This window comes from Apium graveolens, chromosome 6, assembly GCF_009905375.1.
Source record: "Apium graveolens cultivar Ventura chromosome 6, ASM990537v1, whole genome shotgun sequence".
In the NCBI taxonomy this organism is placed as follows: domain Eukaryota; kingdom Viridiplantae; phylum Streptophyta; class Magnoliopsida; order Apiales; family Apiaceae; genus Apium; species Apium graveolens.
The window spans coordinates 223,107,023-223,179,111 of NC_133652.1; the positions used below are offsets into that span (position 1 = coordinate 223,107,023).

At 34.3% G+C, this 72,089-nt stretch overlaps 3 protein-coding genes across 5 annotated transcripts; 1 reads left to right on the forward strand and 2 right to left on the reverse strand.

Moving 5' to 3' along the window:
- The first annotated feature begins 15,922 nt into the window (after nucleotides 1-15,922).
- On the forward strand, nucleotides 15,923-35,339 carry LOC141666745 (uncharacterized). Of its 3 annotated transcripts, XM_074472916.1 has the most exons (18): nucleotides 15,923-16,184; nucleotides 16,632-17,173; nucleotides 17,436-17,778; nucleotides 18,685-18,878; nucleotides 19,074-19,204; nucleotides 19,335-19,598; nucleotides 20,716-20,856; nucleotides 21,438-21,689; nucleotides 22,365-22,505; nucleotides 22,577-22,876; nucleotides 23,068-23,241; nucleotides 27,692-28,222; nucleotides 28,298-28,586; nucleotides 28,656-28,855; nucleotides 29,711-29,815; nucleotides 29,963-31,966; nucleotides 32,071-32,278; nucleotides 34,121-35,339. In XM_074472916.1, the coding sequence occupies exons 2-18, from the start codon at nucleotides 16,642-16,644 to the stop codon at nucleotides 35,146-35,148; spliced, it is 6,837 nt and encodes a 2,278-aa protein (XP_074329017.1). In that variant the 5' UTR covers nucleotides 15,923-16,184; nucleotides 16,632-16,641; the 3' UTR covers nucleotides 35,149-35,339. The 3 variants fall into 3 exon arrangements, with proteins under 3 accessions (XP_074329017.1, XP_074329016.1, XP_074329018.1); XM_074472915.1 differs by having other exon boundaries at nucleotides 27,692-28,586; XM_074472917.1 differs by lacking the exon at nucleotides 22,365-22,505 and having other exon boundaries at nucleotides 27,692-28,586.
- Nucleotides 35,340-36,255: 916 nt separating this feature from the next.
- Nucleotides 36,256-41,401, reverse strand: LOC141666747 (phenylalanine ammonia-lyase 1-like). Its single transcript, XM_074472918.1, has 2 exons — nucleotides 40,496-41,401; nucleotides 36,256-38,208 (listed from the first exon to the last, which is right to left on the reverse strand). Exons 1-2 carry the CDS (start codon nucleotides 40,894-40,896, stop codon nucleotides 36,459-36,461), a joined length of 2,151 nt encoding a protein of 716 aa, XP_074329019.1. The 5' UTR covers nucleotides 40,897-41,401; the 3' UTR covers nucleotides 36,256-36,458.
- Nucleotides 41,402-58,453: 17,052 nt separating this feature from the next.
- Nucleotides 58,454-59,044, reverse strand: LOC141665753 (uncharacterized). The gene has a single exon (XM_074471734.1). The coding sequence runs from the start codon at nucleotides 59,042-59,044 to the stop codon at nucleotides 58,454-58,456; it is 591 nt and encodes a 196-aa protein (XP_074327835.1).
- Nucleotides 59,045-72,089: the final 13,045 nt, after the last annotated feature.

Here is a 72,089-nt window from a genome sequence, read left to right on the forward strand (position 1 = left end):
TCTGGTAGCTGTCTATAGGCAGCAATACCCCTTACATCCTCCAGCTCATCCAGATAGAGTTCAATGTCTGAAATTTCTTTTATGTCACAGATGTGAACATAATCATCTTTAGAAATGGGTGGCTTAGGGTTAGGTTTATGTTTTTGAGTGAATTTCTTAGAGTTTAGGGGAGGTGTAGATTTGGATTTTCTTTTCTGTTTCTTTGATAGTGGAAGAGTGGTTAAAAAGGTGGGCAAATTGATGGTGTCCCAATCAATAGGTTCCTCTTTTGGGATGATTGGTTCACCATGGATGTTTATAGTGGGATCAGCAACAAAGGGTTCAGGTATGGAAGGTAGAGATTTAGTTTCTTCAGTGTTGTCTTCACTCCTTCTATGTGCCTTGGCCTTTCTTCTATTTCCCTTCTGCCATTCCTCTTTTTCCTCCATACTTTCACCAAATATACTCCCAAAAACCTCATCTAAGTTTGCAATCTTGTCTTCACCCCTGACTTCAATTCCTTTCTCATTTTCAACTAGACTTGACTTTAGCTTTTGTTCAAGCTTTGCTTGTGCTCTTTTGTCAGCCTTGAGTTTCTCAGCTTCTTTCTTTAACCTTTTGGTTTCTTCCCTCTTAGCTATTGAGAATTTGGGATGTCCTTGCATCACATATATGCTCTTTCCCTCTCTAAAGATAATAGCCATGTTTCTCCTTACTGCCTCATCCATGGTCTCCTTGTGTTTTATGATGCTAGCACCCAAAACTTTGTCTTCATCAGGCTTTGGAAGAGGAAAGTCCACTTCTTCCATTTGAGCAAAGTCTAGAGGGTTCTTTGTGGAGTCCTTGCTGGATCTAGTGTTGGGCTTGAGAACCATAGGTTTTAGATTCTTGAAAGAAGTCTCTCCAACCTTATTTCTCCTTTCTGGCTTGTGCTCCATATTGATTGGTTCAACCTTTGTGCTATGTTTCACAGATATTGATTTATCTTGTGTAGAGCCAAACAACTGTTGCACCCTTTCATCAATTCTCCTCCCTTGAATTTCAGCTGCTGCTAGCTGGATTAAATCAATTCCATCAGGCTTTCCTTTGATTTGAATGATTGGAGAAGTGGTGATGGCAGGAACTAGCACTTTAGATATTTGGATTTTTGTTGATGGCTCTCCTTCCCCTTCCCTTTTACTCTCCCCCTTTTTCTTATCATCAAGGAGAGGGGTCAAGCCCTGTGCTTTTGCCAGCTGCATAAGTAGATTTGTTTGAGATTGTTGGTTGTGAAGAATGGTGGCCACAGAATCTTCAATAACTTGAACTCTGTCTTCCAATTTGGCCAGCCTCTTTTCAGTATGTGATTCCTTTTTCAATCTCAACAAAATGTCCTGCATTGTACCATAGGGCATGACTGAATCCAATTTTTCAGAATTGTAGGATTTCAAGTCAGCAATATCCTTTCTGAGTTCATCCACACTCAGATTCTGTCTTACTTGCTGCAACTTCATGAGATGCAGTGAGTCCAAGTGAGCTGTAAGGATAGCCTTTGTACCAGCATGAGAAGTTTTCTGAATGGCCTGTTTGATAGTACTGATTTGTTTGACTAAGGAGACATTGAATTGCCCTGTTGTAGACTCATTTATTAAGGCCCATTCAGGTAGATTTGGAATAGAACTAGGGCCTTCATCTCCCCCTAAGTTCATGCTTCCATCAGAAGAAACAAAGTCATCATCATCAGAATTTACTCCAAATTCTTCAGATGACTCACCAGCTGTTGAAGGCATCTTGTTAATAGCAGCTTTGTCCCTTTGAAGAGATGTTGTTGTATGTACTAGATGTAGTGTCTTTTCTGCCTCCACATTGCCCTGTGCAGCCAATAATTGATAGGCTGAAACAGGATGAGTAAAAGTGTCAGCATCCAAGGAAATGTTATCAATTACAGCTTTGTAATGTTGCTGAAATTGTCTTTCCTTTTCAGCATCATTCACAATCATTGACTCACTAGCAATGGCTGGATCCATCCTTATATCTGTTGTACCTGCCTTTCTCTCATTTTCTCTATGTTCTTGCATCAGGGGCTCCCCCTGGCTCACACAACTCACTCCCTCACCTTCACCTACTAAGGTGGTACTCCTCTCACTTACTTTTGCCATGCTGGAAGAAATAGCATGCATATTTGAGCTCTCAATCTCTCCTTTTGCCTGGGAGCAACCCAGCCTCTCACTCAAATTGTCACTCCCTTCCCTCAGTCCTAGAAGTGATTGTACAGTAATCAAGTCTTCTACACTTGGAATTGTTTCAGTTGTGTGTGTAGAGACTATCAACGGATGCAGAATAGCCGTTGAAGGTGAAACTGATGGTATCAACGGATAACTGCTGTTAAGCTTATCCGTTGAAGAACAACCACTTGTCAACGGATGAGTGATATCCGTTGAAGAAGGAAAAGAAGTAGAAATTGAAAGTGATATAACTGTTGAATCTGTGTAGATTGATATGAGTTTTGGTGACACAGATCCTTCAATTACATCTGAAAGAATTTGCGGGTGATCCAACAAATCATTTAAAAGATGATGATCACCTGTATTTGAGTGGGGCTCCTCCCTGAGTTGTAAAGAGGGAGAATCAGGAATTGATGGGAATAACATATCCATATCTAGAGATGGTGAAGAAGTGTGTGGTGATTGATGTGTGTTAATTGTGAGAGAATGGGGCTGTGACTCCACATTTGTTGGAGCCACATCAAACTGAGTTTGAGAAGGCATAGATACAGATGGATGTATCTGTGCGGTGTGTGCACCCTGTGTAGAAGATTGGGTTCTGGCTCTCTTTCTTCTTATAAAGGCTTTTGTTGGTGAGTGTTTGGCTTTATTGTCCCTCCCTCGTTTGTTCTGTGTTCCTGGTTGGGAACTATTTTCAATAGTTACATCCTTTTGGGAGGATGCAGCTAGGGATATGCTAGTAACCCTTTCAACCACCACAACTTTTTGAGAAACTGTGGCTTGGCTAGCTTGGGAAGCACTTATCTCTCCTTCCTTATCCTGGGGGTTTGTTTGATGTTCACCCCTCCCCTCACCACTCACACCCTGTTCACTCCCCTCAGGGTTAATGGTAGATGTTACAACTGTTGTCTTTTGAGAAATAACAGAGGTAGTTTTCTTTGTCTTTGATTTTGAAAGTTTAGTTTTGGTGACCTTGGTAGGAATCTGTTGGGGCATTGTCACAGATTCCATGGCCACACTAGAAGATAAAGAAATAGAGGGGTTGGAAGAAGTAGGAGTTGTAGAAGCAATTACCTCACTTACCTGAGGTGCGTTCATGATTGGTAAGTATACCAATGGCACACTGCTGTTGAGATCCATTCTCAATAAATCTGCAAGAACTCTTTTCTCTTGTGCCCAGCACTTGAGTTTATAATTCTCATTGGTTATGACCAAACCTTCAGCAATATGGTTAGCCAATAACATAAAGAATCTAGCATAATAGATGTTATTAGATCTATTAGCTTTGTTACCTAATCTAGTACCCAATTCTAGCATAATATAGTTGCTAAAATTAAAATACCTATCAGAAACAAGCATATAGAGCATATTAACAAGAGATGAAGTTATGGCATCAAAATTGCTAATTTTCCCAGAGAAAACCTTGATAAAGGCATCCCCAAGAAAACTTCATTCTTTCCTAAGGCCTTTTCTTTTAATACTCCCTAAACTAGCAGAGTTAAGAGAATAACCTATGGAATCTAACATGCTGGATACATCATTATCAGTGTGTGGTGTCATGGCATTGTTCTCAGGTAATTTAAAACATGCTAGTAAATCATCACAGTTAACACAGTGATTTTTACCTTTGAGGGTGAAGGAGATAGTCATATCTATTGAGTTGAACTGAGCAGTTGTCCAAATCTCCTCAACTACTTCACAGTAAATTGTTGGGGCTTCCAGCATTGCAGAGCTAAGTTTACAGTTTTTGATGAAGTCCATCATTTTGTGATAATCGGAATGGGCTTCATTCTTTTCTACCAAAACTATGAAATTGTTCTTCTCATAGATGAATCCGGATTGAGACATAATCTTTACTACTGGTGCCATTGTTGTGAGTAGAATTTGCAGAGAATAACTTGAAGGTTTTGCAGAGAGAAAATGGTAAAAGCTTTGAAATTTCAAGAAAGCGTAAAGTAAAAATGAAAAATCAGAAAGGCTTATATACTTTCTCAAATTAAAAAGCATAAATAAAAGATTAAACAATAAATATATGTAAGTGAATTTCAGCCGTTTAAGAATAAACTGTAAGTATTCTAAAAACTACCTTTAAAACAAATACATACAGCTGTATGTATGAGTATCAACGGCTAAGACAATAGAATCAACGGCTGTGAAACACCTGAATCGACTGATGTGATATTTCAACGGATAAAGTAAACTGTCATCCGTTGAAGAGCACTTCAGTTTTATCCGTTGACGGAAAAAAAAAATTCCAGAAATGTATATGTCTTTCAACGGATAATGAACATCCGTTGACAGAACAATTTTGACTTTCAACGGATAGGGAATATCCGTTGATGGAATAATCTGTGTTAAAAATCAAATTTGTTCTAGCAGCTAATACATTTCAGGCTTCAATACAGATTGCAATAAGGACATGAATTTTAAGAGTAATTAAGCATACCTAGCTCACTTACCAATCTTGTGAATGTTGATTCATCAAGTGGCTTGGTAAATATGTCTGCAATTTGTTGTTCACTTGGAACAAAATGAAGTTCCACTGTACCTTTCATCATATGTTCCCTAATGAAGTGGTACTTGATATCAATGTGCTTGGTTCTTGAGTGCTGCACTGGATTTTCAGTAATGGCAATGGCACTTGTGTTGTCACAAAATATTGGAATTTTGTCAACAGTCATACCATAGTCAAATAATTGGTTCCTCATCCATAGTATTTGTGCACAGCAACTACCAGCTGCAATGTACTCAGCTTCAGCTGTTGATGTGGAAACAGAATTCTGCTTCTTGCTGAACCATGATACAAGCTTGTTCCCTAGAAATTGACAGGTGCCTGTTGTGCTTTTCCTGTCTATTTTGCAACCTGCATAATCTGCATCTGAGTAGCCAATTAGATCAAAACCAGACTCTCTAGGGTACCAAATTCCTAGATTTGGAGTTCCCTTGAGATATCTGAAAATTCTTTTAATAGCCACTAAGTGAGATTCTTTAGGGTCAGCTTGAAATCTAGCACAGAGACATGTAGAAAACATTATATCAGGTCTACTAGCAGTTAAATATAAAAGTGAGCCAACCATGCCTCTATAACTTGTAATATCCACAGACTTTTCAGCCTTGTTTAATTCAAGCTTAGTGGCAGTGGCCATGGGAGTTTTTGCAGGTGAACAATCCATTAAGTCAAACTTCTTTAAAAGATCATAAATATATTTAGTTTGACTAATGAAAATTCCACCACTAACTTGTTTAACTTGTAACCCAAGAAAGTAAGTTAACTCTCCCATCATGCTCATTTCCTATTTACTTTGCATTAATTTAGCAAACTTTTTTTTACAAAGCTTATCATCTGTAGATCCAAATATAATATCATCTACATAAATTTGTACAAGTATCTTAGAGCCATTAACATTTCTAAAGAAGAGAGTTTTGTCAACAGTACCTCTTGTGAAATGATTATCTAGAAGGAACTTTGACAAAGTCTCATACCAGGCTCTAGGTGCTTGCTTTAGTCCATAGAGTGCTTTCAACAGATAATACACATGGTCTGGAAAATTTTGATCTTCAAAACCTGGAGGTTGGCTTACATAAACTTCTTCCTCCAATTCCCCATTTAGAAATGTACTCTTGACATCCATCTGATAGACTTTGAAATTGGCATTAGCTGCATAGGCTAGAAAGATTCTGATGGCTTCAAGTCTTGCAACTGGAGCAAATGTTTCATCAAAATCTATTCCCTTTTGTTGAGAATAGCCTTTAGCAACCAATCTGGCTTTATTCCTTATGACAATGTCATTTTCATCCATCTTGTTTCTGAATACCCATTTTGTGTCAATGGAACTCTTGTTCTTTGGCTTGGGTACCAGCTTCCAAACTTTGTTTCTCTCAAATTGGTTCAGCTCTTCCTGCATAGCTAATATCCAATCTGGATCCATTAAGGCTTCTTCCACTTTCTTAGGTTCCTCCTGAGATAGAAAACTACTATACAGACATTCATTTTGAGTAGCTTTTCTTGTTTGCACTTTAGATGATGCATCACCAATGATCAGTTCAAAGGGATGATTCTTGGTCCATTTCCTTTGAGGTGGAAAATGTGCTCTAGATGAGGTGGCCTCAGTATTGTCGTGATGTGAGACAGAGTTTTGATCAGTTGAAACTCCCCCTGAGTTGTTGGTCCTTTGCAGGGAACTTGGAGTTCTATCAACTGATGATGTAAATCGATTATCCGTTGATGAACTATGATCAACGGATGCTTCATTATGTACTTCAACGGATGATGCACTATGTCTTTCAACGGATCCTGCATTGCCTCTATCAACGGATGCAGAATTCTGACTTTCAACGGATGCAGTATTTTGTGCATTATCCAAGGGCATATCTTGAATCCCTTTTGAAGTGTCATTTCCATCAATCTCCTCTTCACTATCATCACAATATATCTCAATGTTATCAAATTTGAGTCTTTCATGGTGTCCCTCATCTGTTAGTCCATCAATCTTTTTATCATCAAACACAACATGCACAGATTCCATAACAATGTTGGTTCTTAGATTGTAGACCCTATAAGATTTTCCAGCTGAGTAACCAACAAATATCCCTTCATCAGCCTTTGCATCAAACTTTCCTTTATGGTCAGATTGATTTCTCAGTATAAAGCATTTACATCCAAAGACATGAAGAAAGTTTAGAGTTGGTTTTCTTCTCTTGAACAACTGATAAGGAGTCATGCCTTTAGCTTGATTGATCAAAGAAATATTCTGAGTGTAGCAGGCACAATTAACAGCTTCAGCCCAGAAATATGTTGGTAACTTTGATTCTTCAAGCATTGTTCTAGCAGCCTCAATTAAAGATCTGTTCTTTCTTTCAACTACCCCATTTTGCTGAGGTGTTCTTGGAGCTGAGAACTCATGCATGATTCCATTTTCTTCACAGAACAACCTCATAGTCAAATTCTTGAACTCAGTTCCATTGTCACTCCTGATATTCCTAACTTTCAAGTCAGGATAATTATTGACTTGCCTGATATGATTGATAATGATTTCACTTGCTTCATCCTTTGATCCAAGAAAATAGACCCATGAAAACTTTGAGAAATCATCTACAATCACCAAGCAATATCTTTTTCTTGCAATTGACAATACATTGACTGGTCCAAACAAATCCATATGTAGCAGCTGTAATGTTTCATCAATTGTTGTTTCAAGCTTCTTTTTGAATGATGCTTTCCTTTGTTTGCCTTTCTGACAAGCATCACACAAACCATCCCTTGAGAATTCAACAAGAGGAATTCCTCTAACTAAGTCCTTTTTGACTAGATCATTCATTGTCTTAAAATTCAAATGGGATAGCTTCTTGTGCCATAGCCAACTTTCAGCTGAACTTGCTTTGCTGAAGAGACAAGTAATAGATTCTGCATCTGTAGAGTTGAAGTCAGCTAAGTACACATTTCCTTTTCTAACTCCAGTTAGAACCACTTTGTTGTCTTTCTTACTGGTGACAACACAGGCTTCTGAATTGAAGGAAATTGTATTCCCTCTATCACATAGTTGACTGATGCTCAGTAAGTTGTGCTTGAGACCATCAACTAGTGCAACTTCATCAATTATGACATTCCTTGTTGAAATCAAGCCATATCCCATAGTAAACCCTTTGCTGTCATCTCCAAAGGTTATGCTAGGGCCAACTCTCTCCTTAAACTCTGTGAGCAGGGAGAAATCTCCTGTCATGTGTCTTGAACAGCCACTGTCCAAGTACCATAGATTTCTTCTTTTTCCCTGCACACCATAAAATCAATCAAGTTGATTTTGGTACCCAAGTTTCCTTGGGTCCATTCTTGTTAGCCTTTCTCCTAGACTTCATTCCTCCTGCATCTTTAGACTTAGGTAACTTTGAGTCAACCTTGATCTTAGATGTAGTTGGTTGAGGTGTAGGGTTAGTCACAGAATCATTTAGCACATTTGGAATTTGATAAGGCATGGATTGTGCAAGCATGTTATTCCATATTGGCATATTATATGACATTTGAGGCATACTAAATGCAGCAAGATAAGGATTGTTAAAATATGGCATGTTTGCAAAATGTGCATAAGGATTCTGATGAGACATAACAGGCATAGCATGCAGAGGTGATGCAGACATATTAGGCATGGAAGAGGGCACAGGTATGGGAGTTTTCTTAATAGATTTGCAATTAGCAGATAGATGATTAACACTACTACAATGCACACAGCTTTTTCTAGGAGCATACTTATCAGGTGTGTAATTGTTATGTTTGTTAACCCCTACCTTCCCATTTCTATTAGATTTCCTTTTAGTTTCCTTTTTATCCTCAACCACTTTGAGCCTATTCTTTAACTGTTCTAAGGTCATGTGTCCTATATTCACCTTACTGAAATCTTTGGATGTGCTTGCTTCTTCTTTGACAAAGTTCTTGGAAGTTGAACCAAACTTTTTGTTGAGTTTCCTTAGATTTTCACTTTTAGAAACATCTGCTTGTTTTAATTGAGGAACCTTCAACGGATGCTCATTTTCTTCCTTCAACGGATAACTTTCATCATCCGTTGATTCCACATCCGTTGACAGCCCATCAATTAATTCCAGTTTCTTTTTGTTTTTATTCCAGGCAGTCTCACAGAATGATTCAATTCCTTGGACCTTGGCAATTTGAGCACTAACATCCCTAGATGTCTTCCAGGCTTTAATCACCTCTTGCTCTCTCTCTAATTGATTAGAAAGTATTTCTACTTTCTTAACAGATTCAGCTAGTTCATTTTCAACAGATATACAATGTAGCTTAGTTTTCTCTAGGTCAATCAACTTATCTTCTAACACAGCATTTCTATCACTTAAAAACAAATTGTTCTCTTTAATCCTACTATTTTCTTTAGCAAGAGATTTAAGAGACACACGCAAATGATACAGTTCAGTAGACATATCATTAAAAGCATCATTGCACTCTTCTTTAGTAAGCTGTGTTAAATCAGTAGTGATTACCTGGTTGCTTGATGAACTAACTTCATTTTCCTCAGAATCAGCCATGAGAGCCAAGTTGACATATTCCACATCTTCATCCTCTTCTTCTCCATCAGCTGCCCAGTCTTTTTCTTGAGTAATGAAAGCCCTCTCATTTTGCTTGAGCAGATCAAAATATTTCTTTTTGTAATCTACTTGGTCAAATTTCTTCTTTTCAGAAGTTGGCTTTCTGCACTCACTTGCAAAGTGTCCACTTGTACCACAATTGTAACACTTGAACTTGGATTTGTCCACCATGTTCTTATGAGGTTTAGTGGCTCTAGTGTTTTTCCTAAATTTCATCTTTGCAAATCTTCTGGATAGAAATGCAAGATGCTCATCAATACCATCAGAGTCATCTTGGCTGGAGTTGTCTTCATTCTCAGCAACTTGCTCCTTACCCTTGCTTGATTCTGATTTGCTTGTACCATCTTTGGAGTTTGATGTAGATCTCACAGTTTCTTGTCTGTATTCTTTCTCATTTTCAGATACCAAGGCAACTGAACCTCCTTTCTTTCTTCCCTTCTCCAATACCTCATCCTGTTCCAGCTCTAGTTCATAAGTCTTCAAGATTCCATATAATCTTTCAAGAGTGAAGTCCTTATAATCTTGAGAGTTTCTCAAGGAGACAGTCATGGGTTTCCATTCCTTTGGCAAGGATCTTAAAAATTTAAGATTTGAATCCTTCACCTGGTACACTCTACCATACAGCTTCAGTCCATTCAACAGCTTTTGGAATCTATTGAATGTGTCATTTAAAGATTCATTTTCTTCAAAATGAAAATACTCATACTGTTGAATGAGAAGCTGCATTTTGTTTTCTTTTACTTGTTCTGTACCTTCACACAGTAGCTGAACTGTGTCCCAAACCTCTTTGGCAGTTGTGCAATTTATCACATTATCAAACATATCCTTGTCAAGACCATTAAACAAAATGTTCATAGCCTTCTTATCCTTGTGGACTTCTTCTGTGTCTTCCATTGTCCATTCTGCTCTAGGTTTTGGAATGGATTGACCAACAGCAATTGTGGCCGTAGCAACTGTGGCTACTTTGTGGGGAATGTGAGGACCATTCTCAATGCAGTTTACATAACCTTCATCTTGGGAGAGTAGATGAAGGTGCATTTTCACCTTCCAATGGTGATAACTGTCTTTGTCAAGAACTGGGATTTTTACTCCAATATCCTTCTTACTCATCTTTGTTACTTTCCAAAATCTTTAAACTCTTTGTGTGTCAAGAGCTAGCTCTGATACCAATTGTTATTCCTAATGAACTAACAATGAGATTTACAGAAGGGGGGTTGAATGTAAATCTCAAAACTTTTTCAAGTTTTGAGCAGTTTCAAAGGCTTTGTGTTTAAGATAAACAAGTGTATGAATTGCTTTAAGCTAATACAGACAGATATATATTCAAACACTAATGTAAAGAACACAACAGACCTTAAAAACTTTTCTGGTGGATTGTTGTTCCACTAGAGATGGTATTTCAGAAAATCTGTGATTCAAGAAGTTGATCACAGCTGCATCCTAGTACAAACTAGATAATTTTTCTCTCAAGATTTTTCTAAACAGTTCTGGAAAAATTCATATCTAATTACTAGCTGCTACTTGGTTTATATATTACCAAGTTTACAAGTGAAGACAAAGATAAAAAGTACAATAATAAAATAAGTTCTCCACTTGTTTCTTCTCCATTTTTACTCTAGTGTATTGTTGACTATTGCCTCTTTATACTAGAGTAGAACGGCTGCTTTTTCTGATGTTCCTGAAATAGGCTACCACATCTCAGTTGTCTTTGTCAATCCATGTGCCTCTGTTTGTAGGTACAACTACCACTTGTCAACTGCTATCTAACAGAACATCCGTTGAAGCCTTCATCCGTTGATGGCTTCATCCGTTGATGTGTTAGCAGTTGAAGCTCTATCCGTTGATGCACTCATCCGTTGAAGGATGTTATCCGTTGAAGCTTTAGAGACATCCGTTGAAGCTTTGTTTCTCATCCGTTGAAGGTCTTTAAGTTATCCGTTGACACCATTTCATTTATACAAAATTACAAGGCATGAAATATTTACAATTGGCCTTCCTATCTGCATATCCTCTAGTAGTCAACATGACTTATAATTTCTCTCAACATTTAAGAATTATATCTCAAATTCAGAGACTGAAATGTGCTACAACACTAGACTTATTTCTAAGTAAAGCTACACCATCAACGGATAGCCAAAATGGTCTTATCCGTTGAGGTTATCCGTTGAGGCTACAAACACTAGTTTTCTACTTAAGTGTTTTGTTAAACATATCATCAAACTAATGCACATATATTCCTAACAGTCATTTTTGGACTTCTCAACATACTTCTCGATATTCCTTGATCTGTGACTTGTCGATATATGACTTAGAACATTTTTCCTATAACAACATTATTCAACTCCAAGCTGCTACACTTCTCTTTGAGGCATGATCTTGATTTAATCTTCTTCCAAAGTTTATCTTTAGCTTGATGGCTGTTCACAGAAAAATCATCCAATCTAATCTCTTAACATTTTTGGAGACTTAAGAAATACAATTACAAAATACAAATTAGATTATCATACAAGTTATCCTTAGGGTTGTCAAGATGACTTAGTCTTGTTATTGACATGCATGTCTTGCCCAACACACATGTCTTAGTCGTTCTCTCGTTAAAAATGTTTACACTAATGAGTCACTCTCTCATTATTCACAACTCTAATATCATAAAATTATATTATTTATTAGTCAACACTCAATGTAATATTTTTTCTATTTAATAATAGAATATTTTGAGAAAATTACAAAAATAAATTGAAAAAATATGAGAGGCGCCACCTCTCCACTCGCATCTTCTCCTTCACATCAATATAATATAATAATTTAAAATTATTGAGAAAACATATTTATTGAAATTTGTCTATATAGTATTTCATTGGCTAATTTTTTAGGAAATAATAATATGCTAAGTTGATTTTAGGATAAATAGGAGATATGAAATAAAAAAATAAAGAAATTTATGATGGTAAGTTGATTTATAGAAAAGAGAAGTTTAGGAGAATTTTTGATAAGTTGATTTCAAAAATTTTAATGGAAAATGTTGTAAAATTATTAGGAGAATATTACAAATGATGATAATTATTTATAAATACTTGTCTTTGTAATATTTCATAAGCTAAAAATTAAAAGAAGAATTTTAGGAAAATATAATATCGTAAGTTAATTTTAGGAGAAGGAGAATAAATGATATTAAAAAAAGAAATTTCGGAGAATATCAAGATAGTAAGTTTATCTAAATAGAAACTAGAAGTTTTAGGAGAATATTATGATGGTATTGTAACGACCCGCAAATCCGGACCATTAATTCTAAACCAAAACTAAAAGCAAATACAATTTATTAATACCAAAATCTATTACAAAGGTGTCTATTACAAAGGCGCAGCTAACGGAAGCGGTCCAAAAGTCAATCTACTCCAATACTAAGATCCTCGAACTCCAATGCTATCCAACTCGAACTCTTAGGCGAAACCTGAAATTGTAAGAATGAGCTATACAGCCCAGCAAGAGACCAATCGATCCAACTAGTAGGCCAAGTAACACACACACATATAACAAAATACGATAATCTATACGATACGATATACGAAACAAACACTTTTGATACACTTTCTTATTCTTATTCTTATTCGATACACACAATACACATGGCACATAGACAACAATAATTCCAAAATCAATAACTCATGCCAAGACCACTACAACCCGGTGATAACGGTCCTAAATTTTCATAAAACTGTCACTACAATCCGGTGACTGCGGTCCTAAGTTCTTATTCGATATTTTCACAAACCATGGCACAAATCAAAGATCTCAAATTATCGTCCAGACATCACATATATATAATAATACATATACTATAACACATAATACTTTCAAATATATCATCACTTAGCCCATATTTTGATAATCAAATATACACGCATAATACACAATTTTGAAAACACTAGTAAGATCGATCAAAAACTTACTCAAAATCTGACCAGATCTGAATATAGCCTTTTTGACCCTCTAAACGACGTTTTCTTGAAAAACACGAAACACGAAAGTTGAAGATAACGAAAAGACCTCTCCGAAAAGTCCAGAATCACTGAATTCCGACTTACGATGAATTTTCTACGAATTTTACAAGACTGCTGATTTTTGCTGAGAAGAGCCCTACGAATTCTTATATAAAAAACGAGGAAGACGAATATGGTGTATTTTACATAGAAAGTATTTAATGTATGTGTAGTGTTGAAGATGATCTTGAAGACGATACAACACCGTTGGAGCCGGTTACACGTAAAGAAGCACTCAAGACATCAAAAATGCTTAATAACTTTTTGATGCAACATGAAAGCACCACACCCGAGCTTTTGGATGCAATAAGGAAGATTAGGGATGAGCTTCATGTTGATTTAAATTATATGAAAAAGCAAACTACAATTGAATCATATTTTATAAAGATGTAATAGCTATATTTTTATGAATATAAGAGAATTATTAATTTATAATTTTATTGGGACCATATTTTTATACAGGGTTTTCAAAAAAATTATTATCTTATTATCTTATCGAAATTGATCATTTTTTGAACTGGCCCAAGTCGGGACCGGACAAAATTATTAATTTAGAGAGATTATTAATTAATCGAGTATTAATTTACAGAGGTTTTACTGTATATAGGAGAATACAAGGTTATTGTAGTTTTTGATATCTATTAACTCAAAAATGGAGAAAATTAGAAAAATAAAATGAGACAATTTGAGAGATGCTACCTAAACAACCTCATCTTCTCCTTTATATCAATACTAATACAGTTAAACCTCTTTAAAGTAATAGGGTCGGGACCAAGAAAAAATATTACTTTAGCGAGTTTATTACTTTATCGGGAGCAAAAATATACCGTGTCTATTATGTTGGGACCGGAAAAAAATATTATTTTAGCGAGGTTATTACTTTATCGATTATTACTTCATCGAGGTTTAACTGTATACCCCGTGCGATGCATAGTCGTTGTTATCGTTGTATATTATAAATTATAATTTAATAATATGTTGCTTGTATGATTCGATCTTATATCATTTGAATAATAAATTTTAAAACTATATCTAACATTTCTCATTAATTTGATCTAACGGTTCTAGATTGAGTGACCAAGGACTAACAACCAAACTTTTAATATTTCGTTTTTAATATAATAGTATAAATATGGATTTTTAATTGACCTTGTTTTGAACAAAAATTATACTGACTCACCAATTTGGTAATATCAACGAAGATTTCATTTATATAATGATAAATAAAATTAATTTAAATGATGTAGTCAACCACTCCCGTAACATATGATATAAGTAGTATATATATTCTATTTTGACAAGAAAAATTTAACTTTTTTGATTATAAATTATTTTCAAGAATTTCATTGATTACTTTTGAGTTCAAACTTTTATAATTTATTTAAATATTTTTTTATACATAGGATTAGGCAGTATTGTGCAAAATTGGCCGATATATCGGTAAACTTCTTGCTTCCAATCTTATTTTATTGAATCGCTGCAGAACACGGTTTAGGCAGAATCGGGTCAAAACATAGGTCAAAGTTGTGAAATCGGGTCAAAAGGGTCCAATGTGCTTATCAATTTCACAACAATATCTATAGTCTGCTACACTAATTTCACTTTTCTTCATCGTCAATATTTCCAGATATCAAGTCTGCTCTATTATTTCAGTAGATTGAACTTCATTCGGGTTTCATTACTCTTATCTTTCATATGATTCGAGAATCCTTCTTCATATACATCAGAGAGAAAGAGAGAGTGTTTATATATATATATTTGGCATCTTAAAAGGGAACCAGATGCAGAAACTTGTGATGATATATATGAGCATGAGCACTCCATTTATTTGTTTTTTCCTCTTTTAACTTAAGTACATACAATATATATATATACATATTTTAACAAAGTGGGTTTAAATATTGCTTGCCTTAAGGGTTGGCTCATCTGGTTAAAGAGGGGATAACTATCCTCTTGGTCACATACCTCCTGAGTCAGAGCATGTCGCTTAAATGCGGTTTATCATGGTTCACGTGATTTGCAGGCTATTACGTGAGCCCGTAAGATTTATCTAGTACGCACCCGAAGGGTAGCGGCTGCCGGTTATCTACGATAAAAAAATGCGGCTGCGGGTTACCTACGATAAAAAAATATTAACAAGCTCTAGAATGTGGTGGATGTTATTTTCTCGTTTTTTATTTTTATATTTATATTTATGTACGATTATATATATATATTAATATTTAATTACTATCAATTAATCAGCCGATTAATATTTTCAATTAATCCCTAATTTTGACGATTAATTCTTATAAGTTCACGTCACCGATATTCACCAATTTACCGATTTACGATATGGGACCAGTGTTACATATTTTGGAAATCGGGATTATTCGGTTGATGTACCGATTTGCGATTTATTGGACGATTTTTAAGGATGATTTATCGGCGATTTATCGGAAATCGGTTAAATCGGACAAATATTTTTGACCAATTTTTAAGCGATTTATCGGCGATTTTTGAAAAATCGACGGATTTTTATAAGAGAGTTTGGGACTAGAAGTTTTATATCAATAAAGGGCCTTCCATAAATGCATACAACAAAAAATATTTATAACTTTAGATTTTACCTATTAGGGTATGTTTCCATCCGCATCTCGCCGAACTTAAAAACCCCCTAAACCTAAATATCACCGGTTCCTCTGCTCATTAATTAATTACTATTATTATTACTGCTACTCGTGTATACTTACAACTTACCTTATATGTATACATCCTACATGTAAACACAATCTCGAACATCAATTCATCATAACGACGAATCGAATTGTCGGAGAACTGTTATCTATGCCTGATTGATCGATATTTCACCGGCGATTTCAAATTTGCGGTGAGTTTCGATTGTTTTGTGTAATTGATTGTATTTATTTTGTGAAATTAGGGTTTCTTTTGATGCTTAGAGCTTTGATTGTTTGTTTTGTGTCAATGCATGCAAGTAATTGTAGTTGATGTAATTGGGGATAGTTTTCTAGGGTTTGTGTTTGTGATAATGCTCACTTTTGGGGTTTTATTGATGTATTGTACTAGTTAGTTTCGAGTTACATTTTCGTGGATTGTATTAATCGTGTTGTGTTGACGCTGTTCGTGTTGATGTAAATTTGACGCTAACTTGTTTTGGTGGGTTAAAAGTTGTGTTTTTATTTCTTGGTATGAGGCGTGTGATGTAATTTTGATGGTTTTTACATAGGTGGATCAAAGATTGTGTTTTTAAGGTTTAGAGTAGTGTAAAGCTGTTATTTACGTTGTTTTGATGGTTATTTACGGTGGTTGTTATTAGGAGTTGAAAGATGACGAACAATGGTCGAGGTAGTAGTAAAAGTAAGGATGAGGGGAGTAATGGCGTTAAAAAAAAGGTTGTTAATGGAACTGGATCAACTGCTACTGCAGGTGATAGTTACGCTTTAAGGAGTTCAGTTAGAGATTCATCATCCAACACATCCAACAAACAAGTGCCTGCAGCAAGTCCACAAAGTACGAGAAGATCGGAAAGATTTGTAAAAAGTGCTTCAGTGTCGCCTGCAAGTAATAGGAAGTCTGAGAGAAGTAGTAAAGTACTGACGCCGAGTCCTTTGAGGAGGTCTGATAGAGGTAAGAAACAGATTTTATCAGGTTCATCAGGGTCAAAAAAGTCTGAGAAGGTATCTGTTGCAGTAGATTTGGATCAGATGCAGACTAAAAGAGAGAAGAGTTTGAGTGAGTTGACATCGGACGGAAAAAATAGCGAAGATGTGAAGTCTGGTCGTGGGAAAAGACAAGCTTATGATGGTCATACGTTCAGAGCTTTATTTAGGAGACAAGTAAACGTAAAAGCTTCTGCAGGTAGCTCAGTTTCTATATCTGTTAGTCAGTGTTTTGATGTTGGGTTCTTAATGGAGACAAGATTTTGAGTGAGCTGAACACTAAACAGTGTTATGATAACAATTTGACTTGCTAATAGGCCGTGCTGGTCATATTTAAAAAATATTGTTTTTATAAATTTCATTTTGTAGTGATGAAGAAACAATCAAATTTCCTATGAAGAACTTATATTAGAAATATGTAGAATTGCTGAAATAGGTTTTGTAATTCTGTGGTAATTCAGATAAAAATATAAACTCCGCTGAAAGCAATGGCATTGTTGAAGAGACTTCAGCAAATGCAGAGAAGCTGGTTGTTGACTGCTCTAGAGAAGAGCAGGTGCAAACTTCTGAAGTGGCAGGTTCAGATTTGGTAAAAAAAAAATCCCATGCTGATGATGATAAAGAACGTTGTGGTAGCACCACACTGTCTAAAAGAAAAATGAATTTTGTTGTGGATCTTGATGCTACTGTAATAGATGGTAGAAGAGATGTCTGCACCTCTAGTTTAGATAATCTTCATTCATCTTCTGGGTGCAAAACAACTGGTGTCTTCAAAAGATGTGTTGCGTGCTCCAAAAGGCAAAGGTACATTAGTACATACATAAAATCTATGTCCTTTCTTGTATTTGTTAGATGTCTTATCCTTGGAATTGCTAGACTGAATTCTAGGCTATCCAAACACAAACTGTTATGGGTTGGTGTTTAATTTTTGTGTGCGAGTGGAATACCCTTGATAATATTTGTTGTTAGTAGAGCATCTGGTCAGTTTGGACCTTTAGATGTCTGACTGAGCCATATCTGCTATTTAATATGAAGTTTTATATTTTGGACAGCTATACCGTGTGATTGTGCTCTAATTTTTAGAGTTCACTGAGAACACTATAGTGCCAGAAGTTTAAATTAAGAGTTTGCATCCATAACTTCTATCTCACCTACAAAATGCCCCCTAGATAGATTTATCACCAAAAATGCCAGTTAGAGTTGAAATAAAGGTTATATTCCACATTTAGATTTATTAATGAGAAGAGATTTAAAATTACACTCATCTTCTCTCCCTCGGAAGAAACTCAAAATGAAAAATATACCCATCTTCTTGCCATCGAATTAAAGCTAAATTTTAGAATTAGTAGATTAGGTAGTATTGAGACAAAAGGTTGTGATCTCATGGAATTAATGCCTGTAAACATATAATATAAAAGTGTGGTTTAAATGGCAAATCGGGGAGATGGATGGAAACGAGGGGTTCTAAAAGTGAGGGAAAACAGAGCATATGGAGTTCTGCTGGGACACTAGGGGAACTACTTTTCACCATACTTTTCTCTCCATTTTTTGATGTTGATTCAAGAATTCTGGGACCCATATTACAGGAAATGGTGCTTATTAGAAAGCCTTATTAAGCAGTACAGTCCTTAACAATACTTTTCCATATCTAACTTGGCATAATAGAAGATCTTATTCCCTATCTTTGATCATGTACTTTATCCAAGCCAGGTTCTGTGATGGAAAAGAATGCGAAACAAGCTGCAATGTATCTTGTGTAAATCGTTCCACTGATGACACTGCAGCCGGAGTTTGGTACTGTTTTCAATGTTTGAACAGTAAAATGCAGTCTGCTGCTTGTTCATTACCTGGGAGTATAGAGGCAATCTGGAATGCTAGAGAAGCTGAGGTCTCAGATGCTAAAGGTTTGGAAAATTATTGTACTGATATCGAAGTCCTAAAAGCAGAAATATTACTTTAGTTAGCATTAGCATATTCTAGATGAACACTATTATGTGGTCCGTGCATTGTACGTAGTTGTTGCATGAGGATTTGCTTGATAATTTTCCCCTCCGGCAATTTGCACTTAGAACTATTTATCAGTGCTGTTTTTGATCCAGGGTTGCGAAAGGACAAGCAATATTTTGTCAAATATAGAGGTCTTGCTCACGTTCACAACCAGTGGATTCCAGAAAGTCGATTACTTCTTGAAGCTGAGGAACTCATTGAGGAATTTAATAGAAAAAGCGAGGTTAAACATTTCTCCGAGTCCCTTCAACCTTTGACCATTAAGCATTTAGTTCACCGGAAAGATTTAATAAATAGTTGCATTTAACAGTCCTTCCGAGTTTTCCGTTGAAATATGATTGTTCTCACTTCAGGTGGTGAAATGGAATGACCAGTGGATTGTTCCTCAACGATTACTGAAGAAAAGATTGTCATCGTCCCCCAGGCAGGAGAATGGTGCTGCTGCTGAAGTTTCAAGTTCTAGCTGTGAGTGGCTTGTGAAGTGGTGTGGGCTGGATTACAATAAGGTTACATGGGAGTTGGATACCTTTCTAGGCTCTGTTAATGGTCAGAATCTCATAAAGGAGTATGAGAATCGTCACAAGAAGGCATTGGATTATTCCTCTTCAGTTAATAAGGTGAATTTAAATTAATATACCTCTTCTTCCTCTTATAGTAGGCTAGGCCCTTGAGGTTTCCCAATTTTTTTCTCAATAACACACTTCAAAGTTTGCATTGAGGTTGATTAACACAGAGAATAGATCAGAATCATGTGAATATTAAGTCAACTCTGGCCTTCTATCTGAGTGTGGAAACAAGGATTTAAATACCAAATAAAACATAGAGTATAAATTACTAGTGATAAAATACAAGCAAATTTATCAAAATTCCAAGTCCCTGAACCAACATAGTGTAAAGATTAATGTATTATTAAAATCCCTTTAATGAATTCTTGTGATAACCATGATTGTACCTTGAGGTGCCTTGAGCAATCCTGATTCCTAGCACACAGCTGTCTTCGGCACATAACCACAGCCGAGATGAGTCTTTACAAACAGCTTAGCCACACGGCTAAGTCTTTTATGATGAATAAAGATAATACTTCGACACTTTATAACCCAACTAATACCCTCTTTAAGAACCGGATAAATATGAATATAAGAGTATATAAGAATGAAAGATCTTTTCAGGAATTGTTTGAGTTCTGTATATTCACTGCTTTTTTCTTTGACAGAATATGTAGTGTATAACTGTATATACTATATACCAAAGCAAAATGATGCCTATAAAGTTGCTAAAAGGTTCTCAATGCGAACTTTCTTGGGATTTCCAAAGTAAGTGCATCCAAAATGATTTTACACCTTTTAAAAATGTTTTCATTAAAATATGTAGGATAGATTGTATAAGATGTATACTTAAAATAGTATTAATCTGTTTCATAAATCTTGTTGGAAAGATGTCTAAATGTATTGATCTGGAATATACGTTTGGAGAAAGTATCTTTGTACAAAAGATAACATCCATTTGTTGAGAGATCACAATCACGAAATATTAATTCCAACAAATCTTAAATACAGTAAAACAGTAATATGATATTTGGCATATTTCATAATTGATCATTGTCAGAATCCTTGCATTAACAATGTTGACAGATCTCAATGCTCTTTGCCCATTGCTCATGATACAACTGTTTTTGTGCGACTCTTTTTGAATTAATATTTGCTGATTTATAGAAACGTTATGATGATACTGCAGCATAACAATGGGTTTCTAGTCAAACTTCAAAAGCTTCCCGCTGGGAGTCCACCTGGATTGGATACCAGTCATCTTGACACTTTGAACAAACTGCTAGAGTTTGGGCATAAAGGGCAGAGTGCTATCGTCTTTAATGACCAGGTAATCCTCATTCTGAAGCTCATTCCCTGTGCATTTTGTGGAAGGATTGGGAAATACCTAAACACAATTTGCGTGTTGCTATCTTCCTGTGCAAACATAGTCATTATGGCAGTGCTACATTCCAAAAGTGTAATGTGCTGTAAAAAATGGAAGTCCAGTACCTTGAACAAACTTTGTTTCAAATGGAAATTGTGTTTGTCTGTTTGATAATCATATGTGCTGTACTTTGTCTTTGCTGTGTCCATTCTGAAAGCATAAACTTCTACTAATTTAGGGGGCAAGTGGGTCCGAAGCTGTGGTTCTTTCGGTCCTTGCTTGCGTCGAGTCGTTCCACTTGTGATATTCTTACTAGAGGATAACCCATGGCGATCATGGTTTTGTGCCTTCATAGTACTTTGAAGCCACATATAGCCCACCAAATATATCTCTGTTTCTTTAGATAATTGAAACATCATCTTTTTATAGCGAAGGTGCATTAGTTTACCAGTTGATTAATTTTGACGCAAATTGGGTCAGTTTTCTTCATACATGAATTAGTTTCTACACGTAAAAAATATAATGCAAGCTACCTTTATTTGCAGGACAGAATAATGAAGACACTTTTATATATTATATCCTTGTCTGATGTCTGTCGGCCCTTCCTTATTGTAACAACTGCCAGTTTGCTTCCTGTGTGGGAATCCGAGTTCTTGCGTGTGGCAGCATCAATTGATGTGGTAGTATATGATGGGACCTGTGATAACAGAAAAAGTATCAGGACGCTGGAGTTTTATGATGATGGGGGTAGGATAATGCTTCAAGTGCTATTATCCTCTGTGGAAATCATTGTTGAGGTACATTATAATTTGTGAAGCCATGTTCTATTAGGCTTAAAATAATGGGAGGCGTAGGAGCATGCTTATGTCAGACTACATAAGATTAAATAAGATGATATATTAGAAGAGACACAAAATAACTTTTATTCCAATATTTGTATTATATGTTCTCTGAGTGGTAGGAAAGAATGGTATTCAGGGTTATATTTATACTCTTAAAGAGTGGTCAGTTGCACCCTAATTGAAATAATAACTGATGATTATAGGTATCAGTACTTGAGTCATTGAAATGGATATTGAACCATCATACATCCTTCAAAATATTATTTTCCAAAAAAATACGTCCATATTTACGTGATGCTTACAAACTGTTTGTTGTAATTTATTATATATACAAATTATATTAATTACTTTCAAGTAATACCTCGGTCACTTTTTTCTCACAAAAATTACAATATATCGACATTATAGATTCAACATTTTGAATATGTCATGTGATACTTTTTATGAGTTACATTAGAGTTAAGGACATGTCTATCTCGACAAAATGTAACCCAATGCCATAATGCATACGTTTTCTCACACAAACATCAAATCTATATTAAAAAATTAGTTGAGGATGTTAGGCCTCGTATCTTGGCAGCAGTATGTTGGCTTTGTATTAAATTATAAGTCATGTATATTTTATACCAGGATTTGCTGTCCTTGAAGTCCATGAAATGGAAAGTTGTAATAGTTGATGAGTGCCAACAATCTGAAATCTCATCTCAGTTTGAACAGATTAAGATGTTAGATGCAGATGTAAAAATACTTCTGTATCGTGGTCCATTGAAGGTAAATTTTATTTCCTTTTTCCGTTTTGTTACTTAACAATAATCATTTTAATGATAGGCTGATTTTTTCAGGATAATGTCACTGACTACATAAATTTGCTGTCTTTGCTTGATTCTTGCGGCAATGATGTCCGGCAAGGCGAGTCAAGTGACAATCTTTGTAAGTTCAAGGAGAGGTTATCACAGTATATTGCCTGTGAAGGCAAGTCGACCTCTCTCAAGTTTGTAGAGTTTTGGGTTCCTTCCATGGTATCGAATGTGCAGCTCGAGCAGTATTGTGATACTCTTCTATCAAATTCTATGTCACTATGCTTGAATTCAAAGACTGACCCTGTTGGGGCTCTCCGAGATACTGTCTTTTCGACTCGAAAGGTTAGATCTCTCAGCCATTAGTTTCACAATTAAGAAATGCTTCAGTCATATTATTATTATGCTATATATTTATCTTCAGTGTCCACTCTCTGGGAATATCTGCAATTGGCATCCAGTTACCTAATTTGATATTAAAGAATAGTTTAATTTTTTTAAACTCTGAAATCGTTTTGCACTTCTCTGATTTGAAGAGCTGTGACCATCCCTACATTGTTGATCCTTCTCTTAAAATCCTGATAACGAAAGATCTTCCTCCTATAAATTTTTTGGATGTGGAGATAAAAGCCAGTGGAAAATTACAACTTCTGGATATGATGCTCTCGGAAATCAGAAAGCAACAACTGAGAGTGCTAATTCTCTTTCAGGTGTGTGATCAATCCTTCTACAACTTTATAAGACTTTTTCATGTCTTCTTCTATGCTTGTCTTGCAAAGTGTTGCCATACTCTTAGAATAAAGCTAATCCTCAGGATAGCATGTTAGCTTATCTTTGGTAGAGTAAGAGACTTTACTAACTAGATGGATCGGTACTGGTTAACATATTACTTGCTCAATCAGATTATTGGTAATATATTTGGGTTATTCTGTTATTCACTACTACTGGAGTTAACATATTACATGATACATAAACCCTTTTCTTTTGTCTAAAATCAAGTACCCTGCTTCTTTAGACGTATACCCATTGACATTGTAGCTAGACCTGGCAATTCGTTCGTGTCGTATACTTTCATGTCGTGTATTTTCGTGTTTCGTGTACTTGAATGCCAAACACAAAACCGACATGTTTAGCGTTTGTGTACATTCGTGTTCGTGTACTTTCGTTTCGTGTCATTTCGTGTCGTGTATGTCGTGTAAATTGAATATTAATATATATTAAATTTAATATTAATATAAATTAAAATATAAGATTTTTAGGTAAAAAAATATAAAATATATGAAAAATATATATTTAGATCTCAATTCAATACAATATAATGAAATTAAATAATATTTTAAAAATAAATATGCATGCATTTATTATAATTCTACATATATTTATAAAAAATATTAAAATTTTATTATAATATTTATTTATGTCGTATACTTCGTTTCGTGTCGTGTACTTGAAGGTTAAACACAAAACCGACACTAAATCTCGACCGTGTACTTTCATGTTCGTTTATTTTCGTGTCGTGTACTAAAAATGCAAACACAAACACTAATTTTTCGTGTCGTGTAAGTCGTGTCGTGTCCAAAATTGCCGGGTCTAATTGTAGCTGCTTTATATTATTCAGACCGTATTTTTGGACTAGCATAGACTAATATAGTAACAGGCACTAGTTAGTAGTGTGTCATGATTTTTATCTTAGTAGAACTCTAGGCCAGTAAGGGCATTATTGTCTTTTCATAGTTAGCTACAAGACTTGGCCTATAAATACCAGGTCAGTTGTTATATTTCATTATGTATCATGAATATTGAAAGGGTAACTTGTTTCCACCATTCTCCCTCCCTATTTTTTTGCTGTGTTTCTCTGTAGAATATCTTCTCTTGCAAGTTAGCTGTATTGTATCCCTCTTTAACTCTGAACTCTATATCTATCTCTGATCTCTATCTCTCTGCTATATCTCTCTAATTCAGCCCTAATCTCCCTGGTTTCCATCTTAATTTTGCAATTTCTACCTGTATATCTACTGTTCCTGCATTTCTTATCACTCGAACATAAAAAGGCACCAAATATAATCAGATGTACAGTTTAGGAACAAGCAAGTTCCTGACACCCTACTGAATGACTGCAATAGTTTCAGTATTTGCATATCGACAAATGAAAAAGTTAATTTTATATTTTTATGTTACTGTTTGGAGATGAAGTTAATTCTAGTTTAATATAAATTCTAATTTTATTCTATATATTGATAATTAGGAAGAGTCTACATGTCGGGAACTATAGGTTACTGAACTGAAATTTACTATGTTTTTTTATTTTCTGTGGTTATGTGATAATAAATGCAGGTAGCAGTTATGGAACAAATAGATATAAAAATCCGGGGATAGAAATCAAAGAGAGTATGGCAAAAATATAGAGATAAATTGAGAGATTAGTTATAAGAGAGATGAAACAGCAGATTTAGAATAGACAGAAACATAATAGAGCTAACGTGCAGGAGAAGATATTTTTAGAAGAGAAGCAGATAATTTTAGAGAGACAGATTGATAGAACTAAGTCTCATTTCCTGATAATTCATTAAGCATAAACATAACCACTGTATTTAGACTCATAACTAACTCAGAATGACACAAATACACTTACTACGTCTATTGCTTATACTACCACCCGATACTACTGTACTGCAGTTCGTACTTTGTAACACTACATTCATGGTAGTAAGATTATATAAGTTGTCTCCTTTATTATATTTTCTAGGAAACGGTTATAAATTAGAATTATTTTTCTTTTTTATTAGAATTTTTCATGTTCATATAATTTTAGGACCTCTATTTAATCTTGATTACTATAAATATAAATCATGGATTAGGTGTTTCAAAAATGAAATTGCAGTTCTTTTTTGTTTCTATTGATTCTCTGGAAACCCTTTTTTAGTCGGGTTCTACATCATGGATTATTAAGAGCTTACATTCCTTGTACAGAGTAACAAGATAATCCTGTCAGGATAGTCATTATATTAGTAGCAACAAGTATTACTGGTACCAAGTCAAGTAGTAGTTGGTAATAACTCCACATAATTGTTTTTGGTATATATGCAATAACACTGACCATTAGTTATTAGTTGATGTCCAACTTATTAGTTGGTACCAAATTTTAAATACTAGCTTATTATTTATATCCTGTGCGTTGCACTCGTTAATTGTTATTTTTTCTATTTTATTATGTGTATTTCATATATAGTATTCATATTTATTTTGGTTGTAGCTAAGTATTTAAGTTATAATTGTTATGTGAACTCTAATTAGAATAGTTTATTTAAAATAAGTATTACTTATATTTTTTTTTTGCTAAATAAGTATTACTTATTTGTTTAAACTAAAGTAAAATATGTATTTTATTTTTTTATATTTAGGACTGTTAATTTAGTAATTAGGTCCTTGAAAATAGGGTTTTTAAAATATATAGCCCTTAGGAATGGGTTTGAATTAGAATAGTTAAACTTGTTTTAATTAAATAGTTTTTTAAATATAATTAGGTTAGATAAAATCTATTTTAAAAAAAATTGACCCGTAATTTTTATAATATGTAGGCTTTAGAGATGGGTTTAAAATAGAAAAGTTACACATGTTTTGAATAGCATTCCTTTTTAATATAAATAGGCATGTGCTTAATATATAAATATATATATATATATTAAATTATTAGCTCTGTAGATCGGAGTTCATGTGAATCAGGAGTGTATGAATATTCGAGGTCAAAAGTGGTTTTATGTATGTTCTATAAATTAATAAACAGGTGTGTCTGGGTTTAATATGTAAAACAATCAATTATTATTATTAAATAAAAATATTATGACATGATGACGAAATTATAGACTGATCGACCAGACTCAATAAGTATATCAACAGGTTACAATCCCTGGTCATGTCATGGTCACATTATCAATAACGATGACCACTTCTATTTGCAACATATGCTTTTTAAGATTATGAGATTCTGAAGGTTAAGGATATATATGATGTTGGATATTCAAACAAAAGATTGATAGATTACAATTCAATAGGATTCTAATTAAAGTATTTAAAAGAAATTATCAAGTATTAGATATTCATATTTATAATAAAATATTGTAGTATAATATGGGTGATAAGCCAAAAACTAAAATGGTAGTTCTTTGACATACCGTTGAAAGTGTTTTTGTCTTTTAATGAACAGGACTAATTGTTATAACTATTAACTATTGACAGGACTCGAACCTTGAATCTGTAGAAAATGTTTAGAAAATACAGAATATACAACTAAAGAATATTAATGTTTAACTATAATATGCTGTTGACAAGATTCGAGCCCTGAACCTATGAGAGTAGTTTAGAAATTAATATATGAATATTATTTTTATTATTACATATCTAATGGTTCTAATCTATCTAACGGCTGTTATCTACTGTACTAAACAACTGTACCGGACAACCAACTAACAACTACGAAATATAGGGTGTTCAGATTATAATAGTATAGTATATATAGATATGGGTGATAACCTATGTTACTTAGACTCTTCATTTTACCTTCGAGTATCAGTGTTGGACACTCGACACTCGACACTAGGATATGGGCACTCGGACTTGGACACTTACTTTAGGCAAAAAACATGTATATTATTTAAAATGTTGCCGGTCCGACACTTGGAGAGGTTTTTGTGTCGGATACTTGTAGCCAAGTCCGAGTAACAGTGATAACCATAGACCAAAAACGGCAGTCCTCTGAAATACCATCGGAAGGGCCTTTGGCCTTTTAGTATGGAGTAGTATATAAGTATTAATTATCAGAGTGGCCTTTTTACCCTCAATTAAAATTTTTATTGTATTGGATTTGTGTTGATAAGCTGTATGTCTTCCTGCCCTATTGAGTGCCACTTTTCAAGTTTTGCTGCTTTCTACATACGCAACATTCATATCTTTTTGAATACTTGTTGACTGTCGTTGATTTTTATGTGTCAACCTGCTCCTGCAATATTGCTTGTTTGATGTATCTATTGTCTACCAGATATCCTAAGTCCAAGTGCAGAGATTCCTTAAATATATTTCATCCTTTCAGTTTTATGGCTACAAAGTTCTATTCATCTATTTTAGTTACTATCACTTATCGAAAATCCATTTTTTCCACGACAGTCTGTAGCTGGATCTGGAAGGGACACACTAGGACTGGGAGATATTTTGGATGATTTCTTGCGTGAGAGATTTGGCATAGATACCTACGAGCGTCTTGATGGGGTGGCGATCTCGTCCAAATTAAGGCAGAAAGCATTGAACAATTTTAACAAGGGTAGTGGGAGATTCGTGTTCTTATTAGAAAACCGTGCTTGTCTCTCGAGCATTAAACTTGTGTCAGTGGATACAGTAATAATTTTCGACAGTGACTGGAATCCCGCGAATGATATGAAAGCACTAAACAAAATATCTATTGATTCTCAGTGTAAACAGATAAAAATATTTCGTTTATATTCAGCTTTTACTGTTGAAGAAAAAGTTTTGATTCTTGCTAAGGAGGGATTGGCACTTGAAAACAAATTAGAGAACATAAGTCGAGCTACTAGTAACACGTTGCTAATGTGGGGTGCATCATATTTACTTAAGAGGTTGGATGAATTTCATAGTACCCCTGATGCAAATGTCTCATCCGAGCAAACACTTGCGAGGAAGGTAGTGGACGAAATATTGGTATTACTTTCTCAAAATGGTGAATGTGATGGTATTGATAACTATTTTGTCTCAAAGATTCAGCAGAGAGGTGGAATCTACAGTTCGAATCTGAAGTTGCTGGGTGAGCAACAAGTTTTGTTGTCGGATGGTGAACATCCACATATTTTTTGGTCAAATTTGTTAAACGGAAGGAATCCAAAGTGGAAATTTTTGTCTGGGAAAACTCAAAGGCACCGGAAAAAGGTTCAGTATTTTGATGATTCACCAAAGCAAGCAGAAGGTGAAGCTGTTGAAGTTGGGAAGAAGCGCAAGAAGGGAGGGGCTGATTTGAGTCCCGGGCTTGAACGAGACAAGACTGCAGGAGGTACTTGCTAGTTTTCGATTGGTTATGATGTCTATCATCATCCGTCTTAACGTGTTTTTCTGTATGCAGAAAAAATTGCAGGGGCTTCTGGTATTCCTGAAAATCATGGTTTGTACTGTTCAGAAGCACAAGATACAACGGACTTGATTTACCCTCCCAATGCTCCAGCAATTGTTTCTGACAAGAGCATTCTGCCAGATACACGGAATAATTTTCATCTTTCTGTAAAGTCGTCTGTTCTGAAGCTTTGCGAGATTTTAAAATTATCTGTATGCTACTCTTATCCCCTTCCTAAATTTTGTTTGTTTCTTATTCTAATATATGTTTTTTTAGGGGTGGAAGAAGATACTCCCTCCATTCCATTTACATTTCCTTACTTTTTACACGTAATTTAAGGTGCATTAAAAAGATAATTCTGCCAATTTTTCTTAATTTCTTTTGTAAATTAAAGTTTAAAGTAATATTTTTTATTCAAAAAAACACCAGGCGGAAGTATGATTTTTAGGCGCCATAAATTACTTGCAAAAGGTCAAACATACATGGAAAATGCGACGGGGAGGGAGTATTTCTTTGTGGAACTTCTAGGAGTAGTAGATACATGGTGTTGGTGTAACATAAATGTACTAAGAGGGTGTTGGTCAAATGACCTCTAGAAAATCTCTCTCCAAAAGCACCAAAACTATATCGTAAAATCAGATCACCTGTTCCTACTTAAATAGTTCTGCAACATTTATAATTTGAATTAAAAGCTCGAACTTTTTATCCAACTTACGGCTGCTTACAGTTGACTATTGTTTGGAAATTTATTAATTGCGGAAAGATTTAAATTTCAAAGTTCACACACCTCTGATCTCACTGCATTGCTGAGTGATGGAAGAGTTCCGAATTCCGATAGTTGTTTGAAGTATAATATTTAGGAATAAAGCTTTGAGATAAAGATAGGGAGCATAGATGATGTTTTTATCTTATACATATGTTTTCAGCCCTTCAATCTTTTTAATTCGTTACGTTCTTCCTAGAGCTTTGTGTTTCAATTGGCAAACTGGTATTCTCTTTCTTTTGTATTTATAAGAATGGTTGCAACCGAGATTGAATATAAAACACGTGACCCGTGTAATATTCAGGATGAAGTCAAGACTATGGCAGAACGGTTTCTTGAATATGTTATTTCTAATCATCAAGTCAGCAGTGACTCGAAAAACATACTGCAGGCATTCCTTATATCTCTGGTAAGAATATTTTATAGAATTTAAAATCCAATGTAAATTTTTTCATAAGCTTCAAATTTTGTAACTGATCTTTGATAATTGTTTTTTTCCTTCTGCCATGTCAAATTTTAATCTAATGATTTAGTGCTGGTTATGTTTCTGATTCAGTGCTGGAGTTCAGCTTCACTTCTAAACCAGAAAGTTGATAGGAAGGGATCTCTCATCCTTGCACAGCAACATCTGAACTTTGTTTGCAATGAAAAAGAGGCAGATTCTGTGTATTTTGCTGTGCGCAAGTTAAAGAAAGCATTTAAGGAGAATGTGTTATCAGATTTTTCAAAGGATAGCGCATTGGAGGTTGGAAAGTCCCGCAGAGAAACACTGAATGAGAAGACGGAGTTGCAAAAAGTGAAACCAGAGCTCGAAGAAACAAGAGATCAAGCATGTACTCGTGATATGGTACAAGATGATAAAACACACAAGGTAGATAAAGCGAATAATTTTTTACTGATCCAGAAGAAATGTAGGAAGAAAATGGCAAAACTGAAGCAGAAGCAAGATGAAGAAATAAAGGAATTTAACAGATCTTGGGAGGTCCGGAGATTAGAAATTGAAAATAAGCAAAAAGTCGAGTCGACTATTGTTAAGGAGATGTATAGTAACAAAGCACTGAGAATGGATAAACTGAAGACATTAGATAACGAGTGCGCAAAGAAATTGGAAGAACTTGAGCGTCAGAAGGATATAAGCTTTAAACAATTAAAAGCACAGCATCTAAATGCATTATCAGATGAGAGCAGGAAGGTCAATCATTGGTTAAAATCAGCAACACCCTTTGTTACTGAAGATATTTGTCAGAATGTGCTGCCTTTGCATCCATCTGGTGTTCAAACCGAGGTGGGAAACTCTCGAGCTGGCGAGTATGAGTCTCCAATTGTTTCTGAAAATGTTGCAACTCTGTCTAGACCTCCTGATCTTCTTGCAGGCCGAACAAATACAGTTAAGGTTGTGCCAGAGAATACTTTTGTAACTGGTGTAAACCAAACTTCGAAAGATGACGTGGAGGAGATAGCGTTGGTAAATGTGCCAGTTTCTAGAAGTACGGAGCCTAGTATGTTAGGCTGTTCCTCTGATGTTCATGAAAAGACCGGCTCTGTTAGTCAGTGTCACTCCGTAACTCAGAACCTAGAACAAAATCTGTCAAGTGGGCCAGGTGTAACGGTTCCATCAGAACCATTGAAAAGGATTCCAGAGAAAGTGCTTGGTGATGCCAACTCCTTAGAGCTGGAAACAACTGCCATGGAATTCCTTGGAGGGCAAGGTAGAGTACGTGGAGCAAGTGCTGACACACCAAATATTTTAGAAAACAATTCCCAGTGTGGCGAAGCAAATAGCTCTGTTAATGTTGATTCCTCTCCCCCGGAGATGTTAAAATTTCCTGAAAAGCATCCAGCTTCATCTCCTGCTTGTAAACAAGTTGAAGTTTCAGCTCCTGAGAAAGTTTCAGATGTTGAGCAACCGCAGTTGGAAATTGCTATAGTTTCTCATTCAGGTCGCAGTCCAACTGATTTACCTCTAGCTAGTGGATCTGTTCCTAGATCAACTAATGAAAGGGATACTTCTCCCCGAAGTAGATCTGTGAATGCAATAGCGCCTTCAGATCAGGCTTCTTTACTAGCTGGTCAAATTGCGGAAGAGAATCATCCAGCGGATGATCGAGTAAGGAATCTTGTGTACGAGCAACAAGAGATTCCGCAACAACTGGTTGGGCACTCAGAGCTCCCTGATCAAGTTCTTCCACGTCTTGGGGAACACGGGGAACTGCATCCCCCTATTGATGTGATAGAAACACCTCTTCTACAAAATCAGCCTGATTTTCCATCTACTAGTAATAATACACTTGATCATCAGCCACTCAGTTTTGGTCCATATTTTTTAAATTCCGAGGCTGTACCACAAGTCAATGAGAGTACACTAGAGCTTCCCAGACAACCTGTGGTTTCTACCAGAGTAAATATGCCCGTTCAGGGATTTAACGACCATCCATTACGTGCTGAACACCAGGTCCCTTCACGAATTCCGAAGCTGACTTCATATAGTGACCCACTACAGAATCAACTGGAAGGTATTCGAAAGGAAACTGAACAAGCTATTAAACTTAATGACGAGACGGTCAGTGCTCATTTAGAAAATTTCTTCAAAGTTTTATCACATGTTATTGTAATTTATTGTTTACTTTGTAGTTTGTACTCACTTGTAGTCTTTTTATTGAGCAGAAGATGAGACTGAAATTTGAGTTAGAAGAAAGTATAGCTCAGCTTCGTAGAAATTATGAAGCTAAATGTAAGGACGCTGAGGCTGCATTCCTATGGAAGAAGAAAGAACTCGATAGAAATCATAAGAAAGTCCTTGTTAATAAAATCCTGGCTGATGCTTTTAGGTCCAAGTGCGTGGAACCTTCTAGGTACATGGGGATGCAACAAGGTACGTAATAGTTGAACATGATACTTGGAAAAGTTTGTTTTTCTTCTAGCTATTTGTGCTGGTTTATTATTTACAAAGTGGCATGAGTAGACAATCAACTTAATACGGTCTACAGCCTCAACTACTTTATGTTCATAGAGTTTTCAGTCTGCATTTGCTTATTAATTGGATACTGGGGAATGCTTCTAAATTTATTAAAACATCTCTTTTACCATGTAATTGTGATGTTCTACTTCTCTATAATGACATCTGCATTAAATGGTAACAAGTGGGCGAACAAATCTGGTCTTGGCGGTAATTTCTGATAGCCACAGTTGAGAGTCTGCAAGTCTACTGTTTTAACAATTAAAAATAGACAAGTTAGATCCTCTCCACCATTAGAAAGTTCAACAATCACTATTTTTAGCTCCAGTTATGATTTGTGCAAATTACTTGTGAAGAGTTGGGTTCTAAAGACCAAGGTTGTGTTCACCTTTTAGTTGGCATGAGTGAAATCAAATATTATGAAGAAAATAAGAGGTGTAACGTAAAAGAAGAATGTAGGGGAGGGTGAAAATATATAGGAGGATGGGAATTAGTGATATGGAAAAGAAATGTTGCAATGAAGGAAAGACTATTCATTTTGGATTTTGGAATCAGCAGATATGAAGCTTATTGTAAAGTTGAATCACTAAGGTTAAAGCAATGAATATTTGTGACTGCTTGCACAAAAGTTAGTTCTAATTCTTCCATCCTTACTGCATTCTATGCTATTGAAGTGAATGTATATGATTCTAAAACAAGCGTTATCTCCAAACAAACTACAGGGAATCTATTTATAGAAATGAAGGCAATGAAATGTAGTAAAAGCTCTAGCAGTTCTTAATATGTAAAAAAATAGTAATAATAAAAGTTAATATAATCAATCGAGGAAACTGCTAACCGAGTGTATCTGTAAATTTGGCGTCCCTCTGTGAATCTTACAGACTAGCAACTCCAAAGCTATTGCCTGATTAGGCTTCAGTAGTTTGTCAAGCTGGTAAAAGATGTTTTTAGAATGTAATAATTCATGTCTTCCAACCCTCTTCCACGAACAGTGCTCACAGTTATAAATGTTTTTCTGTGCAGTGGCCATTAATATTAATGGGCCTAGTGCACAAGAAGGAATTTCAGATGCTAATATTCACCATATTTTCGCAAAAGTTTCCCCCACATACAGAACACATAACCACCAAAGTTACAAATGCTAATTTATTTTGAACGAACAATGACATGAAGTAAAGATTTAAACTTGGAGGGATGTTATAAATATCGAGATGCAGTTTACAAGCATAACAAAACTTCAATGAATACCAAATTTACTGTGTAGGAAAGTTGAATTATTCAGAGGCCCTAAATTATTGTATTTTCTTGTAAATTCTGTCTTTTTTTCCGCCTAAATTTAACTTGTGTCTTTCGTAGATAAGCTACACACTACATGATTTTTTTACAGATTGGGGATGTTTATAAATAGGTTGAAGTAACTTGTGCTTCTTGCAGCCTCCGAAGCACCTAAATATACTACTGAGACATTTATGATTGTATTATTGCTCAATGATTCTTCTTGACCAAAAAACCTTATGATAAATAATTGAATAATAGTTATATACAGTTTATTGTATGCATGTCTTTGTATCACATTCCATGTAAAATTATTGCGGCCATATAATATATTCATGCAGGAATTTTAGTAGGCATGCCCATGTTCTTTCTTTCTTTATTTTGCTAGAACTTTGTCATCGACAATGGACACTGTTCGAAGACCCTTGTAAATTTATTATGCATGATGGTATTTACATCTGCTATTTGCCACATTTCCTGCAGTTGTGCACCCTGGTCATGGGCAACATGTAAATCAGTTACATTCGCATGATGCACCTAGGTCATCCCTCGTCACTGTTACATCTTCAGCTGGCCAACCTGCTGCAGGTCAACAGAATACAGCTATTAGTACTCAGCCTCCATCAAGGCTTCATTTGAATACTGTTTCATCTACGGCTCGCCAATCAACAGCCAATCAGCAGAATAAGGCCTTACCGTCACAATATGGAATGAGGCTTTTACCTGTTACTGCTTTATCTTCTGGTACCCAACCTGCAGCCGCACAGTTGCATACAACCCTGCTGACGCAGCCTGAGCCTGGTAATAACGTCGTCTCTGTTTCATCTTCAGCTGGCCAACCTTCTAGCCATCAGCAGAACACAGAGCCACTGTTGCCGCCTTCACCGAGGATTTCCCCCATCTCCTTATCATCTTCTGGTCCTCACTCTGCTTCCAGTCAGCAGAATACCCAACCTCCATTACAAATTGTTCATCAATCAGCAGCTCTTTTCTCAAGCGTTGCCACCAGACCACCTCAGATCAATCCCATTACCCCTTCGATGGGGAATGTCAGAGTTGGAAATGAAAATCGCGCCCGTGCCCCTGCCCCACATTTACAGGCTTTTAGATCTGCATCAGCTGTAAGTCATACAGCTATGCAACGTGTGATGCCAAGTCATCTGACCCCAACCAGTCTGCCAGCGTCTTCATCTCCTCCATTTTCAGCAGCCCCAAATGTACCGACAAACTACTCAAGTGCCAACTATAATAATCTGTCACCCCTTTTTAATACCGCCAAAGAAATGTTGCCACCTGGATTGTCAACTCCTATGAGTGCTTCAGTGTCTACTCAGGAATTGCTCAAGTCTAGTAAGCAGCATAGTGCACAGAGACTTGATGAACCTCTGCTAGATTTGGGTTCAACATTAGACTCAATAGATTTTTCTGTATTTGAAACTGGGAGCGTGCCACCTAGCTCTGCTGCTCCAGATGTAACAACTAATTTAGTTTGTTTATCAGATGAAGATTAAATTTTGATATTTTTTTTATCGATCTTAAGTTGGTATAGCATAAGTTCAATCTTCAGCGTACAGACATCAGTAATGTTTGTAGAACCTTGTATCTAAACGTATGATGCTGGATAGAGCGTGTTTTGCCGTGCTAAATTATGTTGAGTAGTTGGCATTTAATCTCTTGATCTACTGACTGATTTTTTCATGGACGAGAAACATGTACGTGAAACACTTGTGATATCATCAGCTTCAATAGTATATATGCTTATAGCTTGCTTCTGAAAAGTTGGTGAAACCAGAGCTATTGTTGTAATAGCTGTGACTGAATGCCGCAAAAATGGTTATACGAGTTTATATTCCAACCATAATGTTAAGTAAAATAAAAATGGATTGCTTTGTATATATAGTCATGGTGATGTCTGACTCTCTACATTGTTGCTTAAAGGAATCCATTTATTTTGGAGTAAATACGATGTTGTCTGAATATTTTCTTGTCTTGTGTTTAATCGCAGTAAGAGTTGTTCTTTTAGTAATGTACGGTTGAGCATGAATTTGTAAATATATTGGGAATCAGAGATAAAATAGTATAATGGACATGATCCTTGGGTCTGCAACAGGGCTGCTGATTAATGAGTTTGGTATTATAGAGTCTGTCTTGGTTGGGATGCTAGTCTGAAAATTTGTTATGCCCCCTAAGCACACTTTTAACTTATGGCTTGCGCTAAAGAAGAATAGATTGCCTCACTAAAGATGGTATGCTTTGGTTTGGCATGATGACTATTCAGCTAATTGTGTTGTGTGTAGTGATCAAGTAGAAACTGCAGCTCACCTTCTTTCATCACCAGTTTATTATCAGTCTGCCATTCCTATATTATAGTTGGCCAATGGACTCATTTTTTATTGCTCACAGCAAGTCCAATGCAATGCTATCTTTGGTGCTATTGCTAAATTATAGCACCAAATGCAAAAATACTCAACTCCAAAGGCCCCTTTTAAAATGCTACTAAGTATTGATTACCATTTGCCTCTTCAACTTGGCCTTTGCTAGTTTTGGGTTCGTTGCGCCTTTTAAAAAAATAAATATGCTTATACTTCAATTTTAAGACTCACTCAAAAAACAATACAGAATACAAAGTGTGAATTATATATATATTTTTTCTAAATCTCAATTTGTGGTAAGAAATTAAAACTTTTTATTACAGAAAATGAGAAATTACATGTATTTGTTACAGGAAGTTGACCAACATAAAGAAGCTAACTCACAGGAGGCCTTGATAAAAAAAAAAACATGTATTACACTGGCACTTAAATGTGGTGGCAACATTTTGCTAACAAATGGGAAGTGGCTTTCCATCCCAATCCTCCAGACACTCAAGTAATGGATTAATAATCTTTCCCTCACAAATTGCTGTAAAAACTTTATCAATTTCCTCTCCTGGTGATCCTATCTTCTCTCCTGTCAAATACTGTCCTCCTAAATCATCCCTCACAAATTTGTATAAAGGGTAAGATCTGCACTCCTTGATCCTATTGGGGATTGCCATCTTTCCGCTCTCGAATGCACTTCTTGCACTCTCCACTTCTTTGGGCAACACACTCTTTAGTTCTTCCTCAAATGATTCAATCTTCAGGAAAATTGAAGTGCCCGATTTTTTCGAACCTTGCGTGTTGATCAATGCATGATCAACAAGGACTTGCCTTAGCTTCTGCATCAACGGGTATACAGCACTGCATGGATCATCAATGTATGCAAAAACGTATTCGTGATCAACCACTTTTAGCAAATCCTTTTCACAGAATCTTGAAGGATGGAGTTCCCCGTTGAGACCTAAAATGAGTATTTTCTTAGCTACTTGGCTCACTGTGTTCTTTACAGTGTTTTTCAAATTCTCCTCTAGGTGCCTCAAATCGATAGCTTGACAAAGCGCAATTAGATAAGTAGCTGACATGAGCTTTAATATATCAACTGCCTCGGCTGTTTTACGTGAAGATATCAATCCTAAAGAGTTCACGTCTTGGTTGTGTTGTTCAGCACTTTGAACATGGGTTGTCACTGGATTGGCGAGAAACTGGAGCTCAGAACAGTATGATGCCATTGCAATTTCTGCACCCTTAAACCCATAATCCAAACTTGGATTTCGTCCCCCAGATAGATTTGAAGGCAACCCATTATTGTAGAAATCATTGACAAGCTCTGAGAACTGAGCAAACATGAGTTTTCCGATGGAAGCTATAGCTAATCTAGTGTTGTCCATTGACACACCAATTGGGGTGCCTTGAAAATTTCCTCCATGCAATGCCTTGTTCCTTGAAACATCAATCAACGGATTATCATTTACTGAATTGATCTCACGCTCAATGGACTTTGTTGATGCTCGAATGACTTCAATCTGTGGACCGAGCCATTGTGGTGAAGTCCGAAGAGCATACCTGTCTTGTTTGGGCTTCAGAAGAGGGTCCATTTCATGCAACTTTTTGGCTGCTCTGACATAAGAGCTTCCATCTAATACGTGTTCCATAATCGCTGCAGCTTCGATCTGACCCGGATGGTGCTTCAACTTATGCGTCAAGTGATCCGTAAACTCTGGTTTTCCTTGCATAACTTCACAAAAAATTGCTGATAGAACTTCTGATAGAAGGGCCAACACATTAGTCTCAAAAAGGACCATAGAAGCGAGGCCTGAACCTACTGCTGTTCCATTGACTAATGCTAGTCCTTCCTTAGGCTGCAACTCAAAAAACCCTCCATCAATACCAGCCACGCCAAAGGCCTTACCAGGGTCGAGGAATTCCCCTGTTGGACCGACACACTTGGAGTTGGGGCGACCTGTCAGAAGGCCTGCAATGTATGACAAAGGGACTAGATCACCCGAGGCTGTGATGGTGCCACGAAGAGGCAAGCAGGGAGTAATGTTATTATTAAGGAGCTTAGTGATGGCTTCTAATATCTCAAATCGAATTCCGGAAAATCCCTGCAGTAGAGTGTTGATCCTCACAAGCATTGCAGCTCTTGTTGCTGAACAAGGCAATGTGTGACTAGTCTCTGTTCCATTCCCAAAAACTCCAGCATTCAAGAACCTAATCATGATAATGTGAGTCAGTAAATTAGGCAGAAAAATTAAAAGTTTTACAGCTTAGAATTCATTCAGTAAAAGGTGAATAAATGTATGTCATTACTAGGGGAATCAAAACAGGAGAGCACAGAATATAAGACATCTACTACAAAATCAGGCAGAAGATGGGCTCTTAATTTCTTGCAAGTGCATAGCAGACAATGCACAAATGGGGAACTGACACACTTCACAGGATAAAAAAACATTGCACCAAATTTGTCATATTCCAAATAAATACTCCTATTTCAAAATTAAATATAATATATTTAGAATGTAACAAAATTAATTCAGACTACAGCCTTTTTTATTTCATTTAAAATATTGAGATGATGAAAGTCCGATGCCTCGATCCATGCAATATATATGAAGTTCGTCATGCATAAACAATGTTTTTTTTAGATGAATATTACTGAATAAAACTGGATCAGCTACAATTTTCCAGGCCAGTAGTATTATATTAGGCTATTGGGCGTATTTAGCTACATGCCTAAATTTGAACCACGTACAATCCATTAGGATAGCAATATTCAGAGTAAATACAGTTGAATAACAATATTCATTACTTCAACTTAATACAGTTGAATTGTTTTTGTTAGGAGCTGTTTTAATATCCATAATATGTAGCTTCATGTACAAATAGTGTACACAAAAAATAATTTAAATATAAAATTTTTAAATAAATCCAAAGCAAACATACTATGAGAGGACTATATTAGCCTTGAATTAATTTTTTCTAAGGTCGTTGATATGCATCCCGTGAACTTAAAAAACACCTATGAAATTTTAAAATTTAGAAATTAAGTAGATAGCTCATATATATATATATATATATGGGGCATCACTCTATGGAGTACCCTATTATATTATATAGTTATATATAAAATTGTGGAGAACTATTATTTAAAAAATATAAAAAATATATTTTATTATATTTTTTTTATCATATATAGTTATATATTTTCATTATCAAGTTAAAAATCAAAGTTACACAATTTTTTTATTTAAAAAATCATTGAAATTAGTAAAGAAGTTTAAATTGGTTTTATATAGTAGAATATCACACTTATTAAAAATTATTCCACTGTAGAATCAAATTTAAAATCAAGTAATTTTATCTAATTTTAATTGTTAAATTTTTTATTATATTCAAATATAATTATTATTCTTGATTAGTATTGAATTTTGTATTTTTTAAAATAAAATTTTATAATTTGTTCTCCACCGAGTAATACTTCCTAGTAATACATATTTAACCCTAACCTATTTTTTAGAGCGACTAAAAAAGAGACTCCACCATAATTTCCGGTAATTTAATTTAATTTTCAATGAAGGGTTCTACACGCTTATTAGCTTTCATTAAATTAAATAATAATAAAGAAGATATTGGTTGTATCATGTGTGAACAACTTTTAAATATAAAACATAGTATATTTATACTTGCATATTGAAAACGTTGATACATAAACATCTGGTATTAATGTTAACGACCGTTTTGAATATTAAATACATATATATATATAAATTTTAACTAGCTTATAATCCGTGATAATATTTATAATTTGTTTATTATATTAAAAATAAATTATAAAAGATAATAAATATGTATTATTGAAATTAAAAAAGTTAAAGTTTTTGTATGTATGATGATACCGATGGATTTAAAATATGAATTATTAAAATTAAATTTGAAAGGATTTGGTTTCTTGTGCAAAAGATGAGAAAAAGAAGTTGAGACCAATTAAATTAAGTTGAATTGTAATTTAAAAGAGTTTATAATTATATTAGATAATTTGCTAAATTTACACCTACAGCATTAAAAGGGTGGCAAAAGTTAATGAAGGGCCACTAATCTCATGCAAAAGCCACGCATGTTATAGACGACCTATCAGAACAAATGATATAAATATAATCAAGTTAATTGTCGCATATATTATAAATATATTGCCAGGCGTCATCTAATCTATCTAACTATGAGCTCGCCCTCCCTAATTTGATGAATATCAACATATATAGCTATCCTTATTCTCACGCCTAGAATATCAAATTTGAGTATACGCGTGTGTGTGAGCATTTGTTTGTACGTGGTTTTATAAACACAATGTATCATTACTGCTATTTTTGTCATGAGATTGATGAAATCGAGAGGACACACTAGTTAAAAACAAAATTTATTAATGGGCTAAATGAAGCCATATTCTGTATATGTAGTGTATAATATAATGAAAGTAATAAGTAAAATAAGCAGGGGGTACCTAATAAGTTCCTTTTGGAGAGCAGCACCTTGTTTAGTCCTCCGATGAGAAGTTGCACCAAAACCAGTTGTAACTCCGTAACTATCTGTTCCTTTTCTCATGCTTTCCATCACCCACTCGCTACTTTGTTTCACCCCACTTCTCCTACTCTCACACAACACCACTTCCGCTCCACGCGCCACCGCTGCCACCTGCCCTACTGTCAAGTCCTCCCCTCCCAGCCGGATTACAGGTTTCCTGTATGCACTAACCATCCTCTTCACCTCATCCAAATGACTTCCTTTCAATGACTCTGCAGCTACACCCCAGTTCAAGGGATCATCTTCTTTTGCACTTAGCCCCTCCATTAACACTACATGATGTCCATTTCCATTTTCACATATATACTCATCATCGCCCATTTCAAAATATGTATAGATTTGTTGAAACAACAACAAGGTTGATTTTGATTTTATATAGAAGAAATTAAGGATTGTTTGTTGATGTTTTAGAGACAGAGAGAGAGAGAGATTAAATTTTGAGGAGAAGGGAAGTGAGAGAGAATTGAAATAAGGATGGTGGTTCAACAAAGCATGTAATGTATGAGGGGGGGGAGGTGATAAAGATGGTTAGTTTAAATAGAAGAAATTAAAGAGATGAGACAAAGGAGAAAGAGAGGGGGGGTTTTAAATGTTGTTAGGAGGCATTGGTAAGATAGATAGATAGATAGATAGGGGATACATTTACAACATTTGTGTTGTGTTGTGTTGTGTTGTGTGTGTCTCCTTTGTTAAAAGTTACGTAGGGAGAGAGTAGCAAAGAGTGTTGGGTGGGAAGCTGGGGGTGTTAGTTGGAGAGCTTTAATCACCGTTTGATCTTTTTCATACCATATCAACACTCAGGATTCTGCCACGTTGAGATACATCTTTGGACATTCAACCAGACATGCATGACAAACAAATACGTATGCATAATTTAACACAACCATATATATGTGGTAATAAAAACCCACGCCATTCGGGGATAATAATATAATAAAAATATGTAAAATATTTCTTACATCTAAAATATTGTATATAATATATTATTTATGTGTCGAGGTTAATCGGGTTTCGGGTTCGGATCGGGCTTAGATTAAGTTTCTTATTTCGATTGGGTATCAGTTCGGTATTGTTGAAATTCAAATTCAAATTTTTTGATTAAATAAATTTAAAATATCAAATTTCGGATCAAATATTTGTGAAATCAAATTATTTTGCCATCGTAACTTCATTGTAGAATTCTGTCAAATAAAATCTCAAAATATTTATAATTCAGTATATATAGATTTGACCAAGTGTATTCTGATTGATATATGCCTTTGAAAGTCAAATAATACAATAGGGTAATGATGTTCATCATGTACCCCCTTGTTTTCCACTACGTTTGTCAGACAATTTTTTTCCATCGATAATGATATGCGATAACCACTGCTAAAACTTCCGTGTCCCTGTAAAGTAAGAGTAATTCTACTGTCTTGAAAATGAAAATACTGTAAAAAACAAGTTTTTAACTTATAGTTAGTTATAAACAAGTTGAACATTATATTAACCGTTTGTCTAGTGTATGGGTACATAATTAATAAGTTATAAAATTTTTATTCATGAAGATATTTGTATATACGAAATTCATCATTATTAATGAGCTATTCATAAAATATTTGTGGATCTTATCAAGTACATTCAGTAACTAACTAGTACAGAATTTAAGTAATATATGAGACTCTGGGTTAACAAAATTCGAGCCAAAAGATTATCCGACAAGACGAGGATAATGATTAGCTCAAAGGTCAGATTTATTACCGTAAATAAATATGCTGGTCTCTTTAAAATGATAAGGCATGTTTCTATGAAATCTATCTATTTCGTAGTCGTTTATTAGGTACAATTGTTTGGTACCATAAATAATAACCGTCAGATTTAAAGTCAAATAGATGAGAACAGTTGGATGCAATAATATATATTATTATATTAATAATGCACAAAATTATCTACAAAATTTTTATACAAAGGCCACTATTATTATAATTATCCATTATAGTTGTACGCCCTCAACTAATTTTCATTTGTTTATCTAAATATTGTACGGTTTTTTTGTTGGGCATTTACAAAAATCTTATTATTTTATTGTACTAGTTAATACTATGTATTTACTTTTTATTATTTAATAAAAACATTTTTATTTTTATGTTTTATATATTTTTTTGTAGTATGTATTTATTTTTATATTTTAATACTAGTATAGTTTTTTTTAAATACACTGATTAGATGTTTAACTTTTTATATTAAGTTAATAAATAAAATAATTTTATTATAAAAATCACAACAAATAAAATTGATAAAAAGTAGTAAAAACACTATAACATAAAGAACAACCGACTAAATAGTAAAATTATATGTCTCAATAAAAATTAACAATAAATCTCAATAAAAAAAATCATAGTATAACTGTGTTCACAATAAAAATACTTAACTTAGATCAAATGAAAAAAACATATTTTATAACTTTCCAACTTAAACATCTCATTTATTATTTTTATTCTCTTTGATTTCTAGATACGAGAATATAAGCTGGTATGTAGAAAAAAATGATGATGAGAATATTATTTCAAAAATATAATATATGTTATACAAAATTATAATACATGTTAAACAACATAATATTTGCAACCTTTCTCGTAATATATAATATTATAATTTATTTTGCAAGTATTGTCTTATTATTAAAATAAAAAATTTATAATTTTTTTCGTGGTATAAAATATTTTAATTTTGTGAGTAGAACTTGATTACTTGTAAGTAGACAATTTTGGTGAAATTTTAATAGTAATATAAAAGAGAAAAAAAATGTAAGAAATAAATAATAAGAAGATGAAAATAATTTGTAGGTCGACATTTTCACATCATTCTGTACAAATATTTTGTAGCCACTTCTGTAACATTACTCATATTTAAATAGGATCAAATGTATTAGAGGAGGTCCGGAAGGGGCTGAGACTTTGTTCTGCCAAGGTCTGATAGGTCTTATAGGCATCTGCAATATATATATATATACAAAACAAGCTACATGGTTGAGCAATCAATTGCTCAACAGTACCACTATATGAATAACAAGTAAAGCAGTTTAGAAAAACAGTTATAGGAACATGAATCATAACTCGTTTACGAAAATAAGTAAAACATGTATAAAGTGGATATCAACATCTAGCTTGCTTTGTAAAACGTATCAGTTGTGTGTTGTGTGAATACCAGAGTCCAATTTTAGCATGCTATTTTCATTTCTAAATCCACTGTTCCATTATAGGAAACACAAAGTCGTCTGTTCCGTTACGGGAACCACTCAACCAAAATCAGATATAGATATTGGACGAATCCGAGGGACAACTGATCAGTCTATCCCACCAAAAACTTGTTCCGGAACTCAGAACTAGCTAGGTCTCTGTCACGCTGGACTAAGCGGTTCAAATAGGGCGCGCAACCGCCTTAGCCACTTACGCAAACCCACTGGGCCGTTACGTGCCTCTTACGCAACCATCCAATATCTGATCCGTTTTATCCAATTCCAAAATCATTTATACCTATCTTTTTTAAAACAATTATATCACAACACAATTTCCAAAACCTTTCCAATTTTATTCACAATTTAAAGATAGGCATTTTCAGAAGTTACTTTTCCCCAACGGGAGGGGATACGTAACTTAAATCTGTTCCACTACGAGAATAAAACAACAGTATGTTCATATATACTGAACCATAAAAGAATGGTCAGGGGTACTTACCTTGCGAAACTTTTCAACTAACACTAGCTTGACTTTAAACCGACTTTAATTTTCGAGTCCTTTAACTGGAACCTGCAGAATCGGAATAGCCTAAATTACACGACCAGTTATGCTTGACATATCCTCGCTAAACACTTTACCCGAACGACAATAATTCCCGACTCGTACTTATACGTAATAATATAAAACACATAATAATCAGGGTTCATTTAATATTTATTTACAAATATAAACACTCGAATGGTATTTTCGTATTTACAATAATTTTCAGAAAATTTGGACGGCGGCTCCTCTATTTATAAGCCTACCTGTCGAAACATAATCGACGCCAATTGCCAACAAATCACAATCCACAATACACGACTCGAAATAACTCTTAACATAAATACTTATTACGATTCAAAAATAATTTATACGAATTATTTTATTTGTTTATATATTTAGGACTCAGAACGAATCATCACCGTTAGGGTTGAGCATAAACCGCCCGAAACCGCCCAATCCAAACCGAATTTTACGGTTTACTAACGGTTTGGTTTGGTTACGGATTGTCATTTTAAAAACCGAATTTTTTCGATTTGATTTCGGTTTTTACCTCCAAACCGACCGATATAACCGAACCGAACGGAATATTTAAATATATTAGTAAAATGTAATTGATAATAAAATTATTATGTACAACATATGTGTAAACTAAAACATATAAAAGAACTAATCATAATATATTTTATTCTAAAATATAAATATTCATGTATGTGTTATATTTTCACTATTTTTATTTTTATTCAATAAAAGCATAAGAATTGGTCGCATTTTTTTCGTACGTCTTCTTGCCTTTTTTTATTTTTCAAAGTCATTATTTTTATATATATTATTTTTTAATATGATTATAATAGAAAATATAATTCTATAATATGGTACAAAATTTTGATTCTTATTTATAATTTCAAGTTTAATTTAATTTATAACTTTGTTTTATAGGAAAAACGGTTTAAAGCGAAACCGAACCGAACCGAACCGTTTTAAACAGATTGGTTTGGTTTGGTTTTTTCACATAACGGTTTGGTTTCAGATTGGATTTTAGGAAAACCGCTAATTTCGGTTTGGTTCGGTTTGGACCCTCAAAACCGCCCAAACCAACCGATGCTCACCCCTAATCACCGTCCACCGTCAACGGTGATAAAATTTTGCGGGTACCCGATCAATTTTCGGGTTTCCAACGCAAAACTCCACCGATTAATAAATTGAATTCCCGCACGAAATTATATTTAATTTCACAAAATTACTCAAAATAATTCCTGCAGAAAAATATTAAAAATATAATTAAAATATGACCAGCAAAACGCGCGTGTAACACGCGCTAATCGGAAAACAGCCACATGGCCGAGAAGGCAGGCGGCAAACAGGAAACAACAACCAACCATCCAACAGACTCAATTACCATTCACATATATAATCATATGCATATATACATGTATGTTAAGCCAACAAAACAGAACCGATATGAATCACCGGAAAAACACACCGGAAAATCCGAAGAAATGGTGGTGCAGGCGGGGAAACGGACAGAGAAGCTCGGGGAACTGGGAGAATCACACAGAGAAGGGGAAAATAAGGGAGGTGAAGAAGAGAGAGAAGAAAGAAGTAAGAGTTTGAGAGATAGTGATGCTGCTGCAAGGCGAAGAATAGGGACGGGGGTTTTGGGTATTTTAATATATATTTTTTTCTTTTATTTTGTGAGGTGCTGACACGTAGAAACTAAAACGTTGAAAGACTGCCACGTTGCTTAAAGGAATAAATACGTGCTTTTTACTGTCCGGTTTGTCCCAAAATTTGGTTTTTAACAAATAAATTTGCGGGCGAAAATAACCCGAAAAATTATCGAACTAGCCTTAAAATTCTTAGAATAATTAAATGTTAATAAAATAAAATTTTGATAATTTTAAAACTGTTTTTGAAACGCAACTCCTACCTGCATTTTACAATTTAACTAACAAACGTGCGGGTGAATTTAATCCCAAAAATTTCCGAAATAATTTTACAATTCCCAAAATATTATAACCTTCATAAAATACGAGTTTCATATTGTTTGAAGTATTTCTGAATTTAATATTGAATTTAACATTAAATGAAATTAGAAAATCATTTAGGGATAAATAATCAATGAAATATTGATTTCTAAATTTTATAAAATCCTAAAAGTAATTATTGAAATTATAAAACCATAAAAACAATTTTAGAGATAATCAAATTATTTATGAAAATAAATCTGCCATAAATCCACTTTTAAAAACAAAAACAAACAATACGGCTCAATATACAATTATACAAGTAATCCTCGTAAACCAATAACCACATATAAATAATACCAAACACCACTCAGCTGACAAGACCAATACACATATTTTATTTATTTAATATATAATAATTACACATATAAATTCTACATAAATATACGAGTCGTTATAACATTTCCCCCTTAAAAAGATTATGTCCTTGAAATCTTAACTAATTGGACAATTGAGGATATTTGTTAAGCATATCCGACTCTAACTCCCAAGTAAACTCTTCTACTTGAGGATTTCTTCAAAGTACTTTAACTATAAGGATGGACTTATTTCTAAGGATTCGCTCTTTACGATCTAGGATCTGGATTTGCTGCTCCACATAGGACAAATCTGGTTGAAGCTCGATCGGTTCGTATTCTATAACTTGACTCGAATCAGGAATATACGGCTTCAACATGGATACGTGGAACACATTATGAATATGCAGCGCATCAACACTATCTCGCAAGCGACTTTCCCTATTTGCTTCAAAACTTCAAATGGTCCTATATACCTTGGGCCGAGCTTACCCTTCTGTCCAAATTGAACTAACCCTTTACAAGGTGATACTTTCAATAATACCAGTGACCCTACTTCGAAGTTCATGTACTTTTGATGTAAATCAGCATTCTTTCTCTGTCTATCTTGAGCTGCTTCTAACCTTTTATGAATCAATGCCTCTGCATCTTTAGTTTGCTGAACTAGTTCACGTCCTAGCACTTTCTTTTCTCCTACTTCATCCCAATATAATGGTGACCTACACTTACGTCCATACAGGGCTTTATAGGGCGACATTCCAATGCTAGCATGGTAACTGTTATTATAGGAAAACTCAATCAATGGCAGGTGATCATCCCAGTTTCCCTTGAAATCCAAAGCACAACCCTCAACATATCTTCTATTGTCTGAATTGTTCTCTCACTTTGGCCATCTGTCCGAGGATGTTAAGCGGTGCTCATATTTAGCTTGGTTCCTAGACATTCTTGAAACCTAGTCCAAAACCTTGAATTGAATCTCGGGTCTCGATCTGATACAATGGACACAGAAACTCCATGCTTGGTTACTATTTCATCCAGATACAACTTAACTAGCTTTTCCAGAGAATATCTTTCATTGATCGGGAGGAAATGTGCAGACTTGGTCAATCTGTCGATAATTACCCAAATAGCGTCGTGATTTGCTTTAGTCTTTGGCAACCCTACTACGAAATCCATCGCAATTTCTTCCCATTTCCATTATGGAATCTCTAACGCTGTGTTCCGGAAACTTTTTTTGAAGAGAAAAGAAAAGAAATGTAAAGAATACATTTCTTCAGCTTGTTCCCGAACAACTTTTATGAAAGAAAGAAAAAGAAAGCTGCAGATTTGGGAAAAAGTTTTCTTTATTTTTGTCTCCAAAATCTTCTTCCCACTTTTGGAAAGATTAGGAGAGAAAGGAAAATTGGTTATTTTCTATTCTTTTCTTTTCTACCCTAGATTCGGGAACACAGCTTAAGGGTTGTAGCAATCCACCCGACCTTTGATGTTCTGCCTTTACTGTTTGACACATATGACATTTGCTAACCCAATTTGCAATTTCCTTCTTCATTTCTGCCCACCAGAATTTCTGCTTCAAATCTCGATACATCTTGGTACTTCCCGGGTGAATAGAAAACTTAGAATTATGAGCTTCTCGCAAAATTTCATTCTTCAGTTCAGTCACATTGGGGATCCATATTCTTAAAGAAAACCTAAACATATCTTTGCTATCGTTTTGAGTACAAACTTTTTCCCCAGTCAAAGTATCCAATCTTTGATTGATAACTTCCTCTTGACACTTTCTAATTCTTTCCATCAATTCTTGCTGAAAAGTGATTTCATACAATTGCTCTTTATTACTGTTATAACTCGAATTTTTGAGATTTTGTAAAAACGTTTAATGAATAGTAACCCTGAAAGACGGGGAAAACTTTTTTAGCCCACACTATGTTGTGCATGAGAAAATGAGTTTCAAAGTTGATATTATGATTATACGTACCAAATAAGTGTATGTACACGCTATTAGTTTTCGAAGAAAACTAACTTTGAAAAACGACCGTAATTACGAATCATCGAGGATTACGGGAATCACAATATAATTACGAATTTAAAACCCTACAGATTTATATCCAATGACGATACTTCAAAACATAAAGAACGAATACGAAAGGATTTACGCCGCGAACCGTTTACGAGAAATTATTACGAAAACGTTTAAGCGATCGAACAAACACATAAACGATTAAATAAACATATCGCACTAAATAACCATGGTAGAAAAGTAACCATGGTTACTTTATCAAATAGTAAGTTAAGGTGGTAGGATGATCATCCAAGGCTAGAGAATAGTAAAGCTAATGGCTAAACTACTAGCTTAGCTTGTAATCTAGAAAGGGCTAGCAAGATTTGTCCAAGGATTTGCCAACATAAATCTATTCTAGTACATATACTAGAGAATAAACAATCAAACACAAGAATTATTCCAAGAAGCAACCAAGAAGCAAACACAAATTTCTCTCCCTCTCTCCCAAGAAGCACCATTCGGCCCTTTCTCAAAAACAAGGGAAATCAAATTCAAAACACCAAGCTCTAGCCATGGAAAAATCCCCCCATTAATTCTCAAGCTTCATACCTCCTAAAAAAAGGTAAGATAAATCTTTAAGCTCATTTTATCAAGGTTTGATGGGTGAAATAAATTCAAGAAAGATGATAGTGAATAGTGTGAATAGTAACTTTTCTTTGATTTCTTGATTTTAATGGTTGTTTTAGGTTCCAAAAACCCTACCAAGAACTCCCAAGACTTCACCATCATCAAGAACACATCTCAAGCTCTCAATAAAGGTATAAATATTTGACCCATCCTTACTTAAGATTTAAGTTCAAGAATCTTTTAGAACATAGTTGTAAACCTAGTTTTGGTGAATGTATTGTTGTAATCTTGATGTTTAGTTAAGTAGATTTAAGGTTGATGGTTGTTGCCTCAAGAAAATGATGTTCTTGAGAGGAGTTAGTGTGGTGATGATGATATGATGATTGTTGGTGGTAGTATAATGATTTAAGGCGTAAACAAAACTCGGATCGTAACCGTAATCTCGCTAAAACGAACAAAACGTAATACCAAGTTTCTGCAGAAAGTGCCGAAGATGTAAACTGTATTTTCTTGATAAGTAACACTTGATTATGATATAAAATGTTATAAGGATCGTTTAGGCGCTTTAATCGCTTGATTCCGATTTACGGATCAAAAGTTATGGCCGTTTTACTAAAAGTGATTTACGCGACAAAAACTGCTACGAATTACGAACTTGGAAAATAAAGAGGATCGACTTAAATATGTTCATAAATCATGAGATTTTTAAAGAGAGTATTGAATAGAGTTACTTAACTTTCATAAAAATTTCAAGTGAAAATAATGATTTTTCAATTTTATAAAAATATCGGAGCTGAGACCGCGCGATTACAAAACCGTAGAATCTCTAAGCGGAGCCGACAATGAAAATGAAATCGGACGTAAGACACTTTGAAAAAGGAAGCGACCGTAATATGAATAAAGACTTAAATAAATAATAAGGATAATATAAGTTTTGAGGGTGCATAATAAGTAGCACATGAGTGCGAGTCGCCGTAAATTAGAACGGGACCTAACAAAATGAATTGTGTTTATGATTTCAGATTTTCGAGCAGAACCTAGAGCATCCTCCACCTCGAGATACCCAGACAAGTTTACGAACCCAACTCCATATACTGTTGTGTTGTGAAAGGATTGTTTTATCATCATTGCATAAATGTCATATTTGTCATGATACTAAGTAATTGAATTCCGCATAATGTAGAGATGTTGTACGATACGTATATGTCGTAAAATGTTTAACGCCGCCACGAGCGTGACATATAATTATAAGACCGAGAGTCGGTCGAGATTTTAAAATAAAAACCTGTGAATCATTCTGGTGATATTATAGGACGATTAAAAGTCCAAAATAGTACGTTTTAAGGGACTCAATGTCCACTTACGAAATATTAAACACCTCGAACTTTTATTAAAACGATTTCCAAAGACCGTATTCCCTCAACTATACTTTATCATTCGAATAATAAATATTTATTAACTATTCATTTGTTATGGGACGATTATTTATTTTGAACCCGATTAAATATTAAAGATAATTAAATTACTCAAACATAAATTAGTTGAGAAATATTATTTCAAATATTCTTTTAAAGTATAATTATTCAAGATTTAATTATTTAATGATTAATATTTAATTATTAATTATTTATTAAATGATTTATTATGATTTAAAGATCATAAAACCTGATTTAAAATACTTTCTGATTTTTTGGAAAATCATTCCAATAATTTCAGATCGTCGAAGAATATTATCTCGACTTATTTTAAATATTTTGAATATAGTTTCAAAAGAAACTCCCCCTTATTTACTTATCTGTTGACAACAGTCAACTCACATCCTTAGTACTTCCTCCGAAAACTTTTGGAAGTACATATATATATATATATATATGAGGTAAAGCTGTGCCTATCAACATGCAAAACGCTTGGGGAACTTCGATATAGTTCGATGATTCCGAGTATATGATAGGATTCTTAAAAGGACAAGAAGGGGTAGAGATCCAGTACTTCGTGGACTAGGAAGACTGACATATTTATTTTCCGTATGAGAAGGTACCATGTGTACTGAAGGACATATGAAGTATGCAAAATATACCCGGGTGGAATGAGGAAGCATATAAAGCCCGAATGCGGCTTGGGTGACAACCAGGATGTTAGGAAGTCGTCTTTCTACATATAGAAAAGGTTACTGTTACCGTTATATGACCGATCATCGTATCTCGGGGGCTCTAGTGAATGTCCTAAATTCTTCCAATTGGAATTGTGATGCAATACCGTAACTCAAGCCTAGGTGCTGGGTTTACCATTAAGGTATTCGCCGGATAATAAATTCATTAAAGAATTATTTTCAAAAGAAGGTGTGTATCACCAAGGAAAACTATTTTTGAATAAAACGTAATCATTATATATGACGTTTTTACTTGAGTTTATCATACAGTCATTTCATACTGTACATTATTATGCTGAGCATTATAGCTCACACTTGTTTTCTTAAATTGACACAACACAATAGTGAATCAAGATGCCTATCATGAGACTCACAGCCACGAAACGGGTAGGAAACAGCCAGCTGTTCCATAGGATCTTTGGTGTTGTACCACAGGTAAACCGAATAAGCTGGATTGGTTTTCAGTTGTTTTTAGTCCGGATTATTTACAAGTATGACTTATGTAAGATAATGAATAAGAAATAAATATTTTGGCCGACGGAATAGCCTTAGTTAAAGGTTATTTCCCCGGTAAGACTTAATTACTTTTGGGTTATAATAATTATCACTTATTGGATTGATTTACTCTACTAATGAATGGTTCATTTCCAAGACAATAACTTATAAGTGTGTGTGTGATAAGTGTGGGGTCGTAAAGTATGAGTATTTATATATTGTGATGCGAGGTAGGTGGTATATAGTATTTAAGATGGCGTGGTCTCCTAGATCAATGACCCCAGATTTTGGGGCGCCACAATTACCTTCTGGCACTCGTACGTCAATTTCCAGTTTTTCCAATTCTTTGGCTAATTCTTTAGCAACCTTGATCACATTCAATCTTTCCTTCCTGCCTTGGCATCTACTACTACATTGGCTTTTCCCGGGTGATAATTGATAAAATAATCATAATCCTTAATCAGCTCTAACCATCTCCGTTGTCTCATATTTAAGTCCTTCTAGGTGAATATGTACTTTAAACTTTTATGATCCGTATAAATCTCGCATTTTTATCCATACAAGTAGTGTCTCCACAGCTTCAATGCGAACACTATTGCTGCTAGTTCCAAATCATGCACCGAATACTTCTGCTCATGGGGTTTTAACTGCTTGGACACATAAGCAATAACTTTATCATGTTGCATAAACACACAGCCTAAACCTTTCAAAGAAGCATCACTGTAGATCACAAAATTTCCTGTTTTATCTGGCAATGTTAGCACTGGTGCTGTCACTAATCTCTTCTTCAACTCCTGGAAGCTCTCTTCGCATTTTTCAGTCCAAACAAACTTTTCATTTTTCCTGATCAGCTTAGTCAATGGAGTCGCAATCTTGGCAAAGTCTTTTACAAATCTTCTGTAATAACCTGCTAACCCAAGAAAGCTTCTAACTTATGTCCGGGTCTTTGGTTGTTCCCATCAGAATACAGCTTCAATTATTACAGGATCCACTTTGATACAATCCTTACCCCCTATATGCCCCAAAAACTTAACTTCATCTAACAAAAATTCACATTTTCAAAACTTCGCGTACAACTGCTTTTCTCTCAGCCTTTGTAGAGCAATTCTCAGATGTTCGGCATGGTCTTCTTTAGTCTTTGAATAAATGAGGATGTCATCAATAAATACAATAACAAACTTATCTAGGTACTCCATATACACCCGGTTCATTAAGTCCATGAAAGCAGCTGGTGCATTGGTCAATCCGAACGACATCACAAAGAACTCATAATGTTCATACCCGGTTTTGAATGCAGTCTTTGGTATGTCTTCAGGCTTGATCTTCAGCTGATGATAGCCCGATCTTAAATCATTCTTCGAGAAATAGCACACTCCCTTAAGCTGGTCAAACAAGTCATCATTCCTGGGTAGCGGATACTTATTCTTGATGGTTAACTTATTCAACTCCCAGAAATAGTAGCTGGAGCTGTGAGAGCATACCCAACTTCACTCGATCTCAAGAAATCTTAAAAAATATAAAAATCAAATTTTATCTCATTGTTGTCCAAAATGGCAGTATAGTTGTTTGTAACAAATTTGGCACCATCATAGTTGAAAGGTGTAGAAGAAGCAGGTGAAGACATGATTTTCTGTAAGTAAATTGCTTAAAAACTGCTTAGGGTTTCAGAGTTTAGGCTCAAGAGAAAAAGAGAGTAAGATAGTAAGAAGATAATCAAAAATTGATGAAGTTATAATTATAAATCAAAAATTGGTTTTGTTTAACACTCTACTTCACTACTCAGAAACGTTTCACCTTTGCGGGACACGTGGCATAAGATTATTGACTGAAAAGTAACATTGAAATCATGTGATTATGGCAGTTAATACGTGTACATTTACCAAAAGTAATATTTGGTAGATTACTCAATAATTTTTTTTCTATCTTCATGCCATCAAATACTAACAAAAGGCATTTTTGAATAAATTCAAAATATTATCATGATATAATAGTCAATCAGGATTTTACCAATATCAGTATTTAACTAGCTACTGTCAGTATTTATCAGTCAACTCAACTTTGACCAATATCAGTACTTACCTACAAAATCAGAGTTTATCATACAACTCCTGTTAGAGTTTAACTATCTGGACTTAAACTTGACTTAATAATTTAAGTCAAGTTTAAGTCCAGAGACACTTATATATTCCTGGGTAGCGGATACTTATATATGATCTCATGCTTCCGTCTTTCTTTTTCATAAATAACACCGGTGCACCCCACGAAGATACACTTGGTCTAATTACTCCCTTATCCAGAAGTTCCAGAAGTTGCTTTGCTAGTTCCTTCATTTCCACTGGGGCCATACGATAGCGAGCCTTTGAAACTGGTTCTGCTCAAGGAATTAGATCAATAGTGTGACGGCCTCAACCCCGGGGTCAGGAGTTGACGTCATCAACAATCACCATAACAAACATAATATAATCAATTCCAAGATAGAATATAAATACGACCCCTTTTTCCAAGATCTTTTCCAGGTTTAGGTATGACTTAAGTTACAACTATTACAACCTAACTAATTTCAACCAATCCTGACATAACTAACCCTACGCAGCAACTCAACAGATCAACTTTGATCCATCACAACTACCTCAGAGGAGCCTGACGCGAAAGGAGCTGAAACTCTGCCCTGACTACCGTGCAAGAATTTCCTAGGCATCTGCAATACATATAAAATATTCTGCAAGGGTGAGCAATTGCTTGCTCAGCAGCACCACTATCTGAACAGCAAGTAAAACAGTTTATGATAAAGCAGTGATAGGAACAGAGATTATAGCTCGCTTGCAGAAAAATGTAAAACAATTCATAACTGGATACCAAAATTAGCATGCTCTGTTAAACAATAACATCAGTGGTGTGCTGTGCATAAATACCAGAGTTTAATTTTAGCATGCTATCTTCATTTCCAAATCCACTGTATAAATCACTGATTCCATTACGGATCCGCAAAACCCAAATCAGATACTTAGTGGATATGTGAAGATAGTTGATTAGGCTATCAACACCAGACGACTCTAACTACCATCCCATTTACCTGTTCCGGAACTCAGAGACTAGCTAGGTCTCTGACCTGCTGGACTAATCGGTTTTATAGTGCGCGCAACCGAATTAGCCTCTTACGCCACCTCAATAGGCCTACTCTGGCCCCAATGTATCCCATATCTGACCATTTTATCCAGTTTTCAAAATACTTGTACCTATCTCATTTTCAAAATCATTTATTTAACCAACACACATATAAAATTCAGTTCACAATTCATTTCTTTCGAGATAGGTACCTTTCGAAGTTACTTTTCCCCAAAACAATTTGAAAACAGTGATTTATAACTACAGGGGATACGTAACTTAAAACGTTTATGTTCTATTACGAAAATAAAGCATTTAGCTATTCATATGCACTGAATCATAAAAGAATGGTCAGGGGTACTTGCCTTTCAGAGCTTTACAACTATCACTGACTGGTTTGATAGACTTGAACGTTCGGGCTCTCATGGAAAAATGACTGTCTCACTAGAAGACATCTCTGCCTCGTAGTAATCTATCTCAAGATAGTATCCAAGACTCTCAGGGTCCTTCGCTTGGATCCTCGCTATGCTTGTCGACTGATCACTAGGTTATCTTGATTTGATATCGATTCTCTAGTCCTTTGACTAGAACCTACAGAGCTGAAATACCCTACGTTAGACGTCTAGGAATGCTTGACATATCCTCAATAACACATCTGCCCATTCGATATCAAATCCCGACTCGTAATTATATAGATTATAATAACACACGCAACAATTAGGGTTCACATTGTCAGAAATCGGTTCAGCATTTGTTTTCAGAAAATACGTATACTAGTTATTTTACAAAATTAGGGTTATTGGTTATAACAAAACAATTTACCACTACATACAATCAGGTTTCACACAAAATATATGTATATACCTATTTATACTCGCTCGATGTTCCGATAATTACAGGGTATGTCCCGCATTTTCGAATTTAATTTCCAAAAATTTGGGCAGCACCTCCTCTGTTTATCGGCCTACCCGTCGAACAACTCGACGTCAATTCACAAACACAACCAATCAATCACACAATCCAACATTCCACAAATTCCAATCGCTGACTTATATCAACTAACTATTAGTATTCACGTTTGTATATTTATTTATTTTAAAATATTAAGACTCATAAATAATCATCACGGTCCACCGTCGGCTCGTCGAGGCTCATCCCGACGACGGCAAAAATTTGTCGGTGCCCGATTAATTTCGGGTTTCCATACAATTTTTCACCGATTAATCCAATAATAATCTTCCCGCATAAAATAATTATTTCACAAACATTTCTCAATTGATTTTCTGCAGAAAAGAATTAAAACTAATAAAAATTGCAGCCCAGCAGGAAACACGCGCAACACGCGCCCCAAACGGGAAAATAATTAAAGAACACAACGGCACAGGGGAGACAACGCACACAGGAGACCCGCGCGTGCCGGCCACCTTCGGAAAAATCACAGCGGCGGCCAGAACTAAGAGAGAATCATGCAACAATCGGCAACCAAGAAAACGTAGAGCCACACAGACACAGCACATATATACATACAAGCATGTGTATATACACGCACCATCAACATAAGTAATCGGAGCAGCCACCAAGCCGAACCGACGGCAGCTCGCCGGAATAACAGAAGGAACGGCACCCAGAGCACAAAAAACAGGGAGAAGAAAACGGGGAATACAAGAAATAGAAGGAAGAAGTATATTTATATACCGAGCAGAGAATAGAAAATAAAGGGAGATGCGACAGTTGAGATCGAGTGAGAGGAGGAAGAGGGTTGCCCTGTGGTTTGTTTGTACCGAGTGACAGATGCTGCAAAAAGGAACATTACACGTGTCCTTTTCATTTACTAAAAACTGACACGCAAGTTTTTAAGATAAATACGATAATTTAAAGGCCTATTTCGGCCCTGGAATTCAAAATTAACGAACCAAGATGCGCATAAACAATTTCAGAAAATTACAAAACTAGCCATAAAATATTACAAATATTCCGGAATAAGTAAAAACATAAATTTTGTAGAGTTAAAATGATTTCTGAAACTGGATTTATACCCGGTTTTATCAAATAAACGAATCAACGCTCGTTTGAAATTAATTTCGAAAATTCCCGAAATAATTTTAAAATTCTCGGAATATTCCAAACTTAAATAAATATGAGTTTTAGAATTTTTGAAGAATTCTGAAATTAAATACGAATTTTACAAATAAATGCACTCAGAAAATAATACAGGGCTAAATAGTTAATAAAATTTTAATTTCTAAATTTTATAAAATCCCAAAAATAAATATTGAGATTATAAAGTCATGAAAACAATTTTAGAGACAATCCACATTTTGACACAAATAATATTATATTTAAATCCACTTTTAAAAGTGAAAATAATTCAATACAAGTCCATAATTAATTACGAGGACAATTCCAGTACATCAAAGATCACACATACCTAATAATAAAACAACACATAGCTGACAGAAGCTATACACATATTTTGCTTATTTAACACTTCCATAATTACGTATTTAAATAATACAGAAATACACGAGTCGTTATAAATAGAAAACTCAATTTCACGATCTGGTGGTAATCCTGGAAACTCGTTTGGAAAAACATCTGGAAATTCCCTAACTATTGGAATCTCGTCGAAATTAGGTGCCTCTTTCTCAGTGTCTATAATGGGCTAATTAGGCTTCGCATCCCTGTCTCAACAGTTTCCTTGCCTTCAGTATCGAGAGAAATTTCTTTTCCTGCTTTTGCCCTTGATAATTTATCCTAACATTATTTTATGTATACATCATAATCTTCTTTTTCTTACAATCATTATTTACCTTATGCTGGGATAGCCAACCCATTCCTAGAATCACATTAAACTCTCCTAACTCGAAGAGTATTAGGTCCGCTGAAAAGGAATTCCCATGGATTTTTAGTTTACACTTAGGACAAAATTGGATTACTGAAACTTTATCCTGATTGGCCACTTCTATGGTCAAGGGCTCAGCTAAGTCTTCCAACATTAAATCCATTTTATTCACACATTCTTTTGATATAAAGGACTTAGACGCTCCTGAATCAAATAAAACTTTAACAGGTGCGGAATTAAGAGAAAGCATACCTCCAACTACATCCGAGTCCTGAGCATTGGATCTCTTGGTCATCTTGAAGGTTCGGGCTCTAGCTGTGCTGGTTGTCGGTCCTTAGGATGCACTGCCTCCTACGCCGTCCTGAGTAGTGACCTTACACTTTCTGGAAACGTGTCCAACCTTTCCACACTTGAAGCAGGTAACTCCGGGATTCCCTGAACTACACTATGACGCGTAATGGCCTATCTGATCATATTTAAAACATTGGACGTCCTTTCTGCATTGGTCACTATGCCTCTTGCCACACGACTTACATTCCACTACTGGCTTGATTGACTGGGCTGGGGTAGAAGCAACTTAGGTGGAATTTGGCCATAACTGGGGAAAACCTTGTCTTTTGAATCTCTTGTTCCTATTTCGGCCAAATCGCTTCTGAAACTTCTGACTGGACTCTTCTTGATCCGACTTGTTAGTAACGCTTTCAGACTTTCTCTTTTTGTCCCCCTTTTCCTTGACAGCCAGCTTCTGATCACTCTCAATTACTAGGGCGACTTGAACTACGGAATGGTACGTTTTGAGTTGCAAAGCCACAACTCCACTATGAACTTCAGGCTTCAATCCTTGTTGAAACCTACTTGCTTTCTGAATCTTCGTTCTCACATATCCAGGAGCTAATCGGGCCAATTCCTTGAACTTGGCCTCATATTCTGACACACTCTTTTCAGCCTGTTTCAATTCCAGAAACTCAACTTCCAACAGACTTTGCAAATAATCTGGAAAATATTTCTCCAAGAACAACTCTGTAAACCTGGTCCAAGAAACATGACCCTCTCCGTCTAAGGCACGAGTGGATTCCCACCAATAGTTCACTTCACCCTTAAGAAAATAGCTCGCATAATCCGTTTTAGATTCTTCACTTACTTGAATGAGGGTAAAGGCTTTCTCCATTTCCTTAAGCCAAACTCTGGCGGCAATCGGGTCTACTTCGCCCTTCAACTCTGGGGGTTTGACAGACTGGAAGGATTTGAAACTAACGGTTTGGTTCGGCTCTCTTTGCTGGTGTTGCTGCTGAATCTGCAGCTATTGTTGTTGGATTTGTTAGTGCTGTTGTTGTATGAATTGCTGCTGTTGCAGAAATTGCTGCTACTGGAATTATTTTTGCTGCTGTGCCATCTGTTTAGACTGTTGGCGTAGCAAATCTAGCAATTCAACCATGGCTGGGCCCCCAACAGAATCTCTACTAGAGGAATTGGACGAGATATTCTTCTTGGGCGGCATTCTCCTGAAACACAACAAAAAGTTTAATATGAAAATTGTGCCCCCGGGTAGCAATATTTTTATGCATCAGGAGAATGCTGCCATAATAAAATATTTCCATCCTTATTTACTTGGGGTCCACCCACGATGCATGGCTAAATTTAACAAAACCAGCGACAAATACAACAATAACAGTAACAAAATTAATAACAGTGCAAAAGTTATATAAAAATCAACAACTCTTATAGATATGAACTACAATACAACATCAGTGCAAATATCCAACTAAACAGCTATAGTACAACGCTGATAATAAAACTGAGTACACAACAAAATTGGCTGTCATAACAGCCTCTGCCTAATACATACTACAACAACATAATTTACATATAAAACAACTAAAGAACTTCTGATGAACCAACTCGGAGCTCTGTCCATCACTGCGACAACTCCGCTCTAACCACCGCCACTGCCACTGCCACCAATAGAGCCTAACTCGAACACCAACCAGTTAACCAGGCCTTGGTAGTGAATGGCCTTAAACTCAGAACTAATAAAAGGGTCAATAGACCTAACTCGCTTAACAGCAGTCTAAGTCAAAGCCCTCACTCGGGCCTGGATATCGGGTGAGGGGATAGGGATGCCTTGGAAGGGTCCAACTAGAACTCGGTCAAGATGCGCGGCCAGCTCCGAGCTCTGCTCTCTAATGAAAGATCTGTTCACCGCCTGGTGAACATGATACGGAATCGGGGATGAGGTACCTGTAGGAGCAGATGGAGGGAGATGGAGGGACTCGAGGTCTAGAGGAAGAAGAGCGGGGTCCGCAACCCGGTGGAAAATCCCTAACAGCTGATACAGAACTCCGTAACCGACGAGAACGGGCACTAGGTCCAGGAATACCTCTCGGAACAAACTGGGGCACTGGTGGGGGAGGCAAATGAGTCTCCTCAGCTACCAAGTCTAGGGTCCTCTCTGAATCTGAACTGTCTGAGTCAGATCTATTCTCCCGGGACGGAGAACTAGATATCACTATGGGCCACTGCCAACAATACAAATATACAGGAAATATACCATAAGGTTAAGGCAGTTCTATCAAAACATCAATAGATTCCAGGGTAACGCCTTCGGAACCCTTGACTGACTCTTAGGTTTGCTCCTCTAAATGAGCCGCTGACTCACACCTTAGGACACATATCATATACCTTTTTGACTCGATCCCTAACCTAAATCAGGGACTCGAACCTGTAGCTCTGATACCAACTGTGACGGCCTCAACCCCGGGGTCAGGAGCTGACGTCACTAAAATATAATAAACCACAATATAAACTACAAATTTAACATTATTATATCAACACGACCCCAAAACCAAGATCCGATAAAGGTTTAAGTATTATTTAGGTTACAAAACTACAACTAACTTATTCAACAAGTCTGACACTCTAACTTATTACAGCAACTCATCAGACCATATGGTCTGATACAAACTACCTCAGAGGAGTCAGACCCGGAAGGGGTTGAGACTTTGTTCAGCCAAGGTCTGATAGGTCTTCTAGGCATCTGTAATATATATATATATATACAAAATAAGCTGCAAGGGTGAGCAATCAATTGCTCAACAATACCGCTATATGAATAACAAGTAAAGCAGTTTATAAAAACAGTTATATGAACATGAGCCATAACTCGTTTACAAAAACAAGTAAAACATGTATAAACTGGATATCAACATCTAGCATGCTCTGTAAAACGTATCATCAGTTGTGTGCTGTGTGAATACCAGAGTCTAATTTTAGCATGCTATTTTCATTTCTAAATCCACTGTTCCATTACAGGAAACACAGTCATCTGTTCCGTTACGGGAACCACTAAACCAAAATCATATATATATATATTGGACGGATTCTAGGGACAGCTGATCAGTCTATCCCACCACAAATCTGTTCCGGAACTCATAGACTAGCTAGGTCTCTATCACGCTGGACTAAGCGGTTCAAATAGGGCGCGCAACCGCCTTAGCCACTTTCGCAAACCCGCTGGGCCGATACGGGCCTCTTACGCAACCATCCAATATCTGATTCGTTTTATCCAGTTCCAAAATCAATTATACCTATCTCCTTTAAAATAATTATATCACATCACACTTTCCAATTTTATTCGCAATTTAGAGAGATGATTTTCAGAAGTTACTTTTCCCCAAAACATTATTTTAATAAGATAATTTTCAAATACGGGAGGGGATACGTAACTTAAAACGTTCTGTTCCACTACGAGAATAAAACAAAAATATATTCATATATGCTGAACCATAAAAGAATGTCAAGGGTACTTGCCTTGCGAAGCTTTTCAACTAACACTAGCTTGACTTTAAACCGACTTTAGCTTTCGAGTCCTTCAACTGGAACCTACAGAATCAGAATATCCTAGGTTAGACGACTAGTTATGCTTGACATATCCTCGTTAAACACTTTACCCGAATGATAGCAAATCCCGACTCGTACTTATATGTAATAATATAATACACATAATAATCAGGGTTCATTTAATATTTATTTTCAAATATAAACACTCGACTGGTATTTTTGTATTTACAATAATTTTCAGAAATTTTGGATGGCGACTCCTCTACTTATAAGCCTACCATCGAAACATAATCGACGCCAATTCCCAAAAAATCACAATCCACAATTCACGACTCGATACAACTCGTAACATAAATACTCGAAAATAATTTATACGAATTATTTTATTTGTTTATATATTTAGGACTCATAACAAATCATTACCGGCCACCGATTATTAAATTGAATTCCCGCACGAAATTATATTTAATTTCACAAAATTAATCAAAATAATTCCTGCAGAAAAATATTAAAAATACAATTAGAAAATGACCAGCAAAACGCGTGTGTAACACGCGCTAATCTAAAAACAGCCACACGGCCGAGAAGGCAGGCGACAAACATGCAACAACAACCAACCATCCAACAGACTTAATTACCATACACGCATATATAATCATATGTATATATACATGTTTGTTAAGCCAACAAAACGGAACCGAGATGAATCACCAGAAAAATACACCGAAAAATCCAAGGAAACGGCGGCGCAGGCGAGGAAACGAAAAGAGAAGTTCGGGGAACAGGGAGAAGCACAGAGAGAAAGGAGAAGTAAGGGAGGTGAAGAAGAGAGAGAGGAAAGAAGTAAGAGATCGAGAGAGAGTGATGCTGCAGGGCGAAGAACATGGAAGGGGTTTTTTTGGGTATTTTAATAATTTTTTTCTTTTGTTTTGTGAGGTGTTGACACGTAAAAACGAAAATGCTGAAAGACTGCCACGTTTCTTAAAGGAATAAATACATGCTTTTTACAGCCCAGTTTGTCCAGAAATTTGGTTTTTAACGAATAAATTTGCAGGCGAAAATAATCTGAAAAATTACCGAACTAGCCTTAAAATTCTCAAAATAATTAAAAGTTAATAATATAAAATTTTCATAATTTTTAAACCGTTTTTGAAACGCAACTCGTACTTGCACCCAATATATTTTTATTTTCATAATATTTTTGTACTTGATTGATATAATCATAGTTGTCGACATAGATTTTTATAGGTTCTTTATATAGAGAGTGCTCATAATATGCTTATGTAGATTTTAAGACCAAGTTCATGGTTAAAGCCACACTGTGAACATCAAATTATGTGCTTTTTGCTAAAGTATAGCATTTTTTAATTTTCCTCTCTTTGCGGCTCTAAATTATCATTTTGTTACATTCATAATCTACTTACACAATTACTTATTCAAAATAATCAATCATCTCTTTGAAGATAGCTAGCGTTTTCAGCACCGTTAAAGACTTATCTTTTGAATTAGGTTATTTTTTCTCCATTTAATTTTTTTGAGTTGTCATATTTTATCGTAGTAAGAGGATATGTTATTGTTTTTGCTTAGTTTAAGAAATGGCTTGGTATTTGCATGATGATTGTGTTATATTTATATAGTGTAAGTAAAATTTGGTGTCATATTTCATGTAATTTTATTTTTCACAGATTTTGTTATGGGTAAGGAGAATACCAAATAAAAATGTAATTCAAGTTTTTTACATAATTAACTTCTCATTTACGTGGTTATTGATTCGAAGGATTTTATAAAATTTAAGTTATTCAAAATTTAAGTAATTGACTTGACTCTAGGATTTTATAGAATTTATGTTATTTGGTCTTTCTAATGTGTCATTAACTCCGATAATAATGGGCTCTTTTTATTGGTGGAATTGATGTGAATGCAGGGGGTCATTAACATTTATTATTCAACCACCAATAAGAAGAGATCATTTTTACCATAGAAAATCCCTATGTTATTTATATGGTTGACTTATTTATTTCTTCTCCTAAATTTCATGACTTCTTATTTTGCTTGAAGTTCTTTTCTTTTGCCTCTGTAAATGAAAACTTGAAGTTCTTTTTTTTTGCCTTTTTAAATGAAAACTAAACCAGGATAATATACTATGAATATTTTCTTTATCGATTTTTGAATATCCAGCTTTTATGATGTAAGATTTGTTTCTAGAGTAGATTAAATATGTTTTTTGAATGAACTTAGGAGAGAGAAAGGGCAGTGAGGTCATTCAAAAATGGTTCAACTCCTATTTTGGTTGCCACTGATGTTTTTGCAAGAGGTCTAGATGTATCCCCAGTCACCAATGTATCAACTTTGATTTGCCAAAAGATATAGATGGTTATGTTCATAGAATTGGAAGAACATGAAGAACTGGCAGGTGGACAAGCAACAACATTTTTTAGTGAGAAAAATTCCCCTCTATATGCAAGAATTCAATCGTCAAGTTCCTTCCTCGCTCACTCCGACACTGAATTTGCAAATGGATTTTTGGCAATCTACTATATCATAAACTTTTGATCTACTATTAAATCGATGTATCATTGGTACAACGAAGTTCAAATCCTTCAGTTGCAAATGGATTTTTGGCAATCTACTATATTATATGACCAATTTTTTGATTTTAATAAAGTTTGTACTTTTTAGCCTGTGTCACGGAGGGGTAAAATGCTGATTGATTCCATTTTTTGACATGTAATGTACAACCTCAATATTATTATTCGAAAAATGCAAATTCCTATTAATGGTGCCCCGACGGGTAGAGGGACTGAAAATTGGCAAGTAACTTTCTCTTGGGTCATATCAGTGTCTATGACATTCCTTTATGTTCTACAACGAAGGTGAAATATCATAAAAAACTAATATATTGTTGACAACTTATTGGATAAAAATAACGATCAATTAAGAGCAATAACATATTGCATAAAAGTGTAATGAACACTTAATTAATTCGATTAATTTAGATATTCCATGCATCGCACGGGTTATAGGCTCGTAAAAATAAAATAGGATTTCAGATTTATTGAGAATATCCGACTTAATTTTATTTTAAGAAGCACAAGTAATAATTATTTATCCAAAATTAGGCCGAGCAAACAACTAGCTTGGTCAAATAATTTGGTAGTGGACCTACTGGTGCAAGTGATTAGGCTAACTGACTGGTTAATTAGTGAACTTGTTGAAGCAGCGGCAATGGGTTTCTTGAAAAGTTGCGAAGTTAAAAGGCCTCATAAATATCTTTTGTGTAGAATAATTATGATCTAGGGTGAACCTCTTACGGACCTTTTGTGTTTCCTTCTCTGATCTGTTTTACTAAGTGTGTGTTGTGAAAAGCGCATTAAGCGGACGCCTAAACGGGGTCTTAAGCGGAATTCGAGGTAAAAACGCTTAGACTAGTGCAAAATCGGATAGTTAAGCGTTTAGTAAAGTTTAAGTGGGTTTAAGCGGTTTTAAGCGGAATTAAGCGGTTTTTGACCGTTTAAGCGGTTTTTGACCAAATTAAATGGAGATTAAAAAATAATTTGAAAAGGAAAAATATTATTTTTTAAAGAGGTGTAATTTGATATTTTTGAATGTTACTTATATTTTTTTAGTTAATTATGACTTTGTGAAAGATCATTTTATTGGTTTATTATAATATAATATGTGAATGTCATCTCTTTATTCAAAAAAATATTCAGTATTTTTAATATATATACATATATTTATTTATTAATAATCTGATTAATGGCCTGCTTTTAAACCGCTTAAACATCTGTTTTAGCGGTTAAGCGCTAGAAAGTGACCTCACCACTTAGATCCGATTTACGATTTTTTGAACATTGGTTTTACTAAATAATGGAAGCCAAATTTGCATAAAGTTAAGTAGGTCAGAAAAAGTAAATGAACTCGTATCAAACATAAAACTTAGACTAATTGCAGACGAACTACTAGTACAATCACTAATTTAAAAACATACATTTTCTAAACAAAACAACAAATATTAATGAAATAAATTTAAAACAAACACTTGAAATAACAATAGGGTCGAGTTTCATTTATGATCACGTAGATGAAACACAATGTCATCATCATCTTTTACTCTACTGTCAGTAGCTCGGAGTCTTTTCCATTCTGGTGACCTTTCAATATCATCAGCCAACTGGACTTGTTTCTCCAGTAACCTGTCCAAACATTTTTTGATACTAGAACTAGCATTATTCATCTCACCATTGCACTTCACTTTCAAGTATTCGATTCTGAACAAACTTTCTAAACAAGCATGTCTAATCACTAGATCATCACTGAACGTATTCACTGAATCCCACAAAATTATTACACTATTCCTCAGGCATCTGTAGCAAAAAAAAAACTATGTCACTCTTTGAATAAATAATAAATCGAAGAAGTGAGGATATCAATGTTCTGATCATTGCTAGCACAACGAATGACATTTAAAATTGCCCAAGTAGCCTCCTCCTTCCCTTATGCCAACTTATGACTTTTGATAACATTAGCCAGAGATTCAATACAAGAGCATTTAAACTACATGCATCATACAGGAAAAACTGTCTGTGTGTAAATTGTTTTCAATTTTTATGAAGTAAACTAACAGATCCAACACTTACCCCTGTGTGTTTTTCTTTTCTGGCAGTTTACCTTTGACAGTATCCAACAGGGGCCCATCACAAAGTACTTGTCCTTTTCATGTAACAAATCTTCAAGTTCCCCCAAGACTTCCTAATCAGTTATAATCTGAAAGAGAGTAAATTAGTACTCCGGTCCCAATTTATCTTGCATTCACCTAACTTTGACAAAAAAATTCATAAGTATGTTATCAAAAATATTTATAAAAATTACATCATTAGAAAATATGTTTAATATACTTTAATATGCATTTTTCAGCTTTTCAAAATAATAAAAACTAAATTTTTATTTACGATCAAAATTGAGTCAATTTGACCATTAAAAATCAAATAAGACTGATAAATTAGGACGGAGAGAGTATTTAGTAATTGGAAAATGATTGTGTTACCAAATTGGTTCCTGAAATATTATAAAATATTAAGTATCAAATTTTTATTTACTAAATAAAAATGAACATCCCTGCATTTACATCAAAAACACTAATTAAATTATTTCAAAATACCATATCACCCATATTTTGTAATTTTTTTTGTAATATTTTTTATACTTCTAATATTACTCTTTTGTAATTTGTTATAAAACTGGCAAAATTATAGTTTCAATTTTACTTTACAGCCAGTTTATTTTGCACTCAACAAAATCACAATCAATATAATATTAATACTAGTTTTCTACTGTGTTCCCATAAGCACACATTAAGCACAAACTTCCATAATTTTAGCTTATTTTGATTGGCTAATATTTGTTAATGATAGTGGACCCTGCATTTACAACAAATATACCAATTAAGTGGTGTATGTAAACTTGTTAGCTTGTTAGGGCATTATGTAAACTTGTTAGCTAAAACACTATTAGTTAAAATTTTGCATAAGGATTTATACTCAAGTACTGATAAGTTATATCCAAAATATTATATTATTTTTAATTTTCAATATAAAATTAAAATTAATTTAAGCTATTTATATTCAATACAATTGAAAATAAAACATGTATTTAAATCAAAAATATTTAATGGCAATATTTTTATTTTTTTATATTTATGAAAATATTTTAAAGTAAATATTATAAAAAAAATTATTGCAATTATAAATATAATAACATATTTAAAAATGGAAAAAATAAAATTGACAAACATTACCTACATACAAATATAATTTTTAACTGAAGTATAATTTATTATAATATAATATTAGAATTTTTATTTTTGGTTAATAATTTAATAATATTTAAAAATTACTTAAGGTAGTATGTTATTTGTTATAAAAAATCTATACTATATTATAATAGCCGGAATAGAGATAATTTGGTTCAACTGTTTGGTTCAACGATCATTCCCTAATTTTAATTATTACAAAATAGATAAATAGTGTTATATATCTAATAAACTACTAAATTATTAAACTACTACTAAAATATAGTATATTTATCCTACTAAACTATGAATACAACTTATCCTATTATTAAAAGATATAAATAATAGTGTTACATATATGCTAAACTACTAGAAATAGTTTATTTATTCTTCTAAATTACGATCACATGTTATTATTTTATTTTTATTATAAATTTATAATCATTATATATTTATATAAATATTTTAAAAATATAATATAATTTGATAAATAAAAATTTAAAATATTAATGAAACCTGCATCGCAGCTAGTATTTATAAAAGAGAATATAGGGTAAGATTAGGTTAAATGTTAGACCATATACGTGTATTGATTTAGATGATGGGAGTCATAATCAGGGTTGTAGATCCTTCTAGAATCTTAAGGGTGACAGCTAAACGTTTTAGCTAAAAAGTAATTATCTAAAATTTTATTGAACCCCCAACCGTGTTCACCTGTTACGTGTCACCCTAATATACATATCAGGTAAAAATAATGTCACCATGAGACTTGTTAGCAATAATTTAGATATCATCTATCACATTTTTAGCTAAAATATTCAGATAACATCCATGTCAGCTTTCTGACATATTTAAACATAACATACATATTTATATTTATATTACATTTAATATATATGGATAAATTTTTTTATTTTTTATTTAATATTTTTAGCTTATATAATATTAAGTATAAAAATATTATTTTCTTATTAACCAAATTTATTAATTATTTTGACATACAATTGCATATTTATAAAAATAGTAATAAATCCAATATGATAAAATGTAATAGAACTATACATTTTATTAAATAATAGATTTTATTCATTATTATTTTTTCATATTTAAATGTGTTATATAATTTGAGTTTTAATATTTATTAAATTACAATTATATTCAACATTTTTCATTACATTTATATTTTATCTATACTTTTATTAGATTAAGTATTAAATAAATTTATTTTATCATTTAAAATATGTATTTGAGGATCTGAAAAATAGGTAAAAATAAAATTTTTGAATATAGCTAATCATTATAGCTAATACCATTAAAGAACATGTGCTTGTGGGTTCAACAAAATTATAGATAATGATAATTTGACTAATCATTTTAACTAACATGGTTGGAGATGCTCTAAGGATTTATGTTAATGGTGTTAGTTATATTCAAAATATCTTTTTTTATTAATTTTAAACATACAATTAAAATAAATTTAAGTCAGTTTTAATCAATACAATAGAAAATAAAACATGTATTTAATAAAAAGATATTCAATAAAAATATTTTTATATTTTCATATTTATGTAAAATTTTTAAGTAAATATTATATATATAAAAATTTTACAATTATAAATATGTAACATATTTTAAAATAGAAAAAATAAAATTAACAAACATTACTTATATAAATTCTAAAATATATAATTAAAACATAGTTTATTATATTAGATTTTAAATTTTTTGTTATCAATTAAATAATATTTAAAAATGATTTGAAGTGATATGTTATATTTTTAAAAAATAAAAAGAGCACATTATGTTAGGTTTACAAGATATTTTAAAGAAGAAAATGACGTGAATTATTTGAGGTGATGAGAACCTAATCTAAAATTATAACAATGACATCTGTTGGAGTGACCAATATTTTACATATTAGAGCATCTCCAAGGCTAATAGCTAAAATGGTTAGCTAAATGATCATTATCTAAAAATTTGTTGAATTTGTAAGAGGTTTTACTCCACTGGTAGGTTAGCTATTTTCAATAAAATTATTTTTTTACTATATATATATATATATAAATTTTATATGTTAAAATAATTTTAGTATATATTTAGTTAAATACACGTGAAAATATAAATAATATATTCAATGAAAATATATTAAATATAATAGCAATTTAATATTATTTCAATTGAAATATAATAACATATTTAAATATAATCAAACATAATTAATAAACATTACTTATATATCTATTATAAAATATATAATTATATTATATTATATTATTTCTATTTGTATTCATAAAAATATGCATTGTATATTAAAATAAATATAATAAAGTTTAAAATATTAAATATAAAATAAGAATTCGAATATATTTTGATTTTTATATATATATATATATTAAGTATAATATAAATATATGTACATATTAATGTGCAGAGTATGTTAAGTTTTAAATAAAACACCAAAGCTGACGTGGATGTTTAAGCTAATGGTTAGAGGATCAACAATATAGAAGACGGGACACAGGATATCTAAAATTATTGTTAACAGATCTAATGGTTGGAGTAGTATATTTTTTAACTAATATCTAAATCATGCTGCCACCTAGACTTTTTACCTAACAGGAGAACATGTTGGAGATGCTCTTAGGTAGATATTATTGCTAACAGGTGAGGAGATGCTCTTAGAAACTTAAATTTATCACAATTCCGAGATTTAGGATAAGTTGTTATATTATCATTTAGGCATTGCAATGAGTTAAAAAATGATATTTTAGTTAAAAATGAGTTAAAATATGAGTACGGAACGGAACATGACCATTTCCTAAATAATCGGAAAGAAAGTTGTAACTGAGTTGTAACTTTCTGTGTGTATGATGTATCCCATCTATAATACTCTCCATATGTATTCCTCTTTTCTTCTTAATTAAAAAGTTCGTTCGTTATCACTAATTCTCTCTCTCTTGATAAGAGTCGGCCGCCCCATCTTCCTTTAACCCTAATTCATCACACCTCATTTTTCACCCTTTCTATCCATCTTCATCTCTATCTCCATCCTCTCTCTTCATCCATACAACATATTTTCCATTTGTTTTTAACTTTCTCTCAATAAATATCGGATTTTGTTCAAAAATTCGATTCTTTTTCATTTCGTTTAATTGAGTTGTTATTTATGTGTTTGATTGTCTCGCTTTGTGCGGTGTGTCTCGCTTTATGCGATGTGTTGAAAATAGATTTTACGGTGTATTGGGAGATCTGAATATCTCGCATCAACAACACTTTCGGCAGGTTTATAGCTGGTGTCCGGCAGGTAAATAGCTGGGGTGCTTTTGAAACGGTAGTGAAAATCGCATGTGCTCACCTCTCACAAAATATTTTTGTTCATAACACGAGGGCCCTCTCAGTTTTTGGAACTGAGTCCTCTGAACATTGTACTATCCATGAAATTAATGTGAGGGTCAATTGTGAAACTATTATTTTCGGTGGATATGCAGGATGGATCGCTCGAGAAACCATTATCTTCATTTTTAATTTTCAGAATATTTTTATTCAGTCAGTTAAGCAATCCGGAAACAAGGAGGCTAATTATTTAGTTCGTCTATTTGTTTTTCAACCTGGTTGCATGATCAATTGGGGGTTTGTCCCGATTGAGTTTTTTTCAAGTTATTAATAAAATCTGCTATAAATTTGGCAAAAAAAAGCTTCTTGCCTGTTTGCGCCAATCTTTATTAAAATCGTTACCTTTGGCTTTTAGGACATAGTAGAGCTGTACCGGATAGTGTACCATGGCCCCAAGGATCATTTGCGAGCTAGGTACGATCATGGTGTTTGATGAAAAAGCTGGTCCCCACTGGATGTGTATCAGCAGTTCTTTACTATGGAGGGTCAAGGGGAAGCTGACAAATTATCTAATCCTACAACTCAACCATGTATTGAATATGGGGATCATATTCAATACCTCTTTGGTATTTCTCTGACTTGCTACCTCTTTGGTGACATCCGCCACACGATGTATCTCATGGAATCGGATAACTCAAATCAGCTTTCTGTTACTCTACGGAGATAATATATGACAGATGAAGGCAATAGAGTAATAACCAATGTGACGTCTGCATTTGATATCTATGGTGCCATATAGCTGCCAGGACTAGTGCAATAGAGAATAATGCATATTCAAGCATACTTACCCTGGGGTAATCAGTGTCTGAAATTAACTGGAAGAGTAAAAAGAGTAATTTAAACCATATCACTAAGGAAATCTTTAGTTATGCTAATATTGTAAGTGACTGTTGGATCGTTTATTTGTTATAAAACTAAGCTCACAGTAATTGTATTATCAGAGAAGAGATTATAAAGATAGAAAGTATAATGTTTGTTACCAATCTGAAATAACAAAGATACATTGACTTATATATCAAGATCCTTAAGACTGCACTACTCTAACAAACTCCCTAACTAACTTTATTGAGTTGGAGTTGCTGAGCTGGAATGAAGCTGTGCTGGAATGATGTCACCCGATGAGTGCAGAACAGCCTCTGTATATGTAACATCCCCCTGCAAGTTAGAAGTCGAAGAGAAATCACAGACACCT

What these genes read in the sequence shown, in the direction of transcription:
- LOC141665753 (XM_074471734.1), bottom strand. Translation starts at nt 59,044, where the DNA reads ATGGAGAAAGCCTTTACCCTCATTCAAGTAAGTGAAGAATCTAAAACG.
- LOC141666745 (XM_074472915.1), top strand. Translation starts at nt 16,642, where the DNA reads ATGACGAACAATGGTCGAGGTAGTAGTAAAAGTAAGGATGAGGGGAGT. An exon ending in AAACGTAAAAGCTTCTGCAG is followed by an intron (nt 17,174 to 17,435) that starts GTAGCTCAGTTT and finishes GTGGTAATTCAG; the next exon opens with ATAAAAATATAAACTCCGCT. An exon ending in TGTATCGTGGTCCATTGAAG is followed by an intron (nt 22,506 to 22,576) that starts GTAAATTTTATT and finishes TGATTTTTTCAG; the next exon opens with GATAATGTCACTGACTACAT.
- LOC141666747 (XM_074472918.1), bottom strand. Translation starts at nt 40,896, where the DNA reads ATGGGCGATGATGAGTATATATGTGAAAATGGAAATGGACATCATGTA. An exon ending in CTCCAAAAGGAACTTATTAG is followed by an intron (nt 38,209 to 40,495) that starts GTACCCCCTGCT and finishes TATCATGATTAG; the next exon opens with GTTCTTGAATGCTGGAGTTT.